The sequence below is a fragment of the Kryptolebias marmoratus genome, linkage group LG4 (genome assembly GCF_001649575.2).
Source record: "Kryptolebias marmoratus isolate JLee-2015 linkage group LG4, ASM164957v2, whole genome shotgun sequence".
Taxonomy (NCBI): Eukaryota; Metazoa; Chordata; class Actinopteri; order Cyprinodontiformes; family Rivulidae; genus Kryptolebias; species Kryptolebias marmoratus.
This window is the reverse complement of record NC_051433.1, coordinates 14076328-14148416: the sequence shown is the minus strand read 5'-3', so window position 1 is coordinate 14148416 and position 72089 is coordinate 14076328. Positions and strand designations below refer to the sequence as shown.

At 39.9% G+C, this 72089-nt stretch overlaps 2 protein-coding genes across 4 annotated transcripts; both read right to left on the bottom strand.

Moving 5' to 3' along the window:
• Positions 1 to 32656: 32656 nt before the first annotated feature.
• On the bottom strand, positions 32657 to 39629 carry LOC108235650. Of its 2 annotated transcripts, none has more exons than XR_003039152.2 (2): positions 33086 to 39629; positions 32657 to 32819 (listed from the first exon to the last, which is right to left on the bottom strand). XR_003039152.2 is itself a non-coding variant. In XM_025005883.2 (2 exons), exon 2 carries the CDS (start codon positions 38946 to 38948, stop codon positions 33549 to 33551), a length of 5400 nt encoding a protein of 1799 aa, XP_024861651.1. In that variant the 5' UTR covers positions 38949 to 39166; positions 39433 to 39629; the 3' UTR covers positions 32761 to 33548. The 2 variants fall into 2 exon arrangements, 1 of the variants encoding a protein (XP_024861651.1); XM_025005883.2 differs by having other exon boundaries at positions 32761 to 39166; positions 39433 to 39629.
• A 4250-nt stretch (positions 39630 to 43879) lies between these two features.
• On the bottom strand, positions 43880 to 71592 carry rad18 (RAD18 E3 ubiquitin protein ligase). Of its 2 annotated transcripts, XM_017415646.3 has the most exons (13): positions 71438 to 71590; positions 69280 to 69358; positions 66642 to 66703; positions 66200 to 66270; positions 61801 to 62189; positions 61120 to 61219; positions 59357 to 59544; positions 57724 to 57794; positions 57464 to 57524; positions 52794 to 52925; positions 52479 to 52593; positions 51103 to 51147; positions 43880 to 44418 (listed from the first exon to the last, which is right to left on the bottom strand). In XM_017415646.3, the coding sequence occupies exons 1-13, from the start codon at positions 71486 to 71488 to the stop codon at positions 44310 to 44312; spliced, it is 1473 nt and encodes a 490-aa protein (XP_017271135.1). In that variant the 5' UTR covers positions 71489 to 71590; the 3' UTR covers positions 43880 to 44309. The 2 variants fall into 2 exon arrangements, with proteins under 2 accessions (XP_017271135.1, XP_037831367.1); XM_037975439.1 differs by lacking the exon at positions 51103 to 51147 and having other exon boundaries at positions 71438 to 71592.
• Between the last annotated feature and the right edge of the window lie 497 nt (positions 71593 to 72089).

Here is a 72089-nt window from a genome sequence, read left to right as displayed (position 1 = left end):
ACCCCCCCTTTCAAAATGTTTCAACTTATTTTTCCAAAATGTAGGTTTATAATTTGCAGCTGTCTGAGGACATTTAATGTTCTGGTGATAAACAAAACCATTGTATGGGAAATTTCGTCCTGTAGTTGTCCGTTTTTGATTTAAACACTGATTCACAGCGTTAATAACAAAGAAAGGACTCTTCTCCAGCAGCAACTCGACCATTTTCTAGGTGAGCTCGATGATGAGTCCTGTGACAGAAACCACATCAGGACAGAACATTTGGCTATGATTTTATGGCATCTGTTTTAAACAATAAGGCTCTATAGGACAAGTCTGCAGATTACCCAATAACATCAAAGGAGGCATGTTGTTCGGTTAAAGTAAGAGCCAGAGGTCTAAGAAACCTTTTGATGAACTTCGGGGGGGGAAATGGGATGAAACATTTAAATGACCCTATGAATGGTTTGATTACGGTAAACCAAAGAGCAAAAGTTTATTAAAGGTCTTTTATCTTAGTTTAAAAAGTGATTCCCCCCTTCCTGAGTCTTTAAGACAGGCTGGAATAATAGTTCCAGTAATCTGTAAATAATAATAATAAAGGTAGTTGAATTCCTTGAAGAAATGCATATTGCCCACTGCCTTGCATGTCAACATTTAAAACAAAGGTTTTGCCATACGAGGATGGGGATGACTCTCAGATACAACACCAAACTTTAGCTCAACATCTTTAAAATCGGCAGTTATATCAGTTTTTGTGTTTTGTAAAGTCAGTTAGCTGCGGTGGCCATCTTCAAAAGGGTTGACTCCAAAAGTCAATCCTTTATAGATGTACATCCACTCATTACTTTCTGTGAGTTTCATACAAATCTGTCCACTGGTCCATGGGACATTTTGCTAGATGGGCCAACACTTAGAGAGACACACGTCAGGCTCTGAAACAAACCTACACATCACTGTGATAAATACGGTGGATTTGTACCATCTGTAATGAATGACGACCACTGCCAGCTGTAAAATGAGCCAAGCATAAATGTTTGCAGATCATCTGTTGAATCAGTGCAATCACTGTGATTCAGGCTCACTGGGTGATTACCATCAAATGTGGGCTGAAACTGGCAACTTCTGTTATCTTTTTTTTCTTTGTTCATGGGAAACAGTTTAGTGGTCAGTGTCATGATGGGTGGAGAAGGAGGCGAACCCGGTGTGCAGACTCATCGTAGGAAATAAATAAATTTATTTTAAAATAAAAGAAACAAAAACAAAAAAGCTGACGAGGCAGCACAAATGGAACTAAATACAAAGACGTAGCAGACATGATCGGGAGACGTAAGCTAAACCAGACAGCAGGAAAATAGACAAGCGAACCAGCAAGTGAGTGGAGGAGGTTTTAAAGACAGAGGGGAATTAGGTGAAGTGGGCACAGGTGAGTGATAACGAGGAGCAGGTGGAGATGGGCGCGGCAGATAAACAAGTGACCGACTGAGGAGAGGTGGATAATGACAGGAAACAAAGACACAACAAGAACTGAACTAAGACCAGACTAACAAAGATGACTGAATAAAATATACAATAAACTCAAACTGAAACATGAAGACAATAAAAGCAATAAACTGAAAATAAAAACACAAAGAAAACCCAAATCCTGACAGTCAGTGAGAGAAAGCAGGTAACTCTGTAACTAAGTTTTAGTGAGGATTAAATCAGGAAGTGGATGCTAAACTTGGCAAAAACTTAACTTTAAATTCAACAATTTGAAAGATTTTGCCTCTGATTGTATGAGATATGGGTTGGGATGATTCATAAACAATAATGGCTCAGTACTTGGTGAGCTGTAGTTAAAAACACCTAAATGATGTTGTTCCACATCAACTTTAATATTCGAGAGAGAGAACATAATAAATGCTCAAACTTCCAATGCTAGTTAGCACGTATACGTAACGTTCTGTAAGGGTACAACATATGCTTTTATCCAGGATATTCCATCTTCAGGCTGGGCTTTTATCTGAGTTTCAGAATGCCGAATGACATTCATCATGTATTCAACAACATGGCTCAGTATTAATAAAAGGGTCTGAGTGCCTGGTCGCCTCCAGCCAAGACCCACAGTCTTCTGTAGAAAACATTTCCTGCAATATAAAACGAGAATGACCACAGAATTGCAGAGGAGCTGAAATACAATTAGGAAAAAGTTTCTTTTTTTTTTTTGCACAAATGCAGTTTGTGTTTCTTCCTTTTTCCAAACATGTTCGTAACCATAGAGATGATGAGCTGCCCTGGTAAACACGCCTCTGTTCCAGCTGGTTGGAAACATTTTAAATTTAGATAATTTGCTAAATACTGGTGTAAAGTCCCCAACTGCAGGCTTAAGCATATGAAACTGTAATATTCTGAGTATAAAAGAGGCGTAAATAAGAAGAAAAGTGAAGGAAAAGGAGCTTCTTGTTGTTAAAATGAGGGGAAATTCTGATGACGAGGGTTCTTAGAAGTCCGGGCTCTAAGTCGTTGTGGTGAGCATCGAGCGAAGGTAAGAAAAATTAAAGACGGAAAATATCGCACTCTGGGATTTTCAGATATTATTGATGTTGTGGGAGAAAATCTGATTTGAAGGGATTTACATGCTGTCGGGCCCAGTTCAAGGTGATGAAAGAAAAGAGGACGTGAGAGAAAAGTCTGCGGATTTATAACGCTAAAATGAGAAATGGCTGCACTGAAAAGCAGAGGCAGCGCTTTGGGGAAATACTTGTGGCCTAACGTGGATTCCATACATCTGCTGAAGGTCTTTACATCATCTTACACTGAAAACCTTTTGACTACATGCCCATTCAGTCACTACAGGCAAAACAAAACTTTGAGAACTGAATCAACAAGTTGGCTAAAAAGCCAACTTCCTGTCTGTTAGCATGACTTCGCTCAAATAATAACAGAACACCCAGAAAACGCCATCATTGTGATATGTTACGTTCACATTCACTGACACTGCAATAATTCCCCTTTAACTTCAACTGAACTGAATTTTCACATTCCTAAAAAAACCATCAACAGCAGAACATTATAAATCCTTTAATTGTTAAACAAACTTCAGCTCTTGAATTAGACTCATTTCACTGTCATAAGAAGCAAAATGGGTCAGTGGGGGCTGCATATTTTACTTACTGCTCATACCTTTTCCTACATACAGAGTATATCATTTTTTGAAATCATAGAGTAATTTCACTTCCAGACAGGCAACACGTGACTCCTTTGGATAAAATATTTGTATAAGTCAATAAAGTTTTGATTTTTTTTAAGTGCATCAAAAGTAAATTCCTTGTTTCTATGCACTTCTTTTCTTCCTCCCTTCCCTCCTTCTTCCCTGCCTTTGTTTGCCACCGAAACACATGTTGATTATAAAGTTAAACAGCCGAGCTGTCGAGGAGGACAGTAGCTGTAAAATCAATATGGATCAGCTTCCAAACGTATCTATACGTTGAGTTATAAACACTGGTGAAGCAATAATCTCACACACTGATCAGAGTGTTGGTGCCTCATTGAAGACTGTTAGCTTGGTCTCCACTTGTACCCCCCCCCGCTGATAACGATTCGGCATGTACAGTGTATCCCATCCCCAAGGCTGATTCCAGTTGCTCAGCAGTTCTTTGTTCCGTTCCCACACATACTGGGCTCTGAGCCGACAGATCTAATTAGAGACAAGGTTCAGACCCAAGCTCCTAATGATGTAACATGTGAGGGATCTGCACACTAATACTTTGGGATCCTGCTGCTTATATAATGACTTAGCACACGAGGTCCTAAACCAACTATTTTTCTCTGGATGATCCTCTGTCATGAGGTGCAGACAAGAGAGAAATCTGTGTGCACTAAGACGCAGCTGGATGATGTCACTCCCAGCTCAATGGGAGTATGATCTTACATGAAAGTGTCACCGGCCAGCCATTAGTTTCATGGAAGAAATGGGGTTGGTAATTCCTGCGATTGTAGCCACGTGTTTCTGAAGTTTTACAGATTATTCGATCAATTAAAGTTAAGTCGGGTCCACACATTTCTCACTGGAGCACGAAGCTGTAACAGCTGTAACTCCCAGATGTGTTGGGAGATATCGCCTGCAGAGATCCACTGGTGGGTTTCTCATCTGAGAGGATGTCTCAGTTTATACCCTGGATCTTTCTTTTTTTTTTTTTTTTTGTGTCACAATCTTCTAAGTCCGCTTCCAAAACAATAAGAAGATCATTCCTTCCCGTGAAAAACAACTTGCATGAATGTTTGTTCAGGAGCTTATTATAATTTATAATTCCAGTGAGTGATATTTCTTCACGAGGTCTCTTGTTAAATCAGGACTGTAAAAATAAAACAGTAGATTCCTCTTTGAATCACATGAGCACAAAATTCTGTCGTAGTTATTAGTAATTTAAACTGTTGTAAGCAGTTTGACGTTGTTAAATAGTCACTCTTAGTTGTTAAAAGAGTTACCTGACTACAGCCATGCTAATAACACAGATGTTTTCTGGGCACAGAAACAAAAAAAAAACGAACCAACAACAATGGGTTTAGTATATTTGGATGCTCAGTTGATATTTGATAGGTTTACTCATGAAATAAGTAATAAAATAAACACATATGCAGTTTATATTTGCATTAGATATTTAGATTTTCCTACACGAACAGAGATTTTTTTCCCTAATCTAAACAGAGGTCTTTTGAGACAAAAAAGACCTGATTAGGTTCAGTTTCCACTGAATCTTTGGATGAAAGATACAGTATATAGCTTATGTAAATTATGTTGACAAAGTACTTTGGAGACTACAAAATTCATTTTCTTCCACTTATTTGTAGTCGACTCACAGAGGTAACAAGCACAGAAAAAGAAACCAAGACATTCCTCTCCCTGGCTCCTTCTGGGGGATCCAGAGTGGATATAAAAACCATCTTTCTGGGTCTGGCTCTGGGTCATTTCCTTGTAGGAAGGTACTGAAATCTCCCAAGGAAGGCATTCAAATCAGATGCCTGAACAACCTCAGTTTATTCTTTTTGTTGAGGAGGAGCAGCTCTACTTTAGAGCCTGCCCTTGATGAAGGGGCTCCTCATCGTAACACTAATGTGTCCAGCTGTCCTACAGAAGAAGCTCATTTCATTTCTGAGATCTTGTTCTTCAGGTCATGATCTCATGAGGTTGAAGCGTAGGTGGACCAGCAAACTGAAAGCTTTGCCTTCGGGCTCATGTGCTCACGTTTATTTCTCCTTTCACATCAGACAGATGCAGAATTTGTTACCAGTTTCCTAAATGCTTGAATTTGTGGCAAACCCATCTGACAGAAAGCAGGAATTGACTCGCAGGGAGCCATTTCGTTTCATGTCTTTGGTAAAGACGCTGCAGTAACATAACTCCGAGCAGCACAGATGTGTCTGAAGGTTCCCCGTTGTTGCTTTGGTGTCTTTGAGGAAACTGGGTTCCCACGACATCCTGTTTTAGTTTAATGTGTTCAGTTTGTCTCTCCTAAAGTTGATTGTACATGTTTATGTTTACTTTTAGTGCAATATTTTTATAGATATCTGTGATCATTTTGCATTATCTTCACATTATGTCATTGTTGTGACTTTTTGGTAATTTCGTTGTGCATCATCTTACAGCTTTTTATGGTTTGTGTGACCATTTTAGTTTCTATTTTATAATATTTATTGTGTCTTTAGGTTGTCAGTTTCAGTTTCTTGGTTAATAAAGTTATTTTAGAAGCTATTTTGCTTTTCTTTGTAATATTTTCTATCTCTTTGTGATCAATCACTGTCTTCTAGTGATAATTTCAATAAACACCTGGAAGCCCTGTCTTCAAATCAAGGTAGTCAGGTTCTCCTGACTACTTGGACATCTGTCCATTTCCTCTGAACTCATTTTCACTGTGGACATAAAAACATCAGACAGCCTTTCTGCTTCTGTAACACTTTGGTTCAGAGATTTAGCACACATAATCAGGAGGAATTCCCATAACTTTGATTTATAATCCTAAATCTCATTTGAATTTCTTTGGTTATTTAGAATACATGAAAACAGCTGCAGAACTACTGACAGATGTCCTTTGAGCAAATGAGCAACACAACACAGCATGTTAAACAAAATGTGTTCTCATTTAGATTTCAGCATTTAACCCCCCTCCTCCCATACAGCATTAAAGATCTGTAATAAACTGATGACAAGTTAAATCACCTAAACCATTGGCCGTATCATATATTTATATCAAAAGTGCAAACATAAATTGGCTAAATGTGACAGCTAGGATGTGCTCCCTCCTTCGTTTAGTCCTGCAAATCAGACAATGAGTAAGATGGAAAATCGAATACATAACTGAATACTTAAGTAAATAATAAAACCCTAATAAGCGCCACTGAATTTTCCCCTGTGTATCATTGGGACTTTAAAGCCAGTTGGTATCCAAGGGCGTCTGAGAAGCTGAGGGAGAGAATAAAGGGGCTGAGTGATATTGGCTAATCGCCAGCAGGTTGTTTGAATAGCTGACATGGGGAGGGGGCAGTAAAACAGCCAAGGGCATCAGGGGACAATATATTACAGCCTCAATGTGACATTGTTCAGTCTCCTGTGGGGAAAGGGAGCAAACAGCGAAGCTCGCCTCACAAATGTTCATATTTCAGTGCACCGGGGTGTTTTTGAGCTCAAACAAAACCTGCGGGTACAGAATGTGAGGTGACTCAGCTCGCGTGATTAGGCAACCAAAGTAAATCCTGGACATTTAGAAGGTTTCTGTGCAAATAAAATAATGTCCCTTTAGTGTTTACATCCACTTTGACCCGCTCAGGGTAGCCAGGGCTCACAGCGTATTAAAGCTGTCATCTGCTGAGAGGTGAGGTCAGCTATATGACGAGTATGTTTTTGGATTGTGAAAAGGAAACCAGAACACTTAGGAAAAAACCCAGCAGCCGCAGGGAAAACTTCCCTGCGTCAGACAAAATGGCCCTAAAAGACGTACCGAACAGGAAAATTACTATGAAACAAATTTGCAAATTCCTACAAAAAAAACCCTCAAATTTACAGATGTACAAAAATTAATTTTTGTTTTATATTTTGACTAAAAATCCAACAGAAATGCTTTCATTTTTATATGTTTTAATTCATGTCGTGTTTTTAAAGTCTAAATCTAGTAGGAGTAAATAATTTCAACCCTAAAAACACAGATTGGCACATAACTCTTAGCTGTTGTACATTAAATTTAGTCCGACTTGGCACAGAGTGGTACAAAAGGAAAGATAATCACAACTTTTTCAGACACCTAGCTGCCCTTATTTGGACCTTTTCTTCTAAATGTGCCAGCTAGCTATCGAATATTTGACTCCTTATCATACAGAAATGTATGTGCTGTGATTGTGGGCAGTAGGTCTGGAGAATATTGAGCTTGTGGCACTTTTACATTCACCTGAAAAGTGACTTTCCGTCTCCTTTTTTAGTAGTTTTCTCCTGCAGGTTTTTATTTTAAATGAAATTCGTGTTAGATTAATTTAGCTACCAGCCAATGAGTCAGTAATTTCACAAAGCACTTAGAGAAATGACTGACATGCTCTCGGCTGGACAATCTGCCGGTGAATTGTGAAGCTTTTAAGTTAACCAAAGCTTTTAAGTTAAGTGTTGGAGTTTGAAGCTACATTCTTGAATAATGGTAAATGTTAAAGTTCAAACTCACGATTATCCAGCTAGTAATCTACACCCACCTGTCATTTTAAAAACGAGGCATTGCAGGAATTTGAACAAAAACATCTGCACAGAAGCACAGTGGTAAATGCACACCTCCGTTTGAAAGCTCGTAAAGCAAGTTATTCCAATTTGAAAACGTGCTAATTAATATAAAACACACAATACCAGAGAAGTTCTGTAAGTATATATCTGCACTGACTTGAAATTATCTGAAAAACAATTATAGGAACATCTGCTGCACAAAGATGTTCCTGCAAATCTGTCCTCTAAACCAATGATTCCCAAAGCTGGGGTCGGGACCCCAGTGTGGGTCACCCAACACCAAGTGGGGGTCCTTAGATAATCTCCAAATAACAAGCTATTAAAACCCCAGTTTTTATGATATATTTACACCATAATTGTTACAGAGAATTGGAATACAAGTCATTTAATGATTTAAAAAAAAAGCTAAATGGATGCTAAGACTGTTTGTGTTGTCATTATGCCTTTATTTAACAGGATCATTAGCACTTTTGGATATTTAAACAGCCAACAGATGGGGTCACACACCTTTGTCACTGTTATTTTATGGGTCAGAAGCTGAAAAGTTTGGGAACCACTGCTCTAAACTGAGGAAATGGGTGTTTTTGGACTCAGTTTTTATTTCTACGCCTGGCACTCACCAGGTTCTTTATAAACTTCCACTGTTTTGTTTTAACTTGGACAATTCATGTTTTATAAATGAGTCAAACAACAATAAATTATGTGGTTTTGTGGCTCACGTGTTAAATAGCGATGGGATCAAACAACGGGCATTTATAAACTTAGGAAATAAAGATGCTTTTTTTTTTCAGACTTTACCTGACAGGAAACTTACTACCACACACTTTACACACTCCTGCTGTGAAACATATGAGGCTTTACATTGAAATGTGGTTGTTACGTAACTGTCTTACAAAGAGTTTTTCCTGTTTTCGTGAACCCATGACCTGTCCACATGTTCAGCTTCATGCCCTGATGATCACATGAGTGCAGTGCGGTTACTGTTTGACAGCAGGCCACAATCACAAACATGAACTTCCACTCATGGTCCAGCTCAAGACCGAAGAGTGCAGAATCCCGGATTAATAATCCAATTTAGTTGAAACAAAACATAATCCTCTTAAGTGCCACTTATTAGCCTATTAGTCAGTCTTCTAGCATCCTATTAGGAACATATCTGAGGATTATACTCTCGTTGCATTAGCGCTGAGATTTCTCTCATGTCTGAATAGCCAGGGATTCATTGTGTCTGCAGATTTCACATCATTTGAGGGGAAAATGGCACAGAATGACTCAAATATCAGGGGCAGAGTAAGAATTACTTTGACTGATTTTTTTTAATCATCATTTGATGTGAGTGCTTGAAGGAAGAGTTCAGATCTTTTGAAGTGAGTCTCTGTGGAAAGTTAATGAACAATTAATAACCTACCTGTTGCAGATACCTCTTTAAAAGACTTCAGGTTGAAGAAATAGAGCTTATTTCTGACCAGGTGGCTAGACCGAGCGAGGCCAAGATCAAAGTATCAAAGAGCATTAAAGAATTTATACACCCTCACGCCGCCATCAGTTTTGCCGTATATGGGAAGTCCGGTAGAAATATCATGATATTCCTGCTGAATGTGTCCCAGGCTGCACTGGAAGATGGCAGCAATCCCTTTTGGCTTGACACCAATCAGACCAGTTTTTAGCTTGTCAATCTGGTCAGAGTTAAAAACTAAGGTCATTCAAAAAGCTATGTACAACAGGTAAGATGTTAGTTGTTCACAGCCTTTCCACAGAACCCCACTTGAAAACATTTGAACTGTTGCTTTAACCCAATGGTCTGTGAAAGCCAAAACTAAAAACTTCCCAAAACCAAGCACTAAAATCCCGTCTTTAATAATGTTGTCAAAGCACTTCCTCACAGTGGTTAGAAGGCTGTATTTCTCTGCTATCTGCTGTTATATCAGTGAAGTGTTTTATAAATTATCTTTGCTAGTACAGATGGTAAACGTCGACTAACAATATAAATGTTTTGTTGGTCTATTAATAGACCGAAGTTTGCGTCAGTGCTGTTATTACTTGAATCGGAACTACCTGGTTCATCTGTCCAAGGATTTCATCCACCACTCTGATTGCTTTTGTGCTCACAGACTTTCAATTTTCTGCGGTCAGTCTGGATTCTGCAGCGAGTGACCTTTTTCTAAGAACTACCCACGTTGCATTACGACATTAATGCAGTCTGTCAAATCTCTGGTTTTGGACAGGACGTTTGCAGCTGAAAGCAGAAGCAGATGTACCATTAGAAGTAGCATTTTTCTTTGAAGAAAAAAAAAAATCCTCAACCTTTTTCTGTTAAATGTAACTTTATATATACAGAAAAAGGATGAACAAAATGTTCCTGCCTGTTTGTAAAAGTTTAAAACTGGCAGTCACACTGCCTGATAACAAAAAGAGAAAACGAAAAGACAAAATTAGACTTCAATGTGTGAAAAGTAAGAATCTCCTTCTGTTTTTTCTCCAAATTACAAGGTTTCATTTAACTTTCACTAAGAAAGATGAACCTCAGCTCTAACAGCTCAGAACATGCATCATTCTCTCCAAAACGTGTTCCAGTCAACCTTTAAAGATTTAAAACAGACATTTAAGATCTATCATTTATTAAAATCCCTCAACATTTTCATGACACATCCTTGCCACTGATAAAAAATACAGAGTTGATAGTGTCCTCATCAAAGTATTGCACTGAATGTCGAAGATTAAGAACCATTTCTACTGTAATGCAAAGATTTGCACGTTACCAGGAGTGAAACATGAAAGAGGCAATAAACAGTTTCCACTAAAATCTGCGATTAACTATGATAAACTATTATGATCTCAATATTGATCAAAAACAATCACCCAGTTAATGTTCCTGTGCATATTGTCACAATCAGGCTAAGGAAAGGTCTTGAAATAGGTGTGACTTCTTTAATACTTTATGTGCTTCCACCATGTATATTTATGAGACCAGGTATATTCGTTGTGTCCTTAAAGCATGATTGAGCAAGTTACAGAAAACAAAAAAAGGTCAAATAAACAAATTAATGATACAGACACAGATAAACAGAACCACAGACAAAACTAAACACCTTAGGAACACTTTGAGCTGAGGTACGCCTCGGGTTTTTATTCTTTGATCAGTAAATTCAGTGGTTATGCGGGCAGAACAAAACTAAAACAGGAATGATTTAAAAAGAATAGAATTTGTCTCTAAATGGTGCATATTTTAACCTTGACCAGACATCTGAATAATATTTCTAGTTTACAAGCAGCTCTCCTGATATGCCAAGAGATTACTGGTGTATTCACAAAGTCCAAAATCAAGATTTTTTTTCATTTTTTTACCAAAATTGCAAACTATGTTAAAAACTTGACAGCATTGGATAAAGCAGAAAAAGCCACAAAAGTGTGTTTCAACATATCTACCTGGAGAATAAAGTAGAAAAGTCCATAAGTAGAAAAGCAAAGTTTCTGAAACAGAGCAAACATTTCTCTTTCTTTGAAGATTGAAACAGACAAATTGGTAAAACTGAGGTAAAACTATGCTTGTGTGTTAAAATGTGGCCAATTAATCATTTCAAGTAATAAGGTGTCCCTCAAAAACAAAATGTTGCCCACCTCTTTTGGCTTCAATAATGTTAAATTTAAAATATGCGTCTGTTTTCTGGGTGGAGAGTCAGTGAAGTTACAGATGTCTGTCAAAGTAAAAGCTTTTTATTACAAAGTAAAAGCATCCCCATCCACTGTTGGTGGATGTGTTTACTGTATAACACCCGTATGATCTTGTGAACTATGATATCAGTGTTGATAAAAGACCAATGTATTCTTCAAGGTCTTCTCTGAATTAAGTATGTAATGCTCCCCAGTAGCTTTGTTGGTTTTTGTCTGGTTGTTTTTCGATGCTGACTGATGTCTCCTGATCCTTTTCAGCCCCTGTGAAGCACACAGCAGTGACTGGATTTCATTTTACTTGTTACATAACGCCCTGCCTTATCCATCCAAGTGTAATTACGAACGATGTGCTGAAGCTGCACTGAACGCGTCACTCGACCGATTAAAACCATAGCCAGTCGTTCAAAACCAAGTCATTTAGAGCTAAAAGAAGAAGCTAAAAGGAAATTACAGATGGCAATGAACACACTGAGCATGACAATGAATGTAATTGTTTTCATTTAGGATAGTTCAGCCGGCTGTGTTTATTTAATGATCGGGAAAATTTGGAGTGTTTAATCTGAGCCGTGTTGTTCCATATTAAACATTTTGGACCTTGTTTCATCCTGAAGTGTCTCGTCTGCTGTGATCAGACCACGGCTGTAATTTTCAGCTAATTATATCATGAAGATACCATGTGAGACCCCTCGGAGTAACGATTTACTAAAACATCTGCATAATTAACCTGATTAGTGGATGCAAGCTAAATTCATCAACAGGAAAACAAGGAACTGCTTCTCAGATAATAAAGAAAATATTCATTAAAATGTTGTTTCTCTCCGGAATCGGATCAAATTTTAAGTCTGTTCAAAACCCTGATACCTTCCAATGTTCTGAAAGATTTCTGCTCCCTGTTTATGACGAGCAGGCGTAAGTCATGGAGGGTATAATATGCAGACAGTACACATCATCACTGCTGAAAAATCAATGCAGAAGTGGCAAAAACTGTTTTCCTGAATGGCCACTTGAGACTGACTCCAAAAACGAATAAATGCTCCAGAACTTTTAACTCAATGTCACCTCCAGCTGCAAAAAACCTGAGATCCATTTCTCAATAGGCTTCTACATAGTTAAAAAAATCTATCTTTTTATGCAGTTTGTGGTTCAAATAAAGAAAAAGAGGAACAAGCTTCCACAACAATTATTTCCAACAGTTTAATCTTACATATGGTTCTAAATTCATTTCCTAATGGTAACACTGAGACACTGAACGTTGCCACTTACATGTAAAGGATTCCCAAAAAGGAGAATAATGTGTATGCACAGAAGCCATTCAGCTCTGCGACGACAGAAGACAGTTTGCCGTGTACTGCATACATCTATGTAGTGTGTAGATCTTTTCCTCAGGCAAACAACTACAGTGAGACCATCACACCTCAACAGAGAGTGATTTGTGACGTTTGAGCCCAGATTGTGAGTCACTGACACACAGTCCCTCACACCAAACTTTCACATCCATCTTGTTGTCAAACCCTGTTGAGCCCTCAGGACGCCAAGCCCTCATGTGTGAGAATGGAAGCGGTCAGGAACACAAAGAGACGCGTTCTGCAGGTCGCCGGGCTCAATCTGGAGTCTGAGTCTGGCAGCGGGGGTGACCCAAATAGAAAAGGCTGTCTATCATTGGACGGTGATAAATGAGACCTGTTACCAAGGTGATAGGGTGGGGTGCACCCCTTATAAGAGCCCCCAGAAGAGCAACAAATGGGAGTACGAGCTTAGTTTATCGCCTTGATTATTCCTACGGTTTATGCTAACCATGACACAGCTATTTTTGTTGATTTTAGGAGAAAAGTTTCAAATTCCTATCATGTTAAACTAGCAAAGGAAACTTGCTGGGAGATGCTATGTAATATGAGCAATAAACATAAGTTATGCGATTCTCTGACATAAGCTTCATAGGCTAGTAAGAAAATAAATGAATGCATTTTTATCACTATGGGAAGTGGGTGATCATGTAATTGCCTATATGTGTGCACGTGTTTGACTCTCTGTTAGCAAAATACCTCATAAACCACTGAACAGATTTTATTGAAATCTTTGGGAGTACATCCACGACTGATTAACCTTTGGTGTCCATCTGATTCAAGATGGCCACCACAAGTAACTGATGGTAGCAAACACAGAAATGGCTATAATTATTATTTTTTACAGATTTTGAGCTATAATATGGTGTGGTAGTAGCTGAGAGTCATCCCCAATACTTACTCTGAGCGCTAACAGAATTAACAACACCTTTGTTTAAAACTTTGGCCTGCAATGTTGAGAGCGAAATGCATTCCTTCAAGAAATTCTACTTTTGTACCAAACACAATTTTTTGTTTTGAGTGAACACATTACGAAGACTTAGACCTTAAACCACACCGTTCAAAATGACTCAATATAAAACTTTAAGTGAGAAATTCAGAAATCTGTTTTTTGTTGTCCTACCACCTCATCATTACCAAAATAAAATATAAACTAGAGAATGAGGCCGGGCTTCCTGTGGGTTGCAGATGTGTAATTTTCTCATGTGCACCACGGGGACCTGTGAGCTATAACTGGTCATTCATTTTATCGAGGAGGACTGAGGTCAAGCCATTCCACTTGAGCTCGCGAAGATGGAAGAGGAAGGGTCATTTCTAAGCAATCACGGTGTTTCAGTGGTGCCGGGCCTGTGCAGCTATGCGACGGAAGGTGATGCCATCCATACAGAGTGTGCTAACCAGCAGCACGTCTCTGCACACAGACCTGAATCTAATCAAGACTATTACGCCTTTTGACTGGACCAAAACATAGTCACACAAGTGTAAAAGTTCAACTCGTGGTAATTTCACAGGCAAAAAAAACAAGCATCCAAACCTCGCTCTGCTTCTCTGCACCATCTTTCTTGCAGGACGGTCCTCATTTACATGTGCACGAGCCACAGTGTCCAGAGTTACTGGGCGTCATGATCGTTTGCATATTTGTCGTTCGCAACTGGGAAAGGAAAACATTTTCAAGGAAGCGTTATGTCTGAGTCCTAATTAGTTCCTCAGAGGGTAAGACACTGTGCACTGTGGAGAGCTGATGGTGCGGGCTGACATTATTTTACAAGCAGGCCTGGTCCTCAAGGCGGAAATTAGATGTCTTCAACCAAAATCAGTGAATATCCAACCCCCGCTGCTCAACTCTCCTAACCCTCATTTGTATTTATTAAAAGTGCTAAAATGTTGAAAGGCTTCTGATTGTTATATTCTAGGAATCCAGATGGTAAAAAATAGAGAAAAGAAACAAATACTTTGCTGCAGAGTTATCCACTTATACAGCACGGAGTCTAAGAGTCTCTCCTTATACAGTTTGAATTGTGAGGCTCTGTTGTTGTTTTTTCACATTTCATTCAATAGATTTTTCCCAGAAAATATATTCAGTTTTAACTCTTTTTTTATACAGTGTCACTCTGACTAAACATAGGTCAAACAGCCCCTGGGTTTTTTTTTTCTTTTCTTCTTTTTTTAAATGCACACGATTGAATTAACTGAATTGTGAATGAAAGTTGTTTACCTGTGGCTTGAATAAAGTGGGGGAAAAAAAGAGGAGAATGAGTGACAGAATGATCCTGTGGGTCTTTAATAAGCAACGTTTCACACAGAAAGCTGCAAACAAACATTTAAACTGTATATCGGTTTTGTGAATGTTGTTTTTAAGACTTTGCTTCAACTTCTTTCAGATTTTTGAAGCTTTAGCACCAAAACATTCTGGCACAATAGGTCTTTTTAGTATTCACAGACTCATGCGCAGCCTCATGGAGTTTCAAGCCTCTAAATGTTTCACAAATTATCTGACAAACAATAATATCTGCTTATTTTTTTCAGTGAATATCTCAGTACAGAATCTCCACAGAGCATAAAGTGTTACAGGGCGGGTGCAAGACATTAGATTGCCCATGCTGATCCAGAAATCCCAGAGCCTGACAGCATGATTGAAATGTTACAGTCAATCTGATGTAGACTCAAAGGGGACCTCTCAAAGCCTTTTCTGTCTTTTAACACCTTTTCTTTTAAGCGAAGTGACCTGGAAGTTTCTAAGTGGAAGCTGTGATAGCAGGAAGGCAGTCCAGTGGGTCCTCTTCTTATCTCCTAAATAGGAAATACAGTCGGCGAGTCCTTTATGAGATGAAAGCAGATAATGCCTAAGCTGCAATAAAATTTGATAGGACTCATGATGGTAAGTTCCAATGGTGCAACAGGCACAAATAAGCATCACTGTAATGTTGCATAGGCCAGGAATTCCTAAAATGTATATAAAGTCTCTAATAAAAGTCACCACTCTGACTTAAATCCCCCTCCAACGGATCAGTCCATCACAGAGCAAATGCAGAAATTTAAAAAAAAATGCTTACAGTGACTCTTGAGGTTAACATTCATGTTTTCAGAATTTGTCTAATTTTTTATACCCTTGTGTTTCAGTTTACATCAGCAGCGATGAATAACTGTGAATCATTATCAGTATGACAAGGATTTCATTAGACTTTTGTAACTGGTGGTCAATTGCGATTATTACTAAGCTTTAGCTTTGTAAGGGAACTCACAAGTAAATGTTTAAACATTTTTATTGTGAGCAACATATCTGTCTGTATGCCTTGGAGTGATGAGGGTGTCACAGACCCTGGAGCCACAGGAGGATGCTGGGGTGGTGAGGAGGTTAAACAGAAGCAAGCGGTGGCAGCTTATGTGCAGGTAGGTAGAAGCAGCAGTAACAGCTTTTGCAATGATGTGCAGAGCTAAGCAGGACATGTTGCAGCTTAAATAGACTTCCCATTTAAAGGCTGAGCTTGATAGGTGTGTGTGAGTGTGAAACCACGTGTGAAGCAGCAGCACAGCTCAAGTTGTCTGCCTGAACTATTTCGCAGACTTCGTAATTTATACAGTATGTGGCTGCAGTGGTCACTATCAAGGAAAAAGGCTTGCCTCTTAATTGTGACGTGTTTACAAAAATCTGAAATTGAATCTGTTACTATTTAAATAATTTAGTGTTTATTAAAAACACAATCAGTCTGCAGTAAATCAAAAACAGGAGCAGAGCTCATAATGACAGCGGTCAGCAGACAAACCAGCATAACAAGATTATTCCAACAGAAAAATCAGGATATTTTTGTAAGACGTGACCTCAGGCTGCACCTCAAGCACTACTGCTAACTGCTTCTGCTGCTATTGCAGGTGTAAACAACATTATATGCTAATAACAATGTGAAACTGACAGTGTTCAACAAATAGACTTTACATGAACCAATATAAAACTTTTTGAGTTTGAAGTTGTTTTAAGACGATAGCAATCCACCCTGCTTGGACTGGACATTAGCTCATAAATCCACTCAGAACTTTAATCTTATTTTCCAAAATGAGTTCAAAAAGCAATCTGCAACAGGTAGGATATTATTTTTTTTCAGACTCTTCCAACATACCCCACTTAAAAGATCTGAACTATCCCTTTAATACTCTTTATGTTGTGAGACTCTGTTTGTTGTTCTTTCATTTGCCATATCTGCTCTTCAAAGGAGTATCTGTATTGTGGAAATTCTTTTTAGTGTAGAAGTGGTGCAACCTCTTGGTATGAAAAGTTTTTCTGTAATTGTTATTTTAGGGGGTGGGATCTGAAAAGTTAAAGCACTTTTTTTGGTAAAAAAAAAAAAACTGAACATCACGGCTTAAATTATCAATCACAGCCATAATTTTGTGGCATTACAGTACAGCAGCCATTCCCATCATTACATCAGTTAATTATGCCCTCTTCTTCCTGCAGGAAGCCTGGAGCCAACTCCTGCTGGCATTTATTGCCATTCCATCACAAGCTGACACAGACGGAGAGCAGATTTCACACCGAAAAGCCCCAAATGACCAGCAGGTTACGACCCACGAGCTTCCTGCTGTGATGCAGCAACGCGAGTCATTGCACCAGCAAACTGAACTCAGCGGTGTTAATGACGGCGAGACAAGTAAAAAGCTTTCTATTTGATGATCACTTTCATTCTGCTGCGTGTGCAAATGCAAAATGTCAACGCAATGAAGACTGTAAATATTCTTGAAAAGTCTGAGAATAGCTTCTCAGGCCTGAGACTTGCTTTTCTGGCTTTAGATAAATCATGACGGTTTTCAAAAAGACTAAATGATGAGCAGCAGAACGCCGGGCAACTGCAGAATCTGTCTCTCGATGGCATACATAATGTATACACAAAACTAATTTGGCTGAGACCACGTCTGATCAGTTATACGGCTAAAAAGGGAAGAAATGGTTTGCTTAGAGTGTTGACATTGAGAAAAATGGGTACAAACTTCTTTTTAAAGTGCTACTTCAGTGTGGGGTTCTGTAAAAAAAAATGTTATGAATGATCAGTCTTACCTGTTATGGATAGTTCTTTGAATGAACTCAGTTTGGATTATTATCAAGGACAATGTCACCTCTGACACAACCCTAACACCTTCCATCCCACCGAGGACATTACTGGCACAGTGAAGCACGGTGGTGGCAGCATCATGATGTACATAAACCTGCCTCTCTGATGATATGGAGGTACATTGATGCCTACGGTATGGGCAGCTTACATATCTGGAAAGGCACTATCAATGCAGAATTATATGCAGGTTTTAGAACAAAATATACTCACATCCGAATGTCTTTTTCAGGGAAGGCCTTGCATGTTTCAGCAAGACACTGGAAAACCCCATAATGCGTCCGTTACAGCAGCAGGGCTTCATAGAAGAAGAGCTCTGATGCTGAACTGGCCCGGCTGCGGTCCGGACCTCTCACCAATTGAAATCATTTGTTGCATTATGAAACAAAATAAAATCCAGCAAAGATCCACAACTCTTGAACAGCTATCTGACAAGATCGGGACAACATCTCCTCCAGAACCTCCAGCAGCTGCGCTCCTCAGGTCCTGGATGTTCACAGACTGTTGTTACAAGAAGACATGATGCTTCACAATGGGAAACATGACTCTGTCCCCACTTTCTTGAGTTACGTTGCTGCAATCAAATTCAAAATTACATTTTTTTTTTTCATTTAAAAATAATGCGTTGTCTTAGTTGAAACATTTGATATATTTACTGTGCTCCATTATGAATAAAATGTTAGATTTTGCATATCAATCCAGCTTTTTGAAATTGGGGTTATATTTGGGAGTTTATAGCTACAAATAACATCTGTCAGCAGGAAGCAGGAGTTAGTGCAGATGGGCTTTTTTAAACTTTTGGGTTCCTTGTGATGAAGCATAGAAGAACAACAGAGATTATGGTGAGGTCAGCTGTGGACAGCTATAAAGCTACGACACAAAGGATTATCTGGCTGGTCCCTTGTGACAACCCTCCTGTAGAGAATAGATTTGACAACATGAACACTGTGTGCTGTCTCCAAGGAAGTGTTTAATCACGAGCCATTGAAATAATTACATGCACAATGTTCCGAACATATAAATGCCAAAAAGATGTTTTCTTTATTCTTCGATTGTACTATCCTACTTACCGTCCCCTCGAGAACTGAAAGTGCTGCAATCCTGGCTCGATTAAAAACATTTCACGCTCTCGAACGGATCATCCAGGGGCACTTGAGAGGGGGGAAGACAGGGAAAAAAGAAAACAGATTTATGGAAATGGCGGCGCATAAGTTAATTTAATCAATCTAGTCAAAATGTCAGAAGTCTGAAAAACACAGACGTTCTGGTTATAAAACTCATCTCATCACAGCTTTTGTTCTGCGTTTCTGCACCTGTTCGAAAAAAACTAACAAGCGCTTCCTTTTTCCGTCCTTTAAATAAAGTTTATTGCGTGTAAAAATCCCTGCTTAAATAAGCTAATTCTAATGCTGTCTGAAGTTTTATTGGTGCACACATATGTAAATCTGTCATCTTTGCGAGGCTGCCCAGTGCGTGGATCTATGTTGCACCCTACTGAGCATCAAACGACTGGCAACAGTAAAGAGATGGTATTGTTTGTGGCGTCCTGCCAGCTGCGAGGAAAGTAAATGAAATTCAGCCCTCTGGAAGGCCAGCTGTGTGTCTTACCACAGCAAAGCTGCTTTGTTTTGTGTTGGAAATGAAGAAGCACAGTCACAAGGCATGGCATGCCTCTCCTCTGGTTTTTATCCCCATAATAACTCCATAAACAGGGATTACACTGCAGGAGTCTTCAGGAGAAACAATTAGAGGGACGGAGGGGGACAGCAGACTGAAACAAACCTCTAAAAGAAAAAAGTTGTTTAACGAGGCAGAGCGTGACCAAACACAGCTTTCATATGGGAAGCTTAGTCATTGTTGTTTGCTCATATTTTTACACAAGCAAACAGAAGTAGGGGAGTCACTCAGGTGACATGAACACATCTGAAATTTTCTGTTATCTCCATCTAAAGGAATAAGATCCCCCCCGAACGATTAATTACTGAATAATTAGTCCAGATGAAGCGTCCTGATTGCTTTCTTCTGTCTCATTTGATAATCGACTTACAGCTCATCAGTGTCTTAAACCAGCTTCAGAAGTGTTACATTCACCGTGGAAAATCACAGATGGTGAGTGCAACCACAACAAGAGATTGTTCAGAATAAATTACCATGAGCCGCAGTATCTGCAGCGCGGGAAAAATGTAGGGGTCGGCACTTGGAGAAAGCCATCAGACAACAAAGACATCTCACACTGTGTCTCTGTGAAGTGAGCTTTGAGAAGAGAAGTCTGGCTCTTTTTTTTTTTTTTTTTGTCTAGCTCTTTTCCCTCAGGTTTACCTACCTCATCCGTAGTATAATAGGATTTTATGCTGTCATGCCTGGACAGCCTGGACCAGTTTCCCACCGTAAGATTGTTTAAATTGCTTGCGTTACACATTTTCTGCCTCGCATGTTGTTTGCATAACACCCATTTAAGCTTTTTATTCGGTTCAGCTGCAAAAAAAACTTGTCTCTTAACTATACCTGCTGATGTTTTCTCACCACGTTAGCATGACTAAGCTAACAAATGGCATGCTTTATTGTCATATGGGAACATTTGTAATGGGCTTTCATGTTGGGCATTTCTCGCCATTTCTATGATGTAAAAGAAAGCAGGACATCTCCATATTGAAACACTTGTTGCGCATGTTACAATAAACCCTGATTACAAAACCAACAACATCTAGTTATGTGTTAAAATTAATCACTGGACAAAATCAATGCTGATAAATGAGAATTTGTCCATTTCTGCTTATCAGAGGTCTTGTTGCGGAGGTAGCAGGTTCAGGAGGGAAACCCAGAAATCTCTAGTGCCAGTGACTCCAGCTCCTCCTGGGGGGAGGCATTCCCAGGCCAGACAGGATATATAATCCCTCCAGGGGTTTCTTCCCTGATCAAGATACCTAGAACCACCTCAGCTCCATTCAGAAGTCCTCCTGGATGATAGAACTCCTCACTCTGTCTCTTTAAGTCATGATACACATCTAATTAACATAGATGAAGGATGGACCAGCAATTTAGTTTTGTTTTTTTTACCACTAAAGACCAGAAGAATGCCTTAATTACTGCAGAAAAAGCTCCTATCCATCAGTTCATTCCTCACTCTTTCTGCCAAATGTGAATTATTCCTAAATATATAAATTATAAAGATATATGTTGTCTGCATTAAAATGATATTAGACTTTTGCCCTTTCCTCTGTACTCTGATAACGTACTAACCACTGATAACTATTTGACAGAACATTGTTTCAAAAATGACCAGATTGTCCCTTTAACAGACTGAGTCCCAGGAATCCAGCTGTCAGTCTGTTGAGTTTTCAGCAACAACGTAAAACTTGTCAACCTTTGGTGCCACTTCGTTTTGTGTTCTTGTAGCGTCACGAGCAGCTGTCGTTGAGAGAAGATGTGAAATCATCCCTTCACCTCTGGCAATGGGGGCTGTAGATTATGGTTGGTCTCCTGTGTTTTCAATTTCCTGCTGAGTTCCTCAATATTTGCTTTTATCTAACCTTTGTTTCTGCATAACCTTCGCATAATACCAGATGAAACACTGAGAACAGGTTCTGACGAGCAGAAAAAGAAGCAAAACAGTCTGAAATAATGCCAGGAAGGGGAAAGGAGAAGAAGGTGATAATATAATATATATATATATATATATATATATCAAACTCAGTGCTGAAAAAGATGCAGGGATGTTGTTAAACATATATTTATATACCTGAAAATGTCCAAGAAATCCAGACATGGAAGGTATTGATGGAAAAAGAAATTGCCCATTTCCACAGTTCATCTTATTCAATTCATCCCAGTCTTTACACACAGAAAGCTGAGGCTGAGAGCGAAAAGGAGGCTTTTTCAGGCAGATGTTGGGATTTTTCAAAGAAGTAAAGGGAACATTAAGGATTAGCTCAGACAATCAGAAACACACTCAGTGAAAAACATGCTATTTTTAATTTAAAACACTAATTAGTTTCTGTCCAGTTTTCACAGTTCAGTTGAGATATTTCTAGAAGCATTTGAGCAGATTGTGTTCAAAACCTGCACATAATTTTCTTAAGTAATTTGTAAACACTCACATAGCTGAAATACATATTGGGTAAAATTAAATCTAATTCAAAGGAGCTTCATTTAAATTTAAACACAAACAAACAAAAAAAACTTGTTTCATTGTGTAATTTATATAACTTTCCAGAACTGAATCAGGTTAGTAAAGAATTTTGATGAATTATGCACTATAAGTAATGCATTTTTAATTTTTTTAGATTTTTTAACAAAATAAAGCACTACATGAGCAAAGTAAACATTAAACCACCTGCAGTCTTTCTAAATACACTAAATTTTTTCACATTCAGCTGCTCAAAGTCAATTTTCTTTCTGAAAACAGTGCTGAGTGCCACTGTTTCTTTGTGTTAATTTCTGTTGTTGTTTTTAATCAAAATTCAAACAGAGATAAAAAGAAAAAACCCTTGCTCAAAAACATTCATCCTTTTTGTCTAATCAAAGTACAAATCAGTACAAAACTCCCACACAAATCCTCATTGGTCATCTTGTCTTCAAAATGTTTTGATTTCTATGGCAATATATATATAGAAATAAAAGCTCTAAAATAGAGTACACATTGCTCGCCTCTTTTCATGCCAGAGTTTTAAACTAGGATCATCTTTTGTTGAGAAATAAAAACAGTAAATGCTGATGTTTCAAGCAAACCCTTTGCACAATGAGTAGCACTTGAAGTACTCTCTGCTACAACCACATCAAATTTTAGCTCATTATCTATAAAACTGACTGGATTACAGCTATTTGGTGTTTTGTAGGGTTAGTTGATTGTGGCAGCCACATATTTAGTCAACATGATCGTATGTATTCAGTTGTGCTCTTAGGTTTGCATTTTTGTGCAGAATTATATTTTTAAAAAATCCAGTTGTTGGAAAACCTCTCTTTTATTTTGTTTTAGCGATCAGTTACAGCAATATATTATGAAACGTTTGTCTTCTTCCCTTTTAAAATATAATAAAAAACTAAAATCACCCAAATGGTTTTGATGAGTCGTCTTTAAATGTTCTGACTGATAGTGTACTCAAATTAGCTTTAAAAGGAATGGTTCCACACCTGGGACATGTTTGATTAGAAGTGTTGGTGATGTATAAAAAGTCATTAAGTTTTTTTAAGCTTTTTAAAAAAAGAAATTCTACATATTTCACTCAGTTCACTGTCTTTGCTGTCTACTGAACCATGGGAAAAGCAAAAAAAAAAAGTCTGTAAGAAAAGGTAGCTGTAATGCCTGAAAATAAATGGGATAATAAAATTTATAAAACATACATGAAAATGCCCATAAGGGCTGTTCAAAGGGAGAAAGCATAAGAGAATTACTGATACTGATATTGATACTAAGCCATGATCAGATAGACCATCAAAAGTTTCAGCTTTTGCTGCCAAGAAAATTGGTCTGGGTGGAAATGAAAACCTCTTAAACTACTTCAGCTGAAATATAGGCTTCACTGCAAGAAAGTGGCATAGCTGTTTCAAGAGTCACGCTAAGGAGGCACTTGAACAAGAATGGGCTGAAAAGTTGAGACGCTAAAAAAAAAAGCAGCGAGACGAAACTTTTCAAGTCATTTGTTGAAATGAGACCAAAAATCAAATCTTCTGCTCACAACCACAAACTTTAGGTTTGGAGAAGACTCAACACGGCCTGTCGGAAACCATGAAGGTGGATCTCTGATGTTTTGGGGATATTTCGTCAGAAGTGATGATCAGATAAATGCAATACAGTATCAGAAAATACTGCAGGACTATTTGAACTCGTCAGCCTAAAGGCTTCCTCAGGGACTTACTTGGACTTTTCTAACAAAACTAGTAAGAAGGACAACTGGACACTTCAGCAGCTCCAGCAGAGGAAAGTAAAAAATCTGAAGTGGCCATTACCAACTCCTGACCTCGGTTTCATCAAGCCACTTCATGGAGATCTCAGACCTGCTGTTTATTCAAGACAACTTGAGAATTTCCAGGTATTTTTGTCAAGCAGAATCGGCAGCCCTGCTGTGTGTTAATAACAACTGGAACAAAAAACTTCAATGTCACTGAGACTAAAGGAGACAGCACACAGTATTAAGAACTAAAGGTATAATAACTTTCGACAGGGGATTCTCTCATTATTTCCTCTAATACATTTTTATCACCTGCCACAAAAGGCAAAGACAGAATAAGTACCTTTTTGCCTGTGTGTGTTACCAAAATATCTTATAAATTTGGCAAATTTTAATAAAACTTGCAAAAAAGTAATCATTGGTTGTACATCCACAACTGAATAACTTTTGGAATAAACTCAATTTCACCCTGGAGAGACTCACACAGAGAAAAGCTGCAATTAAATAGTTTTATTAGACATGAAAGGTGTAAGATTTTGGCGCTCGGACCCCGGCAGAAGACGTGAGTGCTGTGAATAGCAATGAGCTTGGACGAGAAGCTCAGGATGAGGATTAGAGGCGTCTTCCCCAGGCCGGACTCTGGTGCTGGAGGTCGAAGAGAGGAAGGAAGCTTGAAGGAGCTGGCAAAACAGCGGTGGAGAAGGGTTGAAGTTCGGCTGGTGAACGGATGAAGCCATGATGGTAGTCCTTTTAAACGAAGGCTTGCTCGCTGATTGGTTAAGATGGAGGTGCCGATAGGCTGCAGTGGAAGCGCATGACGCCGCGATTGGATGATGCAGGTCTTCCTGTTTGAATTTATGCCTAGGCTCCATTTAAGATGGCTGGCAAGGCCAACTGACCCTTAAAAAAACACCAAAAAAAATCTTATAACACTTTTTTTTGGTGTGGTAGTAGCTGAGACTGATCCCCAACACATAGACTCTGAATGTGACGTCTCGCATTATCGTATGAGATTGAGCATAATATATTTTTCGAGGTTAGAACAACTCAGTCATTTCTCAAAATAAGATGATCTCAGTCATGAAAGGCGGTGGGTGATATGAACTCCTTCAAGACCTTTAACCTTTAATGATCACAGTGTTGTGTGAGACCTGATGGTTTATTTTGAGAAGAAAAAATAACGTTATGTGTTTAGCCTGAATACTTCTGTTTTCTGTGAAGATAAAATGTCAGCTGTGGCAAAGGTCCTAAAACACCCGAGCAACTTAGACAAATGAACCATCAGAGTATCTTTCAAACAGGTGCTGCTGGTGAATTCCCATTTCACCAATAAGAAACTCACAAAGTTTCTGTGCAGTGGAGAGCCAGTTCTTCCCCCAGTTAACCTCCTTTATGGGGTCTTATCTCCCTCTCGGTGAGATAAGACCACAGGAATTTAACACAGGCGATACAGCTCCGCTGCTGCTGCTTTACTGCCTTCTAAGGTTATCTCTGCACCAACTCCAATAACAGGCTCAAATATGAGCATCAGCCTCAGGCGGAAAAAAAAAACATTTATTACTAAAACAAACAAAAAAAATCTCTCTAAATATGAAAACAGAATGAAAGTCATGACGAAACAAATTTTACACATATGAAGGTTGAGACATCTGTTGGCACAAGAAAATAAGCATCATTTAAGGTGCTGAAACATCTTCTGCCCTCTTTATATCTAATATGCACTCTTATATGTTTTATAAATAAGTCCTTTTGGACAAATTAAAGTTCAGACAACTTTTTAGATTTTCAGTCTTGTATTTGTGCGCAGTCATGTAGCACAAATGAATTTACCCTGCTGTAATAGCTCAAATTAAAAATAAAAGGGATCCGGGGAAAACGGTGCAATAATGAAGGCAGAATGAAATTATGAGGTGCAGGAGAGCACCAGCACTGGGACAAATTACAGTTTGTCTTGTTCTGCCAGAGGCGCTGGAGACGGAGGGGAGAAGACGTTTTCTCTGTTTCATTTCTTTTTTAAAGCTAATTTGAGTTTGTCCTTTAAAAATCTGTTGTTGTTTTTTTGTTTTTTTAATTTCACCACCAGCTCAGAGCCAGAACAAGGCATATTTTAACATACTCTGTAAGGTTTTGTTCTGATAAAGCCCCACAGAAGAACAGCACGTTTAGAATTACACAATAAGAAAGCAGTAATTGCTTTTGTATTTATTTTAAAAAGGGAATAAATAAATCCAAACAGTTCAACTTCAGCAGCAGAGAGAAAAAATAAACCCTGCAGAGTGATGATCACTTGATGTAAAGTGGCATGATTTTTAACTTTTACATAACTTTAAAGACAAAAAGGATTCCGATTCTCTTTTTTGACTCATATTTGGAAGTAAAACACAAAAACGGATAAAAATCATAAATCTGTAGGTAAAAAAAAAAAAAAAACTTTTCAGTCAGTCTGTTTTTTGTCCGCTGCCAGAAGGCGGGAGATGATGTACTTGCCTGTGTCTGTATATTTGTTGTCTGTTGTGTTAGCGAAATACCTCCTGAACAAATGGACATATTTTTACTGGAACTTTCAAAATAAAATCAACAAACGTTACATCTACGGCTAAATGACTTCTGGAGTCAACCTGATTAAAGATGGCCGCCACATCTAATCAACCTTAGCAAACACAAAAATAGCTACAACTTAGTCAGCTGTACTAAAATGAGCTAAAATTTGGTGTGGTAGTAGCTGAGAGTCACTCCCAACACATACTCTGAGCAATCATTGATTGGGTGGGATGAGGTTATTTTCTAGATATGACTAAAAAGGCTAAAAAAAAAAACAATCTTTGTTTAAAACTCTCATATAAAAAGCAGCAGGTGGTCTACATCACTTCAAGTATTACTTTGCCTTTATTTACTGATTTTTTTTTTTGGTTTTGTTTGTTCCACAAGACATTTCCTTTCAGATTAGGGAATTATTGTAAGCTTGTTAAACCCAAACATCCACAGTAACAGCCATAAAAACATTAAAAAATGGATAAAAGCACCAAAGCTCTAACTAATTTACACTGATTTTGCACGTCTAAAATCAGACAGGCTTTTATATTAAAAATAACTGATTAAAAAGTTCAAGAGGATCATTTGACTTCTAAAGAACTATCATTATAAGAGTTTTTTTTTTTAAATAAGGTGTTTCAATTTAAAATAAAAGTCTAGATGAAAAGGCATTTCACCTCTAATTAGCCTCCCATCTGCCTCATTAGCCGATGTCACACCTCCTGCTGAAGAACAGAGGAGCTTCCTGTCTCTTCTGAGAGGATTTATTAACAAAAATAAACCCTAATGAAGGAAAATTAGCAGAAAAAAAAATGTAATTTCAATTAAACACACACACACAAAATAAATCTGCAAAAGTAGATTTGAATGTTGGCCTCACACTATTCTGTTTCAGCTCACCAAACCTCAGCATGCATGAAGGGAAGTTTGATTCCTAAAAATATTTCTCCTTTTTTTTTACTTGCTTTTGTCCTTTGGGGTCAAACTTTAAAGTTGGCTACAGAACAACACTTTTGAGCAAAGGAGTTTTAAGAATCCACTCAGTGACAGATGAGAGCTGGAAGTCTTTTGTTTTCAGCTTTCCTTCCAAAAAAAAACGAGGCCTCTCAACTCATCACACAGCAAGCTGTTAAGGGACACATTCTTATCTCTGGAAGGGAAAGAGGCCATTAAAAGAATTTGTCTTTGTGGCTCATTTTTCTCATTTAAATTAGCAGTTATTGGGCAGACTCTAAACTCCTGAAACCAGGCAGCAGATACGCATTATTATCTCCTGATATGTAAAAGTGAGTCTGAGGGAAAAAAGAAGAGCAAGATATTTTTAATTTACTAAGAAAAGAAAAACGCTGTGTGATGTCCCAACTCTGCTTAACCAAATGAACATTAATTGGTTGGTGTAATATCATGGTGAGTTCAAATTAGTCATGCAGTGACCTACTCAACTATTCGTGCTTCGCTCCAGCCTTAGACCACAGAAAGAAGAGCTTCGTTCTGAACGCAATCACGTCCAGTGTTAAGAGACAGTCACTGCTCAGGAGAAAGACGAGCCAGACAGAATTTCACTTCATTTAAAGGGCTGTGACATGTTTATAATTGATTTTCTGTGCAACATTAACATCATAACTGCACATCAATATTCTCATCTGTATAATTGCAAACTTTAAGAACTATTAAAGGGATAGCTTAGGTCTTTTTAAGTGGGGTTCTGTAGAAAAGTTATAAACAAATAACATCTCTCCTGTTGTGCGTAGCTTTTTGAATGCCCTTTTCATGCCAGAGTTCAATTCTGTCCAGACTGATGAATAGTCTGGACAATAGCTAGTCTGAGCAGAGCTGAGACCAGAGAGGATTAAAGCCTTCTTAAAACAACTCCAATCTTCAAAAATTCATAGCACTTTGTGCAAGTGAAATTTTAGAAACCTTTACAGTCAGTGTCACATTGCACAGTTATTCCAGCAGAATCTGATTCTCCTGCAGGAAATGCAACAGGATGCACAGGAAGTGCTACAGCTGGCTTCTGCTGCTGCTATTTGTGCTTATAAATGAGCATAGAAATCTATGAAAGTAACTATGTATTTGAACTTTTACAGCACAATGTAAAAATGTATAAAATAGCTTTTCAATTGACAGGAAAAAAATGCACATTTGAACATACAGCAACAAGGTCAGTATTATGAGAAACAACAAAATTCAACTACTGAAAAAAAATATTTAAGTGTATTCTTATTTTTTTATTTAGGAAAATGTTCCACTGGTTTGCATGGAGAGGCGGGACTTAAAGATTATATTGGAGGGGCGCTTGTCCCTTGTGGCTTCAAATTCCAGTCCTGTCTCTAGTTATTATACATGTTGATAAATTAGACTGATTCTCCGAACCGAGGCCATACAAAAAGCTATCTCCAACAGGTAAGATATGAAATATTCCTGACCTCCTCACAGAACTCCGCTTCAGAAAATGTGAGCTGTTACGACTTTAGTTGGCGTTTTGTGCAAGGAAGACAAATCTGAACCAAATCTTTGCACTGACTCTGAATGCAGACACAAAAAAGGGCTCATCTGCTCAAACCTGCACACACAAGCCTGAATATTAAGCAGGTCTAAATGTCTCCATACAGGTAGGCGTCTGTATAACATGTTTTAATCATTCTGGTATTCTTGGCTAATAGGAACATTTACCAAAAGCAGCTGTCGCCTCTTGAACCTGCAACAACAGGCTCACCATGTAATGAGCATATTGCGTGTCTGAATCCAGCATCTGTCAGGCTGCGCAGAGCCTCATGAACATGTCTGATGACATTCCCGTCTTACCAAGGAAACAAGTAAATGAGCTCTTACACTCCCAGGTGGCATTGTGAGGTTAGGTGATGCAATCAGCATTTTATGCCAAACTGCAAAGAGAGAAATAAAACATATATATATATATATATATATATATATATATATATATATATATATATATATATATATATATATATATATACATAGTTTAGCGCTTTGAGTTTAAATGCAGAGTTTTGGCAGGTACATAAAATCCATGGTAAAGCAAACATTCACATCTAATAGGAAAACAACAGGCAACAACCGATAAACATTATCTCTGGGGTGGAACAGTTCATAATGAAGAGACAAACTCTTTACTTAACTAATCCTTAATTAACAAACAAGTCGTGATGATTTAAAGCACAAATTAAAGCTAATTACACTATGAATTCCTCTTTCTCACCATGAATTGATGATCAGTTCGCTGTGGATTCGTTTGATTATTTCACACTTCAATGATAACTATTTATTAAATAATAATTTATTGTTACTTTGTACGTTTATTGACAGTAATCATTTGTCAAATTAACAGGTTTCCAGAAACATTAAACTCAGATCCAAGCCTATCACAAAAAAAAAAAAAAATCTACTGAATGCGGGTCAGTTTAAAGGAAGTCTAGTTGCCATCAGCAGCACATCTTGATTAAGATTTGATCAGAAGAACATTAAAGGCTCTCAGATGACAAAATATTAATCATTATTCAACCAGTAATACATGTTTACCTGAATAAATGATGTTCTCCCATATAACAACTTGAGCAATTAAAGGTCTAGTATTCCTTGAAGGAATGCATATCACCCGCTGAGTCCAAGTTTTCTAAGATCATCTTTTGTTGAGAAATTAGATTTGTAGCAGTTTTGGTCAAACCTTGAAAATAATCTTTGCACAAACTAATATGTGAGATATATGTGAGCTGTCACACTCAGAGTATGTGCTGTGAATGACTCTCAGTTACTACCGCACCCAAACTTAGCTCAGTATCTGTAAAACTGGCTGCCATTTATGTGTTGCTAAGGTCGATTAGCTGTGGCAGCCATCTTGAATTAGGGCTGACCCCACAAGTTAATCAGTTGTAGATGTGCATCCAATGATTACTTTCTTTATTAAATTCTGTCCAGTGGTTCATGAGACGTTCTGCTAACAGAACACACACACACACACACACAGATAAATATCATCATCTCTCACTTTTTGGCAGCAGGTGATAAACAGTAATTATTTGGGCTTTTGTTCTATTATTACCTCATCTTTGTACTTTCAGTAAACATCACAAAATCTGAATGTCTGACTCAAGACACGTTCTCATTTTATTGTATATGCCTATTCAGAGATGAAATTTAAAATAATTGCTTCGTATTTTCAAAAGTGGCAATAAATTCTCAGCGAGAACATCATTAAAGGCATGAATCTAAAAGAAATATTTGTGGAAACCGGCTAACTTGGTGTCTATAAATCAATCCACCATTTAAAAAAGGTAAATGAAAGTTGGTGAGCTGATCATTTATGAGTGTGATGTAATTAAAATGAATCCATTAGTTCATGATAAGGACAAGGAATTCATGATATATCTTTCATTCATTTGTATAATAAATCATAATGAGTCATGCATCAAACATGGATATAATTTTCATTCTTATTACAAAGCTTCAAAGCTTGTTTTCTCGTGTTTGATATTTTCAAGTTTTTTTTAAAAAAAGATAACTACTGTATATTCTTGCAAAACCCTCTGAGCTACAGCTTTATTTATTTAGAAACTGGTCCAAATAATTCTTCAAGCCAAGAAGCTAATTTATCCTCTAATTCAATCATTCTAATTCATTCTGTTGGTCCAATTTAATACAATTTGGAATTAAATGCCAACTTTTATTTTTACTTTGCTTGTTCAAGACAAGGAAAAGGACTGCTCACACGTTTTAAGATAAACTCCTTGCAGCAGCGTTCCTCATGTATTTTACTGTTCATCTAATCGGAGAACAACTGGAGGATGCTGAGGACATCAGATAAAACAAGCGACGGCTGCGCGCGTCCCTCAAAAAGAACAAGAATGAAGAAGAAAATAAAAAATGAGAACATTAACTGATCTGTCAATGCTCCAAACAACGAGCTGTTGACAAGCAGTATTTTATAGAGACATGTTGTCGAATAGTTAATTAGTGATTTTGGCTCGTCTCAATGAACTCCTCGTTTTGCTTTGTCTCCTCTGTTTGTTTCCAACATCGTTATCGCTGCTTGGACTTCGTCCAGCTATGTGATCACTGTCGTTTGGCAGAGATTTTAATCATTTCCTGTTTGACAATCAGGAAGAAAACAATCACAGCTCTGACACTGGATACACACAGCTTCATCGGGACAAAAATCAATCACTTATCTAATGAAGGATGATTATGTAACTAAGGTTCAGGGAAGTTTAGACAAAACTAAAGGTCCAGGACTGCAGGTTGTTCTTTGTTTTGATCAGTTTTACACATTTCAACTAATAATGAGCAACTAGAACATAATTCTCTTGGTGGTAAGTTCATCTTCCAATATGAGTTGAAAACATTTATCCATGATGGTTGCATTTACCAATAAACAGTAGATTAGGATTTTAGATGATGCAGTAGTCAGTATGTTATGTGCAGCAGATAGCTCTCTAAATTACTTCAGTTTGGAGAAAACACTTAGTTCTGAGTGGACGGGCAAACTAATAGATAGTCAGAGCAAAACTGGATCTAAAATGGAACACCTTTCCACCCCCACCACCAATTTTATAAACGAATAAACATGATTCCCCCCCCCCCCGGATTATTATTATCATTACACCACTTTACTTCAATTAGTTTCTCAGGCTAAACTTAATGCATTTCATTTTGCAGTACATGTTCAAGTTGGACTGCTGGGGATAGGCACCAGCTCCCCGCGACCCGGAATGGAGAAGCGGGTAAAGAAAATGGATGGATGGATGTTCCAGTTGGAACATTACAGGTAATGATCTGCAGACCAACGCGGTCTTCAGAGTGACTAGCCATATCCTAAGTATCTTCTTCTACACAGCTCTAATACAGCAGTGACATTCACATGAACTGCTAACATTTTTTAATTTTTTTTCAGATTGGAGTTGTTTTAAGATGGCAGCAATCTACTTTAGTTTTTGGCCTCTTCTAGACTGGCCTTTAGCTTCAGTGTCTGGTCAAACTTTCTTTTTGTTTCTCCAAACTGAAGTCATTCAGAGAGAGTCTACGGCAGGTAAGTCACTGACTGCTCACGACAACCCCACAGGACCCAGCTTCAGGAAAGTAAAACCATTCTTGTGATGGCACAGCGGTTTTTAATTGCACCGTAAGCAAATTTTCAAAGGATTAGTGCTCCAACATTCTTGCTTCTACAGATTGCCTGGGATTAGCATCTCGTAGAGCTACTGCTAATACCATCCATGGCTGCTAAGCACCAACCTGTGATTCAGCCCGACATGATGTTCAATGCAACACTTATGCTACTGTAAATAAAAAATGCTAATTAAAAATACTTGAGATGTGAGAACTAAAAGAGCTATTTTACATTTGCTGCAGTTGTTAAAAGAGTCTATGTAACCTAATGTTTCACCAATTAAAAAATAGGGACTGGTTTTATGCTGGTTGGAAGGTTCAGATCACTGTGGGGAGTCCGGTTAGAACTCCAAATAAAGCAGTCTCACTCCCGGGTGTTCAATTAACTTGAATTTGCTGTTTATTCCTTACTTGACAGAACTCTGGGTGTGTGTGGTTTCTAGAACAGATACAGAATAATGATATAACATCAGTATTTAAATAATCCCAAATAACTAACTGAAATTCTGTCACAGTTACATTATGACTGACTACAATATTAATAATTTTCCATACGTTGCTTCTAAATAACGTAACACACGAAACCCGCGTTGGTAGCTCTCATTAAATGTTCGCAGGAACAAGCATCTCAACAAACATCAATTAAGAGTGAAAACGGCACGTTCCGCTAAATAAACTACATTCTTAACTTGCAATGTTACTTACTTCTATTTTCACGCACACAAGTCGAATGAGTTGGCAAACGAACTGTAAACAGCAACTAAACAACACAAACTTAGGACTAAACTCCGGTGCAGCTTCTTTCTCATCTCTGCTCTTCCTGGTCTGCATGCTGCTCACTGGTGGTCTAGGCTCCGCCCCTTAAAGGGCAAGCATGACAGTCTCCCTTTAGGCAGCCTTTTCCACAGCCGCCCCCGTATTCACTTGTGAATACGAATAACTAAAAAGGCTGAGGTAAAGGGGGTGATTAATCGTCCGTAGGCAAGGCAGGTAGGTTGACAAGTCTTGCAACTGGTCGTACATACGTTCTTCCCTTTACAGTTACTTCAGCTGATCTGATCCGGGTGTCTGGTCCAGGAAAAACTTGAGATACTTTACCCACAGGCCAAAGGGCCCGCGGAAGCTGATTGTCCACAATCATGACCACATCTCCGACTTGTAGATTGGCCTATTCAGTCTGCCATTTTTGACGGGCTTGGAGTCCTGGCAGGTAGTATTTTAGGAAATGATGCCAGAAATGGTCGGCTAGATTTTGGCTGTGCCTCCATCTTCTCCGCCCGAGAATCTCTGGACCGTCATAGACAACTTGTGGCAACGAGGCATCCCGCCGCCCCATGAGAAGGTAGTTAGGGGTGACGGGGTCAGGATCTGCTACTTCAGATGAAGTGTAACCCAGAGGTTTTGAATTGAGCATCCCCTCGATTTCGATCAAAACTGTGTGTAACACCTCTTCAGTGACAGTTTGGGCTCCAAGAATGACCTGAAGAGCAATCTTTAGTGAGCGGATTTCTCGCTCCCAGCAACCTCCGAAGTGGGGGGATCCAGGAGGATTGAAGGCAAATCTGATTTGCTGGTATGCGAGCCGCTCTTTGAGGTCGGGATGAAGTGCTTGAAATGATTCCTGCAGCTCACGTTCTCCTCCTCTGAAGTTCGTACCCTGGTCACAGAGAATCTCCTTAGGTTTCCCACGTCTGGCTATAAAGCGTCTCAGAGCCATTAGGAACGCATCTGTGTCCATACTGGGAATCAGGTCAAGGTGGACTGCTCTTGTAGTTAGGCATTTAAACAATATTCCCCACCTTTTCTCGCTACTGCGTCGAATCTTGATGATGTATGGGCCAAAACAATCCACACCTGTAGAATAGAATGGTGGCTTAAACAGACGCAGTCTGGCTGGAGGGAGGTCTGCCATCCTGGGTGGATTTGGGCGTCCCTTCCACCTCTTGCACTCAACACAGGATCTCTGATGGCGGCGTACTGCTTCACGCCCACGTAACACCCAGTATCTCCTTCTGATCTCAGCAAACACCCTTTCTGGCCCGGGATTCTGAAGCTTATAATCATAATCTTGTATGATGAGTTGGGTCAAAGCATGTCTGGGGTCCAGAACAACAGGGTGCACTTCCTCTACTGTCAGGTCAGGATTGCGGCGTAAACAGCCTCCTACTCTGATGAGTCCTGTTTTCTCATCAAATTCAGGTGCTAGTAGAAGAAGGCGACTAGATTTGGAAATGGGTTTACCGTCTTTTAACTGGGTGATTTCCTCAAGCAATGACTCTTTCTGGGCTTGTTGTAGCGCCTCTAGCTCAGCAGCAGCGTAGGAATCAGCAGTGAGGGGGTGGTTGGGGTCAGCCGCCCCGTAAAGCTGATGTGCAGTGGCTTCTAAGAAGTTGTCCCAAGTCCGGTACTGGTGTGGATCTGGGACACTAGAGCTGGACATAGATAGACAAACAACTTGTCGCTTCAGCTCACCTTCAGGTTCACTCTGGTGTGGGGGTGGTAGATCAGGCCAGTTACTTGGAGCTAGTTTCAAGAATACAGGTCCATCTGTCCATCTACTACCTGTACTGATGTCTTGGATAGTGAGGCCACGAGTGATGTCGTCTGCTGGGTTATCTCGTGATGGCACATACCTCCATGTGGCAGCTTCTGTCAGTTCTTGTATCTCCGCTACACGAGTGCCTACGAAGACCTTGTATCTGCAGGAGTCTGAACCCAACCAGGTTAGAACTGTGGCCGAATCAGACCAAAAGATGCAGCTGCGAATGGGAAGGGTCAACTCAGTGCTGATGACCTTGTAGAGCTGGGCACCTGTTAGAGCAGCGCACAACTCTAACCGAGGAATGGATTGTTGCTTTTTTGGGGAAACACGAGACCGAGCTGCAAGGAAAGCTACCTCAACTTCTCCCTCTGGACTCTCTGTCCTCAGATAGGCCACTGATCCATATGCCTGTTCAGACGCATCACAGAACACATGGATGTCTCTCTTACAATTGGGTTGGTCCAGACCAGGACTAGTGTAGCACCTTGGTAGGGTGATCTTATGCAGCTGTGCCAGCTCTGCTTCCCATGCGTACCACTTCTGCAGGAGCTCCTCAGGGAGTTGTGGGTCATCCCAGTCCCTCCTTTTCTCCCATAGGTGGCGCACAATAACTTTGGCTCGGGTGGTATAAGGGACTATGTAGCCAAGAGGGTCATACTGGCTAGCTAAAACTCTATAGATGTTCCTCATAGTAGCCACTGAGCAATCGATGTGTCTGTGTTTGTAAGTGAGGGTATCAGACTTACAATTCCAGTGAAGTCCAAGGGCTGGCTCTTGGATATCAGACTGATCTTGATTGAGCCACAACTCACAGCTAGTTGACTTGGTGTCTGGAGGAAGATGGTGAATGACATTGGGATTGTTACTCGCCCACTGCCTTAGCTCGAATCCCCCGCCCGCCAGAAGATGGTGCAGTTTGTCCACGAGTGCCTTGGCGGCTACTGGACATGGGAGACTCTGTAAACAGTTGTCCACGTAGAACGACTTGTTGATAGCAACACACATGTCATCTTCTGGTTGGCTGTGGTCTGTGACGTGTTTCTGCAATGCAAACGTTGCACAACAAGGACTGCAAGTGGTTCCAAAGGGAAGTACCTGCCACTCATAAACATCAGGGGGATTGTCTCGCTTCATGTCCCGCCATAAGAACCGCAGCAGGGGTCGATCTTTAGGTAGGAGCCTCACCTGGTGGAACATGCCACGGATATCGCTGCTGAAGGCCACAGCATGCTCCCTGAAGCGTAGTAACACTGGTAGCAACGCAGGGCCAAGAGTGGGACCTGGTAGAAGGAGTTGATTCAGGTTGTAGCCTTGGTACTGAAATGAGCAGTTGAACACTACCCGATTCTTCCCATTATGTTGAACCATATGATGGGGTATATACCAAGCTTCAACACTGGTCTTCAATTGGTGGTCCCCCAACTTCACGACATAGCCAGCTTCAACGAGCTTCTCGATCTCCCGCTGATAGGCCGCAGCTTGCCCTGGTGATTTGGCTAGGCGCTTCTCTATACCTCTCAGGAGGGGCAACACTGCTTCTGGAGTGGCTTTCAAGGGAGGCATATTTTTAACTCGAAGAAGGGGTGTGGCATAACGCTCAACACCACTGACATTGACTCTCACTGTCTGTTCTTGCAGGAGTCTGACTGCCTCTTGGTCTTGTCGTGACCTAACCGCTAACTTCTCACTGCGGTAAGGGAGCACATCCATCTGCCATAACTTCTCTACACATGAGAACAGCTCTGCGGGGGATGGTGTAGATGTGAAGAGACAGTGACTTACATTCGTGATGGACTCAATGGTTTGAGCTGGGCCCTGTAGTGTCCATCCAAGGAGCGTCTTCACGGCTGCTGGCCCACCGGGTGGTCCTAGTCTGACTGGCTCAATAGGTGTAATGAGGTGTGTACAGTCAGCGCCAATCAGCAACATGGGATGGACTCGGTTTAGAGGAGGGAGTGGCAAACCTGACAGATGCTTATACTTCTGCTGGAGTGAGGCAACTGGATGGGAATGTTCTGCTAAACTCAGTTGCTCAGCTGTAAAGGCATTCTGAATATTGTACGTTTTGTCAGGATTGGCTGCTGGAGAAATGGTGAAAGACACGGCCGCCCCGTGGAGCTTCTCCACTTCCTGTCTGACTGTACGGAGATCTAACACCTCTTTACTTCCCTTAAGGCCCAACAGTTTGGCAGCGGACTGGAGCAGTATTGTCCGCTCAGATCCGTCGTCTAAGACAGCATACGTCTCGAGAGATTTGTCACCATTCCTCAGGAGTACCTTACTGATTTTCAGTAGTACCTTACAGTTGTAGACCGGACGGTCAACGTACCTGACTTTGTTGGCAGTATTAACGAGACAGCTTTCTACCGAAGGTGGTTCTGGTGCTGGTCCTTCCTTTACTCTCTCATTCACCTCGTGCAGCACAAGCAGATGTCTCCTACCACAGGTCTTGCAGGGAGCTTTAAGTGTACACTTTGCAGCTTGGTGATTACGTCCACAACGCCAACATTTATTATTCGTTTTAATCCATGTCACCTTCTGTTCTTTGGTCAGGTTCTTAAAGTTAGAACAGTTGTTCAGGAAGTGCTTGTCATTATCACAGTAGGGACAGTAGGCCGTTACCTTATCTTCGCGTTTAGATTTGTTGGCTGGCTGTTCAAAGGCAGATGGGGCTGCCACACTGCTTGATCTTAAAACCTTCTCAGTGCCCAGGAGGATAGTAGCAGTCTTACCTGGGGGTTTAGGAGTGCGTTTGGTGTCAGGCTTCTTATTAAACAACTCCTCTCGTTTGGGAGGCTTCATGCCATCGTCCTGGACTTCTAGCTCGTATTCTAGCCAATCAGCAAAGTCAACGAGGGTGGGAATGGCCAGTCTTAGGGGGTGGATAAACCTCTTAAAGCTGGCGTTGAGGTCATAAGGAAGTTTACTTACGAGCCTTGAAACATGAGAGCCACAAACTAACTCGACTTGTCCTCTTTGCCCCAGCTGTTCTAACATGCCTACTAATGAGCGCACGTTGAGGGCAAACAGACGAAAGCCTTTCACATCACCGCTGCGTATGTTTGGCCCATCCATTAACTCTGCAATCCGTTGCACCGCAAGTTTGTGGGGCTGTCCATACATCTTGGTGAGAGCCAGCATTGTATCTGTGTAAGGTTGCCTGGAGTTGCAATACGAGTCTGCCACAAGTGAAGCTTCTTCACACCTAAGGTGGTCTGTAAGGATCTGGTACTTGTATCTTTCCGTGGCATCAGCTGGTAATAGATTCTCTAAGGCAATCTTCATTCGTGCAAACTCTCTGGGGTCTGGTGATGTAAAACTGGGGATGGTGGGCTTCGGCCCCCGGTATGTGGTCTCTCTCTGTGGCTCATTAAAACAGGGTGTCTGGAGAAATGAGGGATCTGTCCCTGCATAAGAAGGTGCACGCTGTTGTGGTGTGACGGCGTAGTACGGGTTATAAGACAGACCACTATAGTGCTGAGAAACTCTGTGAGGACCAAGATCTTGAGGTAGGTTTCCTTGGGGGCTGAGTGTCGGATATTGTAGCTGCTGGTATGCTGGGGTGTTGGTTGGGAGTTGATAGTGTCCATATCCACCACCACTGTATACACCTTGAGGTGGAGGAGGCGGGAATAAAGGCTGGTGGGCTGCTGGCTTGGGCTGTAAAGCAACCATCAGACTCTGGAACTGTTTACGGAGCTCAGCGTTCTCTTGGCGTATCTCGTCGAGAGCAGCATTAAACTCAGGAACTTGGTGGGTCCGCTGCTCTCCGGTGGCCTGGTCCATAGACTGACTAAGCTCCTGCTCTTGTTCCTCATCATCCCTCAAATTCGCCATGTCGAAGCTCTGACTAAGTGGTGGTGATGGAGATCTTATGGTTGGACGCTCCGGTGTTGTTGGCTCTGCTGAGACTCCCAATGCAGCTGGAACTGCTGTCCGTAATTTACTCTGAGCCCCGAGTCCACTTAGGTCATAATCTGATAGGTAGGAAGGCATCGATGTTCGCCGTTTCGGTCGCGAGTCCATTACTGTTGACTCTGGGTTTATATCCTAAAACAGCAATCTGCTAATCCGGCTCGAAGGACCATTAAAAAATAGGGACTGGTTTTATGCTGGTTGGAAGGTTCAGATCACTGTGATGAGTCCGGTTAGAACTCCAAATAAAGCAGTCTCACTCCCGGGTGTTCAATTAACTTGAATTTGCTGTTTATTCCTTACTTGACAGAACTCTGGGTGTGTGGTTTCTAGAACAGATACAGAATAATGATATAACATCAGTATTTAAATAATCCCAAATAACTAACTGAAATTCTGTCACAGTTACATTATGACTGACTACAGTATTAATAATTTTCCATACGTTGCTTCTAAATAACGTAACACACGAAACCCGCGTTGGTAGCTCTCATTAAATGTTCGCAGGAACAAGCATCTCAACAAACATCAATTAAGAGTGAAAACGGCACGTTCCGCTAAATAAACTACATTCTTAACTTGCAATGTTACTTACTTCTATTTTCACGCACACAAGTCGAATGAGTTGGCAAACGAACTGTAAACAGCAACTAAACAACACAAACTTAGGACTGTAAACTCCGGTGCAGCTTCTTTCTCATCTCTGCTCTTCCTGGTCTGCATGCTGCTCACTGGCGGTCTAGGCTCCGCCCCTTAAAGGGCAAGCATGACAGTCTCCCTTTAGGCAGCCTTTTCCACACCAATAGTTATTTTAAATCAGTCTCCTAGTCTTGAAATACCTCAAAGCCTTTTTACCCCACCAGTCTGCACTGATCGACAGCTGCTCAGCTGTTTGAGATTTGCCAAACATGCCACAGGCAGGCATGAAATTGGGTTTTATGGTGATGTCGATAACTTAAGAAAGCTTCGCCTGGACAATGAACGGGGCCTACAGATGTCTCTCCTAGTTATTATTTTTATTATGTTTTAAGCAGACTTTAAGTTCTCTGTGTGGAGCTTTTACAGCACGAAATGCTACAAAAACAAGTGACGTATGAAAGGGGCTTGTATAGTTAAGCTGTTATTTCTTAAGTGCCCAGGGAAAATCAAAGTTGAATTGTTGAAATTTGATGTGTCTCTACAGGTGCTTTATATTCTGTTTCATTTTGTTATGGGTTTGCTTCATGAATCCATAAGCACTGCATGCTAAAACATTTCTTTTTCTTATCATTTATGGTCTATTTCTAATAAAAATAACTTTTTCCTCTCTGTTGCCAGGGACCTGCAACACAAGAACCTTTTGGATTTCCATCCGTAATACTGGATACGATCTTGGCTTTTTGTATTTAAAGTTAAAATTGGTCAACCATAAACAAAATTGATCTGATAGTTTTAAATCTCATGAGCACAATCCTTTGTTTGCATTTTAACTGGGTTTTTTTTTTTTCCTTCCCATAATCTCATGACGGTCCGTTAGATCCAGGGAGATCATGACTGTGAAATTTAAAGTTTAACAACAGGAGTCTCAAAGTCTCAACAAATATTAGTCCTGTTCCAACATGTTTTCTAGGTTCACGTCTCTGTTTTATGAGTATTTGACAAATCAAACTTTGACTTTGCCAAAACAGTTATGTTTACTTCCAAAAAAAAAAAAAAAAGATTTACGTAACCTCTTCAGTTTTGACTTTGGATCTAAAAAAAACAATAATAACTTTTTTGATCGATATCCGTCCGTCCATCCGTCCATTTTCTTTACCTGCTTCTCCTTTCTGGGTCGCGGGGAGCTGGTGCCTGTCTCCAGCAGTCACTGTGAGAGAGGAGGGGGACACCCTGGACAGGCCGCAAGTCCATCACAGGGGACACATGGAGACAAACGAGACAAACAACCATTCATGCGCTCACTCACACATGAAGAATAAAAAGAAAGCACATATTTAAAAAATAAAAATAAAAATCTGAACATACTGTAGCACTAAAAGTAAGGAAATTTGTGTTTGCTTGATGTCTGTTGTAACAATACTTCTTTGCAATAAATCTTATATTGTTGAAAAGCCTGTTTATTTCTTCTTAAGTGGTGCCACATGTCAGAAAAATGCGTTTATGTGTTGAGCAGCAGAGTTCAGTTTGTGTGTTGGAGTCATGAAAATCTTCTCTGTCAAACAGCTTATTCTGCCGTCGACTCTTGTTTTGAGCTTCTGACGATCAGACGCCTGATTATCAGCACCTGTGAGCAACCAGAGCCAATCCCACATCTCCACAGTCCAGGACCAAACTCTGTCCTCCACGATGTCTTTGCTCGTCCCCACAGAGCGAGGTCGATCAGGGTCCGTGGAGAGGATGGACTGACCTGCCTGCAGTCCTGACCTTTGACCCCACTGAACACCTGAGGGATCAGCCTGAGGTTCTGTTTATTCCACGGTGACCAACACAACCACAATGGCTGACCGGTGACAAGTGTGTGACCACGCTGGTGAGCAGCATGAGGAGGAGGCACCAGGCCGCTGTGGCTGTGTGTGGTTCTTCCGCATGCTACCGGGACCTCAGTTTGTTAAACAAATAAATTGCCCATATGTATTATTTCTTCAGACTTTTAACATCCAGTCTAGTAAACACCAAACAAGAGTCAACAGCGGAATTTACTGTTTGGTGGAAAAGATTTGGCAGGTTTTTCCTGAGCGCCACCAGAATACTGAACTCTGCTGCTGAACCCACAAATCCATTTTCCTAACAAATGTGGCTCCATTGAAGAGAAAATAAACAGGCTTTCAAGTGGAATAAGATTTATTCCCAATTCCTTTTGTTACAACAAAGAAAAAATCGGACAAACACAAATATTCTTACTTTTTGTGCTAAGTTTATATGAAACGGCTTGCAGCTCACGTAACACAATTAGGAGAAAATCTCAAGTTTATGAAAAATTGTCAGACTAAATCAGTTTGCAGCAGAAAAATTAACTTGGTTGTCAGGTGAACACGTTTTCATTTTGTGAATTTTATCACGGTCATCAAGAGGGACCTTTTGGGGCTTTTTTCCATCTTCTCCATGCGTCCGTAGGAGTTGATGAAGCCAGAATTCTTTGTTCTGCTTCAAACTGTGAAATGTGTATCTGGACTGTGCAATTTGTTGTCTCCAGCTATGACAGAAAATGTCATTTTGCAGGTTGAGCTTCAAACCGGGCCAACATAAACACTTTTCTGAAAGGAGCGAAGAAACTATCTTGTAAATTAGTACAAAAGAATTCTATTTACCTCAGTCTTAATTCCTGAGGGGAAAACATCTTCACTTGTTTCCAGCTGAAGTAAAAACAATTCTGCTGATGATATTTTCACGTTACACGAGCACAGTGTGTTTCCTTTTGCTTTGGATCAAGAAAATTGTAAACCCCACTGAGCTATCAGAGCTCTGATAGAGCCTGGTTTAGTGCTGTTTGGAAAAACAGATGTCAAAAATCAATAGGCAAAAAAAAGGAAACATAAAACACCGGCAAAAGAAAAATGTTTGTATAAAATATAAGGAGAAATCTAAGGTTACACTGTAAAACAGACAGCATTTGATTGAGCATTTGTTAAGGAGGCATCTCACTCGGCTGCAACTGTTGGAGACTAGTTGGTGACTCAGAACTGAAAGAAAAAAGAAGCAAATTTGCGACTAATAAACTAGCAAGCCATGTAACTGAGATTTGAGTGGCCAACTCCTGAAAACTTCAGCTTACTGTCTTATGCACGGCTTGCAGAACTCTATTCTAGGACGTGCTCGTTATTTTGTTGCCCACATCGTACCCTCCTCCACACTGATGATTTAATCTGCTGGACTACACTTTTGAAATGAAATTAGGCAGATTTGGACTAGTTTTATTACTCTTATTATTTATTATCTGTATATTTGTGGACATTAGCCTCGGAGGGGCTCTCATGCAGGCGTCAAAATATGGCTCTAGCATTCTTCATACAAATTTGAGACACACACGAATACTCTGTTTTGAAATAATAAAAAAAGTCCATTCATCCGTCCATTTTCACACAAGCTTTTTGAACATGTGCAAAACCCAAGCAAGAAGACAGCAAGCCTCTGCGACTCATGAGAAGAGTGTTTCGAGACACTCGGGAGACTCCCTCGAGAATGCAATTCGCCAGCTCGTCGCCAGGTGAGATATTGACGGTTCGTAACTTGGAGTGGAGGGCTCTTCGTGGTCACAAAAAGCTGTGGAACTCCAGTGAATCTGATGTATATTTAGATAACGTAGATCAGATAAATCCTTCATTATGACCCAGTCAGATAACAGGACTGTGATTGGAATCTTTCCCAAGCAGTAAAGGATTCATGATGTCAACAGGTCCTACGTTAAAGTTGTGATAAAAAGCGATTTATTTCTGTCCCGTGGTTTTGTTCCAAGCGCTCCACGGCTGCCAAATGAGGCAAAAACAAAAAAAGCATGATTGTTTATACAGAAAAGGCTTCTGCGGCATTATGAATGTGGGGTATATTACTCCTTCATCGCTCATATTAGAGCCTTTTAATGTTTGCGCCTCTGCTTTATCTGAAAGAGGCAGCCGAGTCAGAAGCGCCATGTGCCTGACTGCAGGCGAGCTCTGTTTTCAATCAGGGTCGGCTCCCAGAAGACTCCCAGCCAGTCTCTGTCTCTCTCTCTCTCTCTCGTGCTCACACGCGTAAACATCACCTCCTCCTCCTGAGTGTTTCTGCTCTTCCTTCCCCCGACGCAGGGTTTCCACGAGCATGGAGTTTATTGAATTAAAAATCGACTCCAGATACTTCTCCTTCAATGAAAACAATCAATTTAAAAAGCTACACGTTTTGCTGTAAAGCCTCAAACAGCTAACGACATCCGAGCTGCACGCAACGCTGCCCCTAAATGGAGTTTAGACAAAATGTGGAAAGTTTTTGAGGATGTAGGGGGAGAGGTCACAGGTTAGCAAACTGACTGACGTTCAGCTCTTCGATGTAAGTGAGGGGAACAAAAAGAAAATGTGCTTTTGGCAAAAATACTCAATGCTTCTGTTTATTTCAGTTTGGACTGCATTTCACTTTAGGGACAAAAAAGAAGTGCTAAAAAGAACAAATTCAGAAGCAAAAATACAATTCAAGAACGTGAAATTACATTTAAAGATAATGAATGCAGATACAAGCAGAACCTCATTTCAAATTTAAATAGGTTTATTTCTTAGCAAACTTTGATTCATCTTTTCAGGACTAAAACCTAAATTATAACACATCCTAGGGTTTACAGCCCACCTGCTGAAAGAACCAGACATAATACTGAGCTCGGCGTCTACTGATCACAGGACGACAAAATACCGTAAGGGTTGTAAAATTTATTTGTAATGAAATATAAACAGTGAAATTTCTATAAAACCACAAAAAAATCGTCAGTCGAAACTAATCGCCCCAAAAATGTGAACGGTGCTCCTCTCTCCGTCACTCTCCTCGCGTCTTGCGCGGCCGTTTTCCCACGACGGGCGGCGTGTTGTCGTCGCTCCCCCTGTTGCTGGCTGGTCGCTTTAGGGCCGAGGTCTTCTCTGCGGCTCTGTGGATAAACATGATGTGGAAAAACTACTTTTAGTTTCTTTTTGGGTTTTTTTAAGAAAACAAAAAGGACAAAATATGCAACACTTATGTAAAAATGCAAGGATAGAAGTTGTAAAGGTTTTAAATGGAGTCTTGAGCTCGTAAATCGATGTACAAAATAATTAATTCGGTTTGTGTTTCAAATCATGCCGTTGTCGTCCTTTGAGAGAAATCTGCTGGAAAGCGGTTTTGTGAGCACCCAGTGAGGAGAACTGAAATCACAATCATAAACTTGCACCATGTGACACAGATCATGCCAGCAAACTGACATTTTTAAGCCAATCACAATGTGATTACCTCGGGGTGTCGTTATTGAACTGTAAAAAAAAATAAAATAAAATAAAAAAATGCTAAATTATCTTTTGAGGTTCTACTTTACTTCCTTGTCCGCTGAGAGAGTGGAGCAGAAAGCACCGACACATCCGCCCTTTGTGTTGTCACTGTCAAAATTAATTTGGGTTATGAAGACAAATTGTAAAATTAAAGTCACACAGGCAGGAACTCTGAGCGCCGACTTTCGATGCTTTTAGCCATGGCCGCTGGAGAGAGGCGCCGGCTCCCTGCGACCCTGAACAGGAACAAGTCGGTGGAAAAAGGAAATAATAAAAGCTCTTAACAAGGGAAGCAAGTTGCCCATCTAAGATCATCTTGTGATGAAATGATGGAGCTGGAGCCATTTTGATCCATTTTTTAAAAATATGTGGGATCTCCTTCGATAAAGGGAGATGTCACGCTCAGAGTATGTGTTCTGTATGACTCTCAGCTACTACTGCTCACTGATTTATAGCTATTATGATGTTGGCAAACATTGATTATTTGTGGCGTCATCTTGAATTAGACAGAGATATTTTGCTAACAAACAAACAGGGTTGACTCCAACAGCTAACGTTTGAAGCAAAGAGCTTAAAGACGTTTTATTGATGTAAATCAAGAGACAAAACTACAGGAGTATGTTCGATGTACTGGGTTTTAAAAGCATAAATAGCAGCCTGAACATATTCAACTTGACCTTTTTGTTTCTGGTGAGACATCCTTCCTTTCCCCACCACACAGGTGTTCACTGATCACCCACATTTACGGCACATCAGCTTCTGAACAAAATCAATACCTCAAGACAATAAGCTATCATGTCTATTTGCTACGAGGCCCAGCAGAGTGTCCTGAAGCCGTAATAGCTGTAATTAAGGTTAACAGACAGCTGAAATTTGCTGCTTTCTTTCCAAAGCAAACTATTACAACAAAAGTTTAAAAAAAAAGAGTAACAAACATCACATAGTTTCATCACTTTTATTTTCTGAACAGGCATCTGCACACATGATTAGCTTAACAACCCAGTGGATTAGGTTTAACAAGCCCTCCAGTTTAATTACAATGCACATGACAAATGAAAACTATAAACACACTTTGCCTGCAACTGTCTCCAAGTAACAAGAAGATCACATTGTAATTAAAACTGAAGCCGTCCTCCTTGCTTTTACAAAACACACACACACAACTCTGCAGAGTGCGAGCAGAAAATGGAACCGGTGGGAGGATGCAAACGATGTCTAACGGCACGACGAGGCGTCACGCTGCTTAAGATAAAGAAAAACATTTGTTTTGTCTTGGCAGAGGTAAAAGTTGACACCTCTCCAGTAAAACATTACAGTGGGGTATGGGAATGCCTCCAAACAGACGGGAAAAATATAGGTTAAAGATAAGGATGTTCATAGGTGAAAATGAAAGAAAAAATATATACTTTACTCTTATTTTAGAGTAAATAAACTGTATTTACATTAATTCTAAAGGTCTGTAAGCCATGCATTTTGTACTGTTATCCTTCCTTTGTATAGTTTTCAAATATCCTGTCTGAATCTTTATATTTACTTCTTTTTCTCTGATAAACACCCATCTGTTGCCAGAGGACACATGTAGACCGGCCACTCAATACCTGTAAATGCACAGTTTTTCCTTTTTGTGCTGTTCAGCACATCGATATGTCTTGTTATTGTGAGGCCACTCGGGGTGGGCTCCGCACCTCTGGCTCTGGCTGTTAAGTTACAGCTCCATCACTGAACCGCCCTCGACTTTAACTGACAATCACCCTGATCTTCTTCACCATAAAGAAAAGCTCAGATAATGTGACTCAGAAAACCAAGACCGGTGTCTCGCACACATGGAACCACTTCCAGCGACGCACGGTGGACTCTCCTCGGCTGATTCCATTACAGATCTATGCTTCACCCTCCAGTCAGAAGTCATGTCCCAGCCTTTTTAGCGTGGATGTAAGGATGGGAAAGCAACATTCCTGGACTGGAATTTGAAGCAGAAGGACAGATACGGGTCGTAAAACGGATGGTGAGGCATCCAAGCTCGGTGAGTTACTGGTGAGCTCAAGTTAGAGGATGGAGATAAAACCACGTCTGATAAAAGAAAATTCCCTTTCATGCTTGTTCCAAAGACACCCTTTGCATCATTCTGTAAAACTGAGCAGGCATTCCTAGGCCTGATGCTTCTGATGTATTATGAGCTCATGGAGTGAAGTACTACATGGATGGAGTACTGGCTGATTTGAAGTTAGAGTCTTAATATCAAAAGAGGTCCTGTAGAAAGGTTATGAACAAATAATATCTTATGTTATATGTGTTTTTGACTGGAATGATGAGTTAACGGCTATTCTGAGCCGACCAAATCCAGAGTGGATTGCTGTCGTCCTTAAACGGCTCTAATCTCAGAATACTTCACGTAAACTCTGTTTTAGAAAATTTGACATTGCACTTCCACTGCAGCCTAGAGCACCCCTGACAAGAATATCATAATATTACTGCTGTAATAATCGTGTAATTCAAAATTAACAGTGGTGTTAACGTTTATAAAAGCCCATTTGCATGAAGTGCTGAGGCTGAAGTCATTTAAAGATGGCATCAATTCCCTTTGGTCTTGGCCCAATTGAATGAACCATTAGCTCATCAGTCCCCTCAGAAGTAAAGTTTTTCCTAATTGAGGTCATTCAAAAAGCGATCTGCAACAGGTAGAGCTGGGCAGTGGTTTATGAATATTTGACAAGTAAAAATACACAAAGTTGAATATTTTATGCGACTGTCGTTTTGAAAAAATGGCTGCCATTTTTTCCCTATCTCCACATGCTACTAACACTGCCATGAGGTGGCGGTAATGTGCCAAGTTGTTCCCCAACAAACACTTCACCCATCCATGTTCTGTCTCTGCTTCACGGATAGCTGGTGCCCATTTTCACCCTGCACAGGTCGCACAATCCATGACAGGTCCAATACAGAGACAAAAAGGACACGCTTATAATCATGCCCGCGCCCGCGCTCACAACTAAGGGTAATCTAGAGTCTCCAGTTAACAAAACCTGCATGTTTTTGAACTGCGGGAGGAAATCAGAGTACCTGCAGAAAACCTCAGAATTCACAGGGAGATAATGCAAACAAAGAAAGGGTGGGGTTATTTTATATGGATTTTTTTTTTTTTAAAGTTAAAAAGATCTTACTTTTACCAACAAATTTAAATAGCATTGCTAGCTTGAAACGCCCATTATTAAAAGGTAGAGCCTCACAAGGCTGCGACTGTCAGGAGCTAAGCAGGATGGACTCGTTTGGTGAACGGCGCTGACGAGGGAGTCTCCAAAGGGTCTTCAAATGTTCACATGGGTTTTCAGTTTCCTCATGTCTCACAGAGGCTCGCAATATTGTTGCTTCAATTACAAACATATTCAAAATGTTTGTGTGATGTAACAGGCATTTTAAACCCTTCTCAATTTAGTTTCTGTGAATTCAAGGACTCTAGAGCTGCATTTTAACACCTGCAGGGAGCTCTTCACAGCTACAGCCACAAAGGTTTAGATCTAAAAACCACTCTGTTAATAAACACTAATTATTTAAAAACTGGTCCAAACCTACCCAGTTTCCTTTCTAAAAAGCAGGCCGAGATGGGTTTGATGCACAAAACTGAGGACAGAATTTTGTGAGCCACGCACACAAAAATAGGCCGTCATCTTCAGAAATCTGGCTGCTCAAAACGCGGCTCGCTGGTCGCTTCAAACACTCAGAATCCAGTGAGGCTGCAATAAAAAAATTCTCTATTTTCTCAAAATTTCAAGTCGCCAGCTAGTCTCCAACAGTCTCAGTGACAACAGGTAAGATATTGTTTGTTCATAATTGTTTCCACAGAATCTCACGTCAAAAACTCAACTATTCATTAACAACAAGATAGTTGAAATATAAATAGATATACTGTCTTTAACAAACAGGGAAAACAGTAAGAGTGGAGATTATTTTTTAAAATCAACATTGTATTCCTGTCTGCAAAGTGCTGCAAAATTAAAAGCTTTTCATTATGGAGCACAGTATAATTTTTTATATAGTACGCAATGCATAAAACATCCAACATCAAACTGTTGTTTGTGCTTCACGTCGTCCACTCCATGTCAGCCGAGGTGCAAACAGCAGAGCGGCCGACCCAAAAGAAGACAGCGCGAGGGTAATATGAAGGCATGATTCAGTGTCTTAGATCGTGGTTCGCAAGTGAATGAGCTCCAGGTCGGTGCAGTTATTTATTTGTGTCCTATGGGGGGACGGAAGGAATGTGTGCTGCTTTTTTTATTGCACTGTCAAAGTCATTTGATCAAGATGACAGTATTCTAGTCAGAATATCAATGGCAAAAAATAACCTAAAAAGGAATACACAGAGGAGTCCTTTAGAAGATGGTATATGTTGATATAATCCAGCTAACTTGACACAACTATAATTTTCCCATCAAGAATCCTGAGTGGTTACAGTAGTTGCTGACACGACTACTTCTGCTGGTTTGAATTGGAAAACAGGAAGACGTCCAAAAATGGAAGCCTATCAAAATAATAATCGATAACGCGAACTCACAAACTATACGTAAAAGAAAAATCCTTCTTTTTCAGCATTTTCTTGACAAGAGCAACCTGTTATTATCCAGTGCAGGGGCTGAAGCTGGAGAGCTCCCTTTGGGAAAGTTCGAGTATGAAGCTGGGGATTTGCTGCGTCATTACTCTGTTAAACTCTTACTACAAACCCGCCGGAGCAGCCGGGGCAGCCGGGGCAGCCGCAGAGCAACGTGCATTCAATGGCCGAAGCGACTGAGATTAACACAAGGTTCTCTGAGATAATGAGGGTGGATTTGTCGTTTCTTGCTGCTGAGCTGCCAGCTGGGACTTGATCAACCTCGGGTCAGTTTGAGGACGGGGGCTTGATGGTGAAAGGTACAAAACAAAGTACGAGCCCAGGAACATTACTAATAATTCATCGTAAAGCATTCATAAATATGACACCCAAGAGAACATAGCCAGAGGGCACAGAGACGACCACCACTCAGCAAAGAGCCGTGCACATTTCCTGTGCATAACTTCACTGCATTTACCTTTGTATTCTTTAAACGCACTTTACACTAAATCTATCCACAAAAAAAGACATCTAAAAGAAAAAACTGTTTAGCCATGATCTTTACAGCTGCAGACAGATGTTCACATGCACTCACCATGACAAATGTATTAATTTCAGATTTTAGCATTTTATAATAATAGATAATTTTGACCATGTGTATGTTAGAGAAAATCAACAATAAATTCAAAACAGTGCACCCAGTTCCTGTTTTTAAAACCTAATCATGCTGATTATTGTTTAATAATTTTCAGAGTACAAGTAACTCATTAAATGCCTGAAAAGTTATGCCCCATGATGGGTGGATGTAAGCTTCTGACTGCATCTGCAGCGACACAAACTAATGACACCGCATCACATATATGTTTGCATGAACACCTAATCTGTTTATTAATCTGGGTTGGACTTTCTTATTGGAGTGTCTGATTTTTGTCATTTTATCCAGTATTTATGTATAATGACAGTACAGAGTTGTTATAGTAAAAACTACCCCACAGACCTGGAATCACCTTAAAAGGTATACATACAGTTCATATTAGTTCAGACACCTGCTAAACATCTACAAAAGTATTAAAAGAAAGCCTATTTTATTTTATAAGGGTTCTTCGTAAATTCAACAGGTTTATTTTATAAGGAGTATTTTATCAGTATCCACATGAATGTGATGTACAAGATTGTTTTTAACCGTTATCCTTTTCTTAGACTATATATATAATCTACTTCAAGGTTATTTTTAAACAATTTCTAATAATAGTTTCTGTAGAGTACAGGCAAAAAGGCAACAACTCGAATGAAAACAACAAAGTTAATCTTTTTTGTGTCATGCTAAAATGATACAAATAATATAAAACGGCAATATAAAGCGTATGAATCACTTTGTACGGCTGCAACAAGCAGCCGGCAGCTGCAGAAACATGAGTCAACAATACGACCGTTTGAAAAATGCCTCGAGTGAAATCCTGACCCACCTTTCTTTTTCTTTAGAAATCAGTCATAAAAGTAAAGAGCTTAAGTTTCAAGAGCCATCATACAGAACAAAATGTCATCTTTGTGGTGGCTTGGTGTGCGACTGGGAAAGGAATAATTGTAGAAGTAAAGATGACAGGACGGAGACAGTGATAAACTATGTTTTTCCACCTTATGAAGTAAATAAAGAGCCCAAGGAAAGCATCTAGTGGCGAAAGTGTGGAAAAAGTATACATGAAGAATTGTAACTACATAAATCACTTACTCAATGTTTATAGAAGACTCTGGCCCAAAAATGTCTGAAACCGAACTGAAAGAGGAGAAAAATGGAAAAGGAACAGAGTGAGAAGGATGAAACATTGTTTACAGAGTTTTATCTTCCACAGAATTTGCCATTTCAAAACAGAAAGGTAATGACTTGACTTGTGCCCAACTTATCTGCTGTTCGCAGTCGATGAATGATACCTGCTCTGTCAACCTCAGAAGGTTTTTCCAAAGCAGAAGGAAAACACATCCAGTGAACCTACTTATCAGTGGCAAAGCCCTGTTATCTACAAGATGAACAAACTGTCTAAAGGTGTTCTGACCCGAGATGTTATTTTAAAGGGAGTACATTTCTTTATATTTTTATTTAACTGGAAGCGTGAAATGACAGATTGTTCAATAAAAAAAACAAAAACAACATGAATTGTGAAATTGGATCAGAACGGAACCCAAGCTACCACAAAACATGCATTTAAAATTTAACATTTCATCTTTCTGTCAGTTCTTCCAAAGCTGCTGATTGAGACCGGAGGCGTCCTTCGGCGAGGACCGTCGTCGATGTGCGCAGCCAGAAATGTCGTGTCTGCAATCGGAGCGAGGCCGTCGTTACAAACGGGCTTTCAAGCTTCGGCCTGTAGCGCGGTAATGGCGACGGTGTTTGTAGTTTTCTTGCGACGCCTGAAGAAACGGGTGCTCTGTGACACGTTATCGCTTCATCTGCTTAAACTTTTTGTCGTGACATCAATGAGACATACAGAGCTGATGCTAAACTGAGAAGACAAGTTCGATTTGTTCTCCACAAGCTTTAGGGCATTCTCCGTACATTTACGTCAGATCAGTGTTTGCTGTTTGACAGACTCTTATAAAGCGATCAAACGGTGTGAAGAGGACTGTCAGATCATCGTTTTAATGCAGCTCCCGCTTAAAACCACAGACAAGAGGCAATCTATACTATTATTATTAGTGAAGTTAAAGAGCTTATTTACCTTTATGAGTTTTATCTACCTTTAATTTTGGCTTTTCAACTCAGATGAAATAACTGTATAACTTCCCTCTAACACTGTGCATGCATGATTGGAGGGGATTCACTAAAAAACATTATGAAGAAAAGGATATGTCAAAGGCCACGCTTTACACTCTCATTTTACTGATCGTCTGAATCATGACAGATCAATAGAAAATAGACATTTTACACTTGAATTAAACACTCACAAAAAAAGTTATGTGAACGTAGGGTAGTAGATTTATTATTTTGTGAAATTTTGAGATATTTTATGATTAAAAGGCAGACAAATTCAACATGCAGGACGCATCAGAACGCAGCGGCTGGTAAATCAGGAAGGGTTCCCCCCGTGTCCTGATGAGGTTCTGCCTTACCTGCTGATGGACACGTCACTTAAAGTAGGGCTGGATGACAGACCAATCTCTCCTACAGGCCGATCTTCGTCATCCTCTCCATCTTCCACTTTTATTTTTGTTTCTGCAGGTTGAACTGAAGGAGGGGAAAAACAAACACGGTCAAGTCGAACCTCCTGGCAGAAAGCTCGGCTGATAAAAAGGTTTTAGGCAAAAACAAAAAGCTAAAATCCAAACTAGGCAAAACGGAATAGGAAACATTTTGTCAACAAGACGACATTAGGCTTAATTGTCTGATACCTGAATGATATATCTTTCTTTCAGAAAGTGTCCTACCTGTAGAGTTTGACTCCTGAACATCGTTCTTCTCCTCAATAACTTCCTGTTTCACACGGGCCTGTCTCGTGCTCTCGATGCGACCTCTGACCTGCGCTATTAGCCGGGAGAAGTCGTTGCTGTGCTGCTTCCCTGTGGACACAACAACATACATGAGAAAAACATGCAATAAATAAATAAAACCAGTGTCAACTAATCTATGCAGGACTTGTCTTTCACCTTGATGCTATAATCCTGATGGAAGATGTGTTGTCATTACTGACCGCCACAGTGAAAGGCAGCCAATCGTGTGATTGCAAGTGTTTGTCTGTCTGTCAGCAAAATATCTCAAGATTCAGAGGACAGATTTAAACAAAACTCTGACCAAAGCAATCAATGAACGTACATCTACAACTGATGAACTTTTGACTTCAACCAGATTCAAGACGGTCGTCAGAGATAATCGACCTTAACAAAACCCAAAAATGACTAGAATGTAGTTGTTTTTCTAAATACCAAGCTAAAAATGAGATGTGGGAGTAGCTGAGACTTATCCTCAACACATTCTGACTTCGAACAGATTACACTTTTTATCTTTGTATGAAACTTTGGCAAGCAAGGCGGCGGACAATCTGCATTCCTTCAAAGAACGCTACTTTGATTAATATAATGAAAGAGGCTCAAGTGAGAGGATCACTGCCGAAAATGTCGATTTGATGGAGAGCTTTTAGTGTACGAATCGGCACAGAGCCGACCAACACAACGCACGTCGTAGAGCACTGACAATTTATAAATATTGTTTCAGAAAACTACTAATGCAGAATAAAGAATGAGGACTCATATTTCACTGTCAGACAACTTTATCTGTAATATATCAATTGAATAAGATTACTATTGATTTTTCTTCTTTTCAACCTTCAAATTATTAAAAAGACAGAAGAAAGAGAGAAAGTCTTTTTTTTTATATTAATATGATGGTGTTGATACAAGCTACAATATAAGCATTGACATTGTATTTTTTTTCCTAGTTAGTGGCATAGAATAAGCAATGACAGCATCTTCATTCTGCTGAGAAAACATCCAAAGGAAGTTTGGATGTTTGGCAGCAATTCAGCAGTAAATTGATGCAAATCTTGGTTCGCCGCATCAGGACAAAGAACCACGATGGTGAGGGAATAACTAGAATAAGATATATGCTCAAACATAGCAACTCGCATTAGTAAATCCATAAAGAATGCCACCGTCGGCAGATGAGAGGTAAACAAGTTCGGCATTGTTGCTGAAAGAAAAAAACAAAGGGAATGGAGTATTTTTACTTGAATGCACCTCTGTGTCTCACAGAGTGAGCTGATGCAGTTCAGGGATCTGTCAAGAATGCCTCCAGGACAGTTTCCAGGTGAATAATTTAAGTCATGTTTTTTTTCTTTTTTTTTCCAGGAAGAGATCCTGGGGCAGCCCTGTGACACACTGGAGAGATTATGTCTCACTGGCTGAAAAGCAGCACTCCCCCTTCCTGGAGGAACCTGAGGAGAAGCAGTTGTGGGCAGATCTACTTAGACTACCGTCCCCATCGACCATAAACCATAAACCAGACGACGAGGAGAAAGACTTTGTATATTTTCCTTAAATTTAAGCAGTAATATTATTAGCACTTGTTTTGAATATCTAAAATGTTTCCATTACGTTACAACATGTTTAGACAGACATGCCAATGACTTCCTAATATATTAAATAGAGCTAGGACAAATGATAAAGCAGCTCATGCTAACTCAAACATAGAAATGCTCGTGACAGCCGAGTTAAAAAGACGACTTCAGCTGTCTAAACTATTTATGAGTAACAAGTTATTGCCACGCATCAGTGGCATCTCCTTTCTCTAAGATCTTTCAATTTGGCCTTTTGGAGCTTCCATCAACGCACCAACGCCTGATGTGACGAGACAGCCCGTCTGAGGAACGACTGCTGAATGACCTTGACTTGGCCTTGACTCTTACGGGAGTTAGCTGTGGACAGGTGGGATGATCGAGTGACTGCCGATCCTGATAGGCAGGGACACGTGCCGTTAAAAGTCCCTTCAGACAGGATGACGACCCCACTACGCTCTCTACGACCTATTAGAACGTAGCTGGGTAGTTGACCCATCACGCTCTTTCATGCAAGAGAACCCAATACATGCCTGAAGACCTCAACATGACCCTTAAAAAGACCAACCACAGCCTGGCTATTTTTTTTTTTACATTATAGCGTGAAAGGGGCCTAAGCAACATAAGTCTTACAAAATTATAATCAAAATAAAAATATTCGGTGGGAAAAAGACTGTCAATTTAACATTTCGTCATTTATATCCCTATTTTTTCAAGCCTACTACATCCAGAAAAAACATTTCATAGAAATTATACTAAAAGTTCCTTTGAAACTGGTATTTTATTGCCTACATCCTTACCTGGAAGTGCACATTAAGGACTGAACGCTCTTACAGAGCAGAACCTCAAGGTTATTCCACGTAGCTATTCTGGGTTAAAAGAATAATTTCTGAATCAACAGCCGCCGACACTAAAAAAAAAAAAAAAGAACCGTCAAGAACGGGAAGAGGTTGCAAAGTCTCGGTGGATGCGGTGTTTGCGTGTGTACGTCGCGCGCTCACATTCCTATTTGCTCAGTCGCCATTCCCCACAGTGGCAGAGTGACTCATCCACATCCTCCTCTGATAAATCAAGAGGTTATCACGGCGGAGCAGCTATTTATAGAACCCACCTCCTGTGAGCCACATCCATTTCTCTACGCTTTAAAAGTTACCTTCTTCATAGTTATTTCCAACAAGCTTTTCATCCACATCAATATGACGTGAATTATGTCCTCCGGTGCTGCTGCTCTTGCTCAACCTGAGCCATGAGGGTAAAAACGGGAAGATTTCTGTCTTTCTCCATGCCTGCGTAATTGTCTTGTGATATATAAATAGTCGAGTATTCCTCAGGGTTACTAAAAAATGTGTTTTTGTGCCATGTGAATAAGGGGGTTCTAAAGAAGCACTTGTTTGTTATCAAAGTTGCACAATCAAAATGTAAAATCTGCAACGACACCGTCAGAAACGTCTCTCGATTCTTTTTTTTTTATTTTGAAAATCCAGCTTTTCAAAAAGAACAGATTAATTCCCCGCAACACTTATTCTAAACAGATCATCCTGCCATTCCTATAAAGCTCTCGAGAATAAAATAAACTAGAAAATTCTGTTCCCCCACTGAATGAGCTGCCTGCGAGAGCAGAAAATAAATTCATTGATCAGTCACAAAGGCTTCTGCTGTAGAAATAAGAAACTGTCAGCGATTGTCATTGAGAGACATTCGTTTCTGGAGCACGGGATGATTTCCAAGGTTTTTGTGGACCCAAACCCGTGTTATGCAGAGTTTTGTGAGAAATACCACAAAAAGTTTGATATTTTGAGATGATAGCTTCAATTGAGGGGTTCCTACTTTATTCGAAAGCAGACGAGAAATAAATCCACTTTTAAAAATTAAACACATTTCTGCAGGAAGAAGAAGAAAAAAAAAAAAGCAATGATGGAAAAATGGAAGCAGCACATCAATGCTTACCACCTGCGCCGCGTTCTCGAAAATAAACCCTGATCAGAAATAAGGTGCCGTTTTCAGTTCCGTGATTGTCACATAAAAGACCGTTTTCAAACAGGACCGCTTGTGCCAACACAAAAAAGAGGAACAAAACAAAAAGACAACAAAAAACGAAAATGTGTATTGAAAAAAACTGTTGAAATAAGAGGAAATCACCTTGTTTCCAGAAACTCTAAATAAAAGGAGGTGGTGTGGTAATGTTTGATTCTGACTGATGCTGAGGCACATTACTGCTGCATCTCTTGAACCGAGTCAACTCCACGATTTTAATCCATCTGACGCCAGGAGAAACGCTGCTCTGTGCTCAGCTCATTAAGGTGAGCCAGATTTATATTCCTGCCCAGTTTTTGTTTAAGATATAATTGCTTGTTTCTTAGTGTCTCGCCAAAACACTTCAGTTTGTTAGAGTCCATCCAAACTTTCACTGCAATGGCAGAATGTTGGCAAACGACCTTCGTAGCTTTTGATTTTTAGCGGTCAGATTAGGAGTTTGGACCAAACGGTGACGCTCTTTTTGAAAATTGGTCCAAACACCTGCTAACATTTGGCTCTTTGGATGTTTTTTGATGGTGTTTAGTCTGCAATCAGTCCCGCGCAAATAAACCTGCTGTAAGTTGCCCGTTTATTTACATTTTCATGCATTTATAGATCAGAACAGTCAACGTGGAGCAAATACTTGTGGACGAAACCACGAGTTTGACAGATTTTTACCTCCCTGTCAAACTGACACGAGCTCACTCCTGGTACTTTCTGCAGAGCTAACATCTGTGGCTGCTCGACATAATAAAAAAAGCCTAATCAGTTTAGAAAGTTGTGCTTTTCAGAAACTGTAATCCGGCGCGGCCTGGAGGACTGAGTGTAATGTCACCCACGTGTTGGCGGTAATGGGGGGGGGCTCCCGGATGTGTTTGTGGGAGAGAACAGAGGGTAAACACTCTGCAACCGGTAATAAAAAACAGTCAGCTCCAAGGAAAACGTGTTTAAACACGCTACTTTCTGTGTAAAAACAGAATCAGTCTCAGCACACTGAAGAGTCCAACGGAGAGAAAAAACAAAGCAACTTACTATAATTTGAATGCAGCTCCTCGATCTCCGTCTCAGACTGGTTCTTTGAGAAAACCATGACCTACAAGAGAATAAATTGAACACAAAAGTTGCTACGTTATTGTGAAGCTCATGTGCAATGTGTGCCTTTTATGAAAAAATAACCTCTCATACATTCCCCTGTTGTTTGGCCTTAACTTTTATAAAATGAAGCCCTCCCACAAAGAAACCACTTCCCCGTACAGACAGAACATCAGTAAACAATGGCGATAATTACGTACAGGTTTTGTTTTCCCCTGCAGCTGATGTCTCATCTTCTCATTGGCCTCCACCTCTTTAGCAATCACTTCAACTGTTGAAAGCAAAGAGAAAACAAAACCGAATTGAATGAATTATTCACAAGTTTTGAATCCTCGAGGTAGCTGTGCAAAACTGAGGTATTACAGAAGAGCAAAGAGAAGCTAAATTTGTTCAGGTCTCCAATCAAACAAAAAGGTTATTACAGTGAAGGTGAAACGAAATAAAATATCAAAGTTTTCATGTTTTTTTCTTTTAGTTAAACACCATTGTATTATAAAACCCTCCAGTGGACCATTTCTCTGATTTAAAACGTTAACGACTTGTTTTTAGAGTATTTGTGTCTAAATCCTGGAGTGGGGGGATTGTTTGGGAGGAGTCACCTCCTCGGTTGGTGACGTAGAAGCGGTGGCAGACCGCTGTAGGAAGTTACTGTCGCAGTGTTTGTCAGTAAAAATGAAAGCAGAAAAAGAAGCAAGTTTTGTTAACAAGACTTGAGTTATATTTTAGTCTGGAGCAATGCTGTCGGGATCTCGAGCCCCACATTTCACGAGACGAACCCCCCGAGCTTTACGGTGATGTCACAGAGTCTGCGAGGAGTTTCCTGACAGCAGGAGGCAGCAGGTGGAGGTCCGACAGGCGGTGGTTCTTCCACTGAAGGTTTGTATTTCAGGTTCTCCTCTTCAGAACGTTAACTCCACGGTCAGTCTACTTCTCACCAGGAGCTAAACTAACCTCATCCATCCAACCTTCTTGTCCTTCAGGAAGCTGAAGAACGACTCAGCTGTTGGAGTTTTGAGTCGGTTTAGATAATTAATTACAACAAACTGAACCATTTCACCCCCACACCGTCAGTATTTGCTACTTCCTGCCTTGTTGGCGTTCCTGTTTGGCCCTCGATACGTCACACTTCTGAGTGATCACAGAAAGTGTTAAAGAGACCAGAGTAATTTTTCAATCTTTAGTTACTAATTTTAAATGAGTGTAAATTTTTTAAAGTGCGAGCCTCTGAAAACAAGCCCTTTTTATGGCTCTCTTGTGATCTATATTAGCTTAAAAACACTTTTCATTTCACCTTTAAATCTGATAACTTCTTAGTGGTATTTGCTTCTTATTTCCTCAGCTGAGTTAATGAAAAATGCCAGAAAGAACGAAAAACAAAACTGTTTGACAGACAGTATTTTTGCACCAACAAAGTACTATTAGCCAAAGTTCCCCCACATCTTTAAATATTTGACATTTAGCTGTACCTCATGATGTGATCAGCAGACAAGGTGGAAAATATTCTGGGTTTTTATTCTCCCAACTCCATTTTTTATATAGCTGCTCAGAGATCATCATTCAGGGGAACAACACAGTGCAACTCAATAATTGTCTGCCAGCAGGAACTGTTAATGGTGCAGTTAAGCCCGTCTCAAACCTGTCAATGAGGGACGGCGTTTCGATGCATCATTTCGGCAAAGCCGCCAAACAATTCTGACTTTCACAAAGGCTGAAAACAAACACGTCACACGGACCTCTTCTATCATCGACACTCTGTTATTCGCAGCACTTCGTTGAAGCTTTTCAGCAATTAAAACCGCTTTTCTTTCGTTTACACACACTGAATTCTCTCACCCGATTTAGGATTCAGGGAGTCGCACTGGGAGTTGTATAAATGGACAAAATCCTGGTGTCTTTTGATCATCTGATCCCGAGAGCCCTGCACTGACAGATGGCAATCCTTCAACCTCCTCTTCAGCTCCTGGACTGACAGCAGGTTGTAGACCAACTTCGCCATCGGACGTCTGCTCTTGCTCTGAGAACTGAAACAGACAAGCAGACATTTAGGTTCGGTAAAAACGACAGTTGTGTATCTACGACACAGCTATTCCTGGATTTCTGTGTTCAGCTCTAGTACCAAACTTTGACTATTAAATGCAAAAGTTAGCTCCCACAAGCAGAGGACAAAAGATGAAAGTGAGGTCAATCAAATATCTCACTTTATGCACCAAAGCGTTACAAAAGAGTGGTTCCACAGAGCGAGACCATAAAGACATTAATGAATTAAAATGAAATGAATGGTTTGCATTTCTAAACAAACAGAACCACTGCAGTACAAATCATCAAGCACCCTGGGGAAACGACTCTCAAAGGCAATTTAAAAGGACCAGTCTTTTAAATAATGTCAAAGACCCCATTTTTATGCAGCAAACATCCAAAATTACGTCTGTGACATGACCACTTAGTAAATGCACTTTCAGTAAAAGGTGGATTTTACCCCCCCTTTACCTACAGAGAACAAAGAAAACAAAGCAGAAAAAGTGAAAGCTAAGTGAGCGTGCACCCAAACAAGGACAAGTTTGAAGTTAACAAGATTCTCATGTTAGTTGCCAAGACGTGACAATGACTGAAAGCGTGAAATCAATATCTCCACACACCAAAGGCAATATGACCAAAAATGTCACCACTTTCTCAAATATCACATTTTGGGTTTTTTTTTCCTCTCTCTCTCTCTCACATCAATCATGATGCTGACCTTTAATGTCTTCAATGAGGAAGAAAACATGATAACGTGTTTGGTGCAGCCAATAAACACGTTCAGCGCAACAAATCGTTGTTTCAAGTTGAACTAAATCAAATAAAGGTTTGATATTGTACCAAAAAAATGTATATATTTTATTATTAAAACAGGGAAAACTTCCACATTAACACCACTTTTTACTTGGCAGAATACAGTATGTTGCACAAAAAAAAAAAAACTGTCAGTCCGCATCGAGGTGATGACACAACCAGTGCGACCAGTCCGTTGCAGGATTGAGAAACTGCGCCAACGCGCTCCATGCCTGCCGTGGTTTAGTAATGAAAGAAGAGATCGAGCTGGGCTCGATTTGTGATTTCTGAACCATCAGAGGCAGCTTACAGGGGGGGTGGGGGGTGGGGGGGTTGTCTTTGCAACAACATCACAAAGCCATTTTCTGAAAGTGGCTTCAGACAGAGTCCCACTGTGAGGCACCGCAAGACCCCCACAAAAGGTCCGAGGTTCATACGCTGACAGATTAGACCACTTTATGAATCAAAAAGAGATAAAAACACATTTTACATACAGGATTTAATCTTGTGACTGATGTTGTGTATTGATAATAGTGTTACAGAATAACAAATGTTAGCTTTTATTAACCACTCACTGCTATGCTATACAATATTTATCACAGTTTTATTCACAAATGTTTAAAAACTTTGTTTACTCCAGAAGGATTTCCTAAGATAGGTTTGTGACAAATAAACAGAAACACCATCAGTTTTCTGTCTGGCAAGTCGATTTAGAGCGTCAGATCTCGATCAAAATGCAGAAAAAGAAAGCGTTGTTATTTCAGCGAGGAGTTCAAAGGTTATCCTACCTCCTCAGGCTGTCCTTCTTCTCCCCGCTGCTGAGACACGTGTCCAGATGCTTGTTGATAAAATGCTGCGCCACGCTCACAGAACACACGGGGCACTCAACTGGAGAGGGGAAAAAAAAAAAGATGCACATGAAGAAGTCGTTAGCATCTTAATCAACACTCAACACTAATCACCCACTTTCGGTTCTGGGAGTCGAGACTCATTACGCAGCCAGAGCGTACTCAATCAGAAAAACTTAAAACACAAATTGTATCCACAACAGGATTCTGATTAATGATGCGAAAGGAAATGATTAGCTGATCCCAGAACAACATAAAGCTCAGGTCTAAAAACAGCAACACCTGCTGACTAAATCCTTCCACTCAAGATCATCACATATAGGAATTCAATGTAAATAATTATAATTCGAATATTAAAAATAAAGTGTGGTGTTGGGAATTTTAGAGAAACTCTGCCATAAAAATGTTATGCAACTCAAACCATTTTCTACAGGTGAGTAATGTTGAATTTGCAGGCTCCTATTGCTCTTTGCAGCCTATAAATAACACCAGCAGTACCTACAGCTACAGCTCTAACTTGGCCTCGCCATTACTTTACCTTCCATTTAGGTTTAAGTGGTTTTAGAGGTCTCAGAGTGTTAAAAAGCAGCTAAATCGTCTGGGTGATGCGTTCGCCTTCACCTTTGATTATGGGCTTCGCATCTTTTGATGGCGACGAGGAGTGTGCCATCTCAAACCCAAGGCTCCGGCTGTGCGAGGCTGCGTCCTCCAGCTTCGCTGACGTCAGACCCCTCGTCGGCGTGTCCTCCACGTCAACGGGCTCTTCCTTCACCACCAACGAGACATGAGCGCCTCCTGGACGCGGCTCGGCGTCTCGCCCGCCCCCCCGCTGGACACCCTGTTGAGTTTCTTTACTGGGAGGCGATCTGTGCCTCTTCTGGAAAAAGTTACTTAAAATGGAGCTGCTGGATTTCTGGCCCCTCTCTCTGGGAGTTTTGCATTTGACAGCAGAAGCTGGGGTCTTCGGGGATATTGGAGGAGACTCAAAATTTACTTTTGACAACTGTTGTCTGGTGGGGGGGAAAAAAAAAAAAAGAAACAGCACAAAAACAAAAAGCATATGTGAGAGAAAAAGTTTAAACCGCACACAGTTTATGTAGGGTAACAGAGTAAAAATGTCCTCAAAAGACAGACTGAGCTCATTAAAATAAAAAGACTATAAGCGCCAATGACAGTAAAAGAGCACTTTAACGAAAAGCCCCCATCTGCTTCGTTATCCTGCTGCTTTCCGACTGAACTGAAACCAGGAGAAGCTTTGGCTACAGTCTTGGAAAAGTGGAAAGCAAACAAACTGCAGCTGGGCCATTGCTTGGCAATAAAGGGGAATCAATGAGGTGTGTGATGTCCTCCTTTCCATATTTAAAACTTATTTGTGCTCACTGTTCCCATTAGAGCTCGCACACGCGTGTGTGTGCCCAGAGATGCGCGTCAAGGTGGAAGTGATGTGGAAACAGCTCTTCTAGTGACAAAGTACTCCTGGTAGCATTCATCTGTAACGCTGCCGACACTCCAGGGTTTATATTCTACAAAACCATTTAGAAATGTCACAATAAGAGATGAGTTGCTAGACTAAAGTCTTCCTTCAAACCGGTCCCTGCAGTGATTTAGAATCTATTTAGTTTTAATGATAAATTCACTGTTACCCAACTGTGTTGTTACTCAACATTAAGCTGGATAATTCAGTTATAATATCACCTAATTTTGCATCCATGAGTAGCAAGTGTATTAAACCCAAGCTGAAAGAGTCAATCTGACATTATCTCAGGAAATTTGGGTTTTAACCTAATAACTAGGATTAAAAACAGGCATTTTTGTGCTCATTTGTTCCATTGAGACTGCTGTGGAGCTGTTCTTTTTGTAAGGAAATCCATCTTCTCGCTAAACCTCCACTAACTGCATTATCAAAACACAATTTATGTAAAAAGAAAGCTATTCAAAAGATAAAACTCAAAGGTAGACCTGTTACGGCTCGAAATCCTTCTAAGTCGAATCAAACGAGTTGGAGGCTGATCTAAAGATAGATTACACTTTTAATAGGACTGAATTCATAATTTATTATTCAGCAGCTGGAGGGAGACTCCTTAGAAAATATATATTATTTACACAGTCTGTAATGTTAAAAAAACAATTATTGCTTTATCTGGCAAAAATTATAACGTAGTTAACAAAAAACTACTTTGTTTTTTTAAAATAATCTAATATTTTCCTTCAATAGAGTGATTTGTGTGGGAATTAATGAATACATTTTATTTATAACATTACTAATTTATCAGACTTGGATGTTTTTTACTTAAACCTGATCAGAATAACTGAACTGAGTTTATGTAGATCATTCAGAATACCTTTAAAATAAAGTCAATTGTTTTTTTGCATAAGAATGTTTTTTAAGCAAACAAAGATTATGAGTAAAATGAAGTCATATGAAGAAATCACAGCTGAGAACAGTTCTTTTTTTGGCCCTTTCACCTGGTGGGTTCTGTTCCTCTTCCTCGGCTCGGAGCTCTTTTAATTTCGCAGGACGTTTTGGATGTGAACTGATGGATGGTCGGATTAACGGATGGAGCCAAATGGAGAACGCCAATTTTAGTCTCGCCATGAAGAGATGCGTTCACCTCATATTAGAACTCTGACAGGAGGTTTTTCACAGAGCGAGGAAGGAACCTGGGAGGATGCTTCGCGTTTGGAGGAGACGTGGACATAATGAAGACTTCGCAAACGTCAATGCATTTGTTTCATCTTTTTTTGTTGTTTAGGGTGAATTCAGAGCAAAAACCAAATGTACAAAAATTCTAAAAGGTTTAGGACAGAAACCAGCATTGCGTCTGTGGTAATTAAATATTTTAATTGCGATGTATGACATCCGTATCTTGGTGTGGAGGCTCAGCTCCTGCCAAAGTAAACTAATGCGAGCAGAAACTACACACTAAGTGCCAGCTGTGCCGATATAAAAATGCAGCCCTGTGATAACAGCTAATGGTTTGCTGCAGAAAGAGGCCTCTCGTTTAATAGCAGAAAATTAGTGCCAACTTCCAAAAGGTGCCTGACGCTGTGTTTTCACGCTTTAGAGACCCACGGGTCCGAAGCAGAAACTGTACAAAGCAACTGGGCAGTCGTTTAACACGCGCTCCCAAACACTCATCTACACACACCGGTTCCTAAGGCAGGCCAAAAGTAAAGAATAAGGAGAATTATGTGTTAAATTGAGATTAAAAGAAATCATGCACAACTAAAGCTGCATAAAACAAGTCAATTCCTACACGAAAACGACAACAATATAACAAAGTCCCACACGGGGAAGCTCTCCTCTCCCGTGCTCAGTGCTTGACAACAGGAAATTAAACAGTGGAGGAAAGAACAGCAGCATGAGCCACTTATTCATAAAGTGATGACAATCAGGGGCTCCACTCTGGGCACGGAGCGCACTCAGAGGGCTGATGATGCATGGTGATTGATGGAGGAGGCAAACACAGACGCTTATTGACTGATAACGCCATTTAACGTAAAATGAAGTTGGAATCTTAATTAAACGCCCAGCGTTCCTTGAAGGAATGCATATCACCCGCCTCAGTTTTTAAACTGAAAGGTTGGAGGACGGCGCCGTCTCCGTCAAACCTCAGAAATGGCGCCACCCCATGAGATAACACAGGGCTCGTTGGTACTTGGAGTACTGCACGTATTGAGGATGACTCTCAGCTACCACGACACCAGATTTAGCTCAGTGTTTGTCAAACTGACTGAGCTGTAACCATCTCTGTGTTGGCTAAGGCCGATTAGGTGCGGAGGCCATCTTGATTTGGGTTGACTCCAAAAGTTAAATCAGTTGTCGAGGTCCAGTGATGGCTTTCTGAGTTTCATTAAAAGCCGTCTGCTGGTTCATGAGATATTTTGCCAACTCTACAGACAAATGAGCGCACACACACACACAAACAAAAACATTATCGCCCTTTCCTCATTGGTGGCGGATGATAAAGAAACAATTCTGGTGACCAGATTGAGATTCACACACAATGAACTAAAAAGCTATTCTGTTCATAAATCCTTTTTCTTATCTAGTTTTTAAATATTTATTAGCACAAACTATAAGGTGCATTGAAACATTTACCATAAAGTGTTGTTCATATGTTAGTATTTAGATTGCAAAATTCAAGATATGAATTCTGCTGTGCTTTTCTGTTACGGTTTTAAACTTAAAACTGATGTGAAAAGTAAGAGTTTGTGACGATAAACTTGAAGAGAAAATGTAATGCTCGAGATGACCAACCTACTTCATCTCGATACTGTAAAGTACCCCTAGTTTATTTATCTCAACTTCATGTGAGGGGAGGCTTTTCTCTAAACAGAGTTAGACGTCACTGGAGCAACAACGTCCAACATCCCTCAGTCCCCGGCTCGGGACACTGCTACCCGTCTGTGGCTTCTTTTGGATTGAGACTGTAACCCTAAAGCTACAAAACACACAAATACGTGCAAAAGGACAATACTCCAAGAACTCGTCTGATGAAAACTAAATCCCTGTTTGATTTGCAGAAAATCTGTTAATCATAAATAGATTACTGAAAGGCAATTATAGAGTTGTGGATTTTTTTTTGTTTGTTTGTTTGTTTCCCCTCGAGTGCTGCTGGTGCGTTGAGGTAACGGAGGACATCTTGCCTCGTGGTCAGATGAAGATCTCCGGTCAATAACAGCATGATCCCATGACATCACCGCAGTAATCAGTTTTCTTCTCAGGTCTTAAGAGCATGAAAGTATAAATGAAAAAAAAAAAAAAGATATTGAAGCAACGCTTTTGTGTTCAGGCGTATTTCCTGATGGGTTTTTTTTTTTTTTTTCCTTGTCTCGCCGTAAAGCAGAAGCCTTCCACACACGGTCGTTCTACAACATTTAACAATAAAAACAGCTATATGAGCCGCCTTCATTCATTCACTGCTCCATAACTGTGTCTGTGAGACTGTAAGTCCCCCGAAAAGATGATGTTAAAAACACCGAGTCACACTTGCAGTAAAAGTCCTTCGTGTCTTACCTCGCAGCCTGGAAGCTTGCAACCAAGTCATCCAACAGACGGTTGTTCCTTAGGTCCTGTTCTGTCATTTGCTGAGAAATAAAAATAAAATAATGTATGAAAACAATTTCTAGAAAGTAAAACTAAAACCATATTTCACTATCTATTAATCCAGATCCATTTTATCCATTTATTATCTTTCCTACAAAATGTCAGATGCAGTTTTTAACCAACACCTAAAGGTCATTCAGTTATTTTTAGTGATATAAAACAGCAAAACATCAGGAAAATCATTGCATTAGTGAAGCGGAGACATGACAGTATTAAGAACATTTGCTTGATAAAATACTTTATTAGCTGATAAAAGAGTACTTGTTTAATTTTCTCAGTTTGTCGTCATTATTAGGTTAATAATTTTCACCATAAAGCAGACAGAACTACACCAAATCGTGCTCATACTTACTGTGTTGCAGACTGGACACTGCAGCTTATAGGAAAGAAACTTTCTGATGCACAGTGAGCAAACTGCAGAATGAAACACAAACAATTTATGTTCTACTTAATTCCACAGCGAACAGGTGTACAAGTTCTACATCAAAGTTGTTCTGTTTGTTTCTAATACTACTTATTTAAACCCCTTTTTACAAAACTTTTACTTGCTTTTTGCTCTCCAGATCGTGGGGAGCTGGTGTCTATCTACAACAGTCCCTGTTTGAGAGGTGGGGGACACCCTGGACAGGTCTCAAGTCCATCACAAGGACACACAGAGACAAACGACCACTCAGATTCTCATTCATACCTAAGGACAATTTAGAGTTGCCGATTAACCCAACATGCCTGTTTTTGGTCAGTATGAGGAAAACAGGAGTCTCTGGAGAGAACCCACACGTGCCGGGAAGCGAACCTGCGACCTTCTTGCGAGGTAACACCGCTAACCGCTGTTCCACCCTTTCATCTACTTTGTACAAAACACCTTCAGGACACGGCTGCAGCACCAATCAAGCGGCCATGTTTCACAATGATGTGAGCTTTCAGAAATGAAACCAGCAGAAAGAGAACTCCGTGATGTTGATGTGAAAAAAAGACTTAAAAAATAATTAAATTATGTTAGACATCTCCTATCCTATATCCTCAGACCGTCTGTCATCACTACACCCAGCCTCAAGCCGTAACGCTTGCTTACCCTTTCAGATAATTAACCGTTTCAGCTCTGTGACTACCTCGCTAGGTTGCTCAGGGGCACAACGGCAGCCATCTGGCCTCAGCCCGCTCCAACACCACCTCATTTCTACCTAGATAGGAAGGTGTCTCGGTCCCAGCTTGAAACGGTTTAGTGAAAGGGTTTTTTGACTGTACGGATAACCTTAAACTGCGTGCTTCAGCAGCAGCCCCATCATCACAGGATTAATGCACACATACAACAGCATACAACTCATTGTTTGCATTTCTCTAACACTAAGTCAAATGTTTTTGTAACAAAGCATAATCTATTCAAATTCGTGGTAGATAAACTGAATATCTTCCCAAAATTCTTACGCAAGTTTGGCGCAACAGATTAACGTACAGCTTCTGTAATTTGAGGACAATAAAAGACACGTGGAAGCTCAAGGAATGTTTCTTTGCAAAAAAAACAAGATGCCGAAGACGTGGATTAATCGGGATTTGTCTGGAAGCTCTCGTGCTCCTGTCCCCCACTGAGAGAGGCGCAGGACTCTTCCCGTCCCTCCGGACCCGTCTAACCGCTGACAAGGGGGCTGTGAAATAGTTACAGCCACAAAAAGACAGAGACGCTTGCGTTTTTAGGACTCGTTGCACTGCATTGACTCATTCAGACTAGGTGCAACATTAGCATTCAAAAGTGTTTTTCACCTTTCAAGTCTGGAAAGAAGTTCACATAAAAAATAATCATTTATGAAAACAACTTCATTAAGATTTATATAAATACACAAAGGGAAAGAATATTAATAATGCATATGAATGTTTTTACACTCACTGTGTAACCTCTTAAACTTGTTTCCTTCTGTATTTGATATAAGTTTTAAGATTTTAAAGGACACTTGAGTTTGTCTGACAGCCCGGCTCTTACCAGTGTGATGTATGATGTAAGAGTAGAACTAATCATGTAATTTATGATGTAAATGTAATATTCGTGTCATATGGAGACAATTTCCATGTATGTTTTTCTTTTAATTTTAATGTATGTTGTAGAAAAACAACAACGCAACGTTCTTTTTTCTTTATGAGTTTTATCATCTCAAAAAGATGTCAGCTGGAAGCTGGACCGCTGTAAAGGTCAATTAAATGTTTCACAACGTAATTCTCTCAAAGACTTATGCTTTTATACTAGAAAATTCCAAACAAATTAGAAAAGGACTACTGTGAATCAAATTTTTTTGTTGTTTTTTTGGGGGGGGGACAAAAAAAGAGAAAAGAGAAGAGGCTGTGTTTTAATTCACCCCCCAACCTCTGCAGAAAAACCCATCTAGGAGTGCAGGAGAGCGCTGTGGTGCTCCCAGCGTTTCAGGGAATTTTATCACCTGAGTGAAATACATTTTACTGCTCTTTGAAACGTACAGCAAATGGACTTTTGATGAAGCAGCCGCCTCTCCCCGACTCGCTTCTATTTACACAAACTTTGATAGATTCAGCTTGAACTTTTAGTCGATTACCGAGGGACGGGCAGTTTCAGCCGTCCCGCCAGGATTTTTCTAGAAGCTGCTTAGTCGCGTCAAACGGTTGTTATGAAACTCAGAGACCAGAGCCTGACAAAATGTTGACTTCCACGTGGCAATCAGAAGAAGCGAGCAGGACAATTCTTTTGTCAAACTCCTGCGTCTTCTTCCTTGTCCTAAAACTGAGCCAGCCTCCCTGCATATTTAAACACTCATTGGGACAGCGCTTCCTGCTGCTGCTTTAAAATGGATTTAACCAGCTTTCTGAATGACTCAGCTCAATCATGCATGCCGATACAAGTCACTCAGTGATCTTTCCTTTGCAAAAAACTTTTCCTAAAGTTCTACTGAGAGTAGTTGGCATCACAGCTATTCTAAAAAAAATTTAAAAAAATTTAAAAAAAAGAAACTGCTGCGCTTGTTACTTACAATTGTGTGAGCACTTAGTCATCATTGTAATGTTGAGGAAGTCGAAGCAAATCGGACACCGAAGCAGAGTATCAACATCCTGCAGAGGAAAAACACAGAAACGTTACATAAGGTCTAAAACTTACGCTGTCATAACAGAGGGGTAAAGTGTCTTTAACAGCAACAACCGTGTGATGATAAACGTTGTGATGAATGATTACGTAAATGTCTGAAAAGACTGTTCAAATAGTTTCCAAACAGCTGCACACAACCAACACGTCATATTTTCAGCACTATTTTTGTCTTCTCTTCTGCTGGTATTTAATGTCAGCTACTGTTGACCGGTTCAGTTCAATGCAGGAAGGGGATTGTTGAAGATAATAATTAATTAAATTGAAAATGATCACACATTGGTTATAATTAGGATGTGTTAAAGAGGCGCATTTTATTAACAGTTATTGATCAAACAGAATAAAATACTGTTAGCAATAATAGATAAATCATTAAAAGCAAAACTGTAAAATATTATTTACCCTATCTGATCATGTTTTCTTAGAATAATCATTGTAAAATAAACATCTAATATTAAACAGCACATTATTTACTGTCCCAATGTCCTTACATCTTCCTCAAAGTCAGTTTTCTAGCCTTTCTAAGGAAATTTTAAGCTTTTCCAGCACCTTTTGTGACAACAGCCAACACGATCTAAAATAACTCATATAAAAGAAAGATGAGAATTTGACTTCCTCATCAAATCAGACACCATTTAGTTGTATGACATTATGTACAGAAAGTTGAGAAATAAAAGCAATTATGTCCATTATAAATGGTCTTTTGTTGAAAATGTAAGATATAACTACCATAGTTTAGTCCAGAATGCTGATGCATGTCTTTTAACGGGTATTAAAAAGGCATAAGCACATCACAAACATATGCATGTCCTGTTTCATATTGATGTTAAGATTCTTTTACTTACTTTTAAAGTTTTAAATGGTTTGGCACCCAGCTATTTACCCAAGCCACTCGACTCAGAAAACCCCAAAAGTCCACTGAGGTCAGATGCTCTTCGTGCAGCAAAGGTCAAAGTAAAAACAACGAGGGACTCTCTGTGTTTTGCAGAAAGAGGCAGCCCTCCATACTCTGGAACAACCTGCTGCTTGAGATTCACACTGCAGAGTTTATACCAGAAGCTGCTGAAGTTTATTGCTGGTTGAGGAAAATAACCACCCAAAATGATAACACAAACAGCCGAAACAACCTTCATACTATATTTGTTTAGTCATTTAGGACTGCTTTTTTTATTCTTTGTGACAGTAACTGTAATAACATGTCATTAACAATATTTTTTTATTATTTATTATGATTTCTGGAGATCATTTAGAGCATTTTGATAACTTAAGTGGAGGACTGACCCCATCTTTGGGAACCAAAGACCGGCTTATTTATGTTGGCTTTTATAATTCAAGTTCTGTCCCATCAGGCCTTTAATGTTGTGGTGTTTTATTGTTTTAGCTTGGCTTTGAAGCATTTGGTTTGCTCGCATATTTCATTTATTGTATTTCCTTTATTGATCTGTGAGGTTTGTTCCTTCCTGTTTTGTTTTTAACTTGTAAAACACTTTAGTCAAACTTGTTGACAAACTGACTGTGACATTGTCTTTAAGAAAGGTAATTAATCAGTTTGAGTGGTTACAAAGCAGAAAAACCCAAATAGAAACAGGAAATATTGTCAATCTAAAACCACAACTATTAAATCAGAACAGTCTACTTCAACATCAGAGTAATTGTCTAAAATAAAAGCACTTTATGAACCTTTTAAGCAGCTTTAAAGTTTTCCAGCAACCTTTTCCTGTTTAAATATGTTAGAAGTACGTTTAAAAAGATTCAAATGAAGGGTGGACTACATGTAGACAGAACTGTAGTTTGTTATCAGCTATAAATGTTATTATTGTTCATGTTTTGTAGCTCAAATCACAGCTTTGTTTGCTACCTTAGGTAAGGTCACACACAAAAACAAAACGCCTGAAGACCAGATAGTTACAGCCCAAACACCTAAACTGAGATTTTTTTTTTACTTCTATAAAGGCTTTTATAATCATTACATTAGCTCTTAGCTGCGAGCTAAGTTTGTAATCAAAACAAAGACGGTCCATTTCAACAGAAACATGGCGATAACTTACTTTCAGACACGCCAGGCTCGGTGGTAAATCCTCTTCGATTTGATGGGCCATAGCTAGGAGACAAAGAGCAGAAATCTGAGAAAGTTTATTGCACTTCTCTCGGCTCTGTGTTCAGAGCTATCCCGCTCGAAAGGATGCAAACTGATGTCAATTTACAACTTCCGCTTTCCCTGTGAGACGTTTGCTGTCCGCCGGGCAGCTGGGATTTCCGATCACCACACCGCCAACAAAATGTATGTCGCGTTTAGGTTTTTCGTAATAAGAACCCCTCATCCCTTTTCATCAACTTAAATTGTCATGTCAGGTTTAACCACTGAAGATCACTGACATCCTAGCACGCATGAAAAAAGTCGAAAATAAGTATTTTGAGTTAATCATGCTCGTTTCCGAAGTGCAGCGAGTGCAGCACGCTGCTTAAAGTAGTGCAGGTTCTGTCAGACTGAGTTTGCGCGGTGTCTGCGCTATAATTATTATACACTTTATGATTATCACTCGTTTCCGGTGAGAGTTGGACTCCGCCAAGGTTGCCCTTTGTCACCGATTCTGTTCATAACGTTTATGGACAGAATTTCTAGATGTTGAGGGGATCCGTTTTGGTGGCCTTAGGATCGCATCTCTGCTTTTTGCAGATGATGTGGTCCTACTGGCTTCA

Bases quoted from the DNA above. Each gene is read 5' to 3' on its own strand.
- LOC108235650 (XM_025005883.2), bottom strand. From the start codon at position 38,948: ATGGACTCGCGACCGAAACGGCGAACATCGATGCCTTCCTACCTATCA.
- rad18 (XM_017415646.3), bottom strand. From the start codon at position 71,488: ATGGCCCATCAAATCGAAGAGGATTTACCACCGAGCCTGGCGTGTCTG. The intron at 62,190-66,199 runs GTAAGACACGAA...CCCCCCCACCAG, and splicing joins GCAAGCTTCCAGGCTGCGAG to ACAACAGTTGTCAAAAGTAA. The intron at 44,419-51,102 runs GTAAGTGATTTA...GTTTATCCACAG, and splicing joins GAGTCTTCTATAAACATTGA to AGCCGCAGAGAAGACCTCGG.